The sequence below is a fragment of the Tasmannia lanceolata genome, unplaced genomic scaffold (assembly GCF_043159265.1).
Source record: "Tasmannia lanceolata isolate RefF3 unplaced genomic scaffold, GAP_Taslan_0.1 ptg000037l, whole genome shotgun sequence".
Taxonomy (NCBI): Eukaryota; Viridiplantae; Streptophyta; class Magnoliopsida; order Canellales; family Winteraceae; genus Tasmannia; species Tasmannia lanceolata.
In genome coordinates this window covers 58,280,644-58,352,732 of record NW_027518714.1, presented here as the reverse complement: position 1 = coordinate 58,352,732, position 72,089 = coordinate 58,280,644, and the positions used below count along the sequence as shown (strand labels likewise).

Genomic DNA, 72,089 nt, shown 5'->3' with positions numbered 1-72,089 from the left:
GCTCTGGTGAGAAGAGGCGACTCGTGCCAAATTGATGGAGTAAAAAGAGGTAGGGGCAGACCGAAAACAACTTGGGTAGAAACAGTGAGGAAAGACTTGATAGTTAGTAACATAACAGAGAACATGACACTGGATAGGATAGAATGGAAGAAAATGATCCACGTAGAAGAACCCAACTAGAACCAGGATTAGAGCCGGTTAGATTCCTTTTACCTTCTTCATGAATTTTTTCCAAAGGATTTATTTAGTCGACCCCAACTAGTTTGGGACAAAGGCTTTGTTGAGTTTAGGGGTGTAAATGGATATTCGAAAATTCGATTACCGTCCGCATCCGAATCCGTTTAAAGAGAATATTATCCGGATCCGTTTCAAGCGGATATTATCCGAATCCGTGTATGAGATATCCGGCTCTAAGCGGATGCGAATCTGATAAATGGTATATCCGATCCGTTTAACATCCGAATCCGAGAAGTAAATTTTATTTATTTATTATTAATAATATCATTAATATTTATTCTTAGTAATGACACACTATCTTTTGTTTCTAAAAGAAAAGTGAATTTTCTTTTTAGAAGTTTGACATGGCGTCTTTATGAAGCAACAAATGTGGGCTGTAGGATGAAAGAGACAAATGGGTGGTGGTGATTGAAAGAAGATGTCATAGTTTCTAGAGAATTCTAAAGCAAAAGGCCATCTAGGTCATTGATGGTAAATGGATGGCTCAGATCAATTTCCCAACTTATGGTTATATAAAAACCTAAAATGCAATTAAAAGAGGGGACTTCTAAGGTTTACAAAGAGAAGTAAGAGAGAAGAGAAAGGAGGAGGCTGAGACACCATCTTCGGCATTCCTTGGTGCCTCCAACCCACCAAAATCCACCGCCGCCCCTCTCCACCTTCTCACCGCCACCTCCATCACTGCCAGTCACCTCAATCTTTAACCCAATCCCCATCTCCATCCCCATTTCTCTTCATCTTCCACAATCAGCACTCCCACTTCCCCTGTTCAAATTAGCCCAAACCCATTCCATCATATACAAAAAAAAAAACAACCCAAAAACCACTATCAACACTATGATCTATCCCCATCGCCTCTCTCTCTGCCTTTGTTTTAAAAGGAAGAAGATGATCTCATATATTTTAGTTGAGAGTTAATTTTGTGAAGAGAAAGTAGAGGTTTGGTTTTAGGGTTTGGAAAATTCATTCGAGGGGTAAGAAGGAGAAGGAAGATAAAGTGCTGGAATAAAATGTTTGAATTTACTGAATAAATGGATACGGATAATATCCGAATTCGAATAATATCCGGCGGATACGAATTCGGTAATAGATATTAAATATCCGTCAAATTCGAATCCGAATCCGAATTCGGATAGTCTATACTGTAATCGAATTCGGATATAGCCATATCCGATTCGAATTCGATCCGTTTACACCCCTAGTTGAGTTGAGTTGAGTATTGGGGGGCCGTGCCCCTCCTCATGCTATATGTGCCTCCACCCTTGGCCCTATAGAGTCAATAAAAATTCCTATAACTCTCATGATCACGTCAATCGAGTACTCCGCCGTGTCAACCGAGTACTCGACCGTGCTATGCAGAGTCGATTAGTATTTTCTTCGGCCGCATTCCACTCCGTATCCGTATTTTTAAACACTGTTTCCACCCTCTTTTGCCATATTTAATGAATTGGAAATGACTTTATTTTTCAAGAGGTGGAAATATTGTCAATTTTAGGGAAGGGAAAACAATGGGGGTAGAGATAGTACAAAATGAGGTGGGAATATCATTTCTATCTAACAATTACGTGTCGTAAACGGCACCCGTTTTTCGTCTCCTCTTTAGTTTAGTAGAATTACACCTTTGTCCATTAGCCGCCCCCATACTTTTCTTCATACTCATTTATTTGAGAAATTATCAGATGATCTTCAACAACGCTATCATTTTCTTCTTCTTTCTCTATACTATCTCTCCTCACATTTTTTTTTTATTCTACTTATCTCTCTCTCTCTCTCTCTCTCTCATGGAAAGCTATTTCAAACTGTTCCTCCCATCTTCTTCTTCATTACCTCCACCTCATGTCTCTCCCTTCTCATCCAACATGGTAAACACTAATCCTTTTACCAACCCACATGATAATTCATCTGGGTTTTTGGGATTAAACACAGAAAAAAATGTTCCACGTTCAGATTGCAATGTTACTAACAGTTCCCAAAAGGAGCCCTCTCATGAGTCTGAGAATGAGGTGAAACCTAGTAAAAAGAAGGCTGAAAAGAAGGTTAGAAAGCCTAGATACGCTTTCCAGACAAGGAGTCAGGTGGATATACTAGATGATGGTTATCGATGGAGAAAATATGGGCAAAAGGCTGTGAAGAACAATAAATATCCCAGGTTTAGTTTCCTCAGATCTTTCCCTTGATCTTTTTGCATTTTTGGTGTATGTTTAGGTAGATATTTATCATTGAAATCTTGACACTAACCCCACCAATATCCTCTATTTCTATGGCTTTGCAAAAGGCAAAACTCCACTTAAAATTTATGCTATGTATAAAAGATAATTCCACTAGATGGGTACCCATGTAAGGAAAAGAGAGGTGTGGTGCAGTTTGCTAGTTTCTCTGTTGGGTTGTGGAGTCTCTATCTGTCGTTTTTGTGGGTCGAAAAGTGTTTGCTTTTTTATTGGTCATAGGTTATATGTTTGCTTTACTTGAATGTGCCATGCATCTTTGGATGGATCACAAAATCTTGGATTCAGGTTTTAGTCTATTCAAGTTTTGTCCATGAAGAAAATGTTCACGGCATTGGTAGCAAGAGTACATCCTGTCTTGGTAACGGATAAAGATAGATAACAGTGAACCTTCACAAGATTGAGTGCAATCACTCCTAAGATAGAAACAAACAAAGAATAATTTCTTGACTAATGAAGAGTTTAAGAAGTTTCATGTGGTTTCTATAGTTCATTGAGCCTTCAAGCTTCTCTTCAAGGACCTTCCTGTTGGAATCCCCTCCCCCCTTGTGATTCTGCAATCAAGGTAAGATACAACAAAAATAATGCTTTATAACACAAAGGAGGAAGAAGAAAGAAGCAAATAAAAATCACCTTCCATTAATATAGGCAATAAAGCATAAGGAAGAGCAAACCGTCGAGATAGAAATTCTTCTTCTTTTCCCATTTATGGAACAATAGAAGCAATATCTCCCCCGCCCCCCGGGATCAGGTTGAGACCAACCTAACCCAACCCGAGCCTTGGGTTGAGGATGGTCAACCCCAACCCAACCCGCCTCTAAATTTCTCAACCCTAATCCAACCCATCTAACCCAAATCGGGTCGGGTTCACCTTGGGCCAAATAGAAAAATACAATAACCCAAAGAAAATCAAGATAAAATTAGAGGACTGAGGTAAGGTCGGTTGTCAAGGCCTCAGCCCCAACCCAACCCAAAATTAAATCGGGTTGGCTTTTCCCAACCCAACTGAGGAAATGCTGACACGACCCGGGCCAGTTTGAATAAGGAGAAAAAATAGGATCGAGTTGATAAAGATTATAATTAATTATTTGAATTATTTTCAACACCACCCCTTAATTCAAACCAGGTAAGCCACATAGCTTGCATAATTTTTCCTTTGGAAGTGTTTTCGTAAACATATCTGCATTTTGATCTTCCGTGTTGCAATGCTATAGCTTGATTTCTCCTTCCGACACGAGTTCTCAAACAAAATGATGTTGGATCTAAGTGTTTAGTAGTATTGGATTTTTTTTTTCAATACAATAGTTTATTTATTATCATAATATATTGTTGTAGCTCCTTGCTTTTCTTGCAAATCAAATATAATTCTTCGTAGCCTCAATGTTTAGCATACTTTTTTTTTTTTTTTTTTTGAAATGTCGAATATTATTATATACAAGGGGAACCCCGAGATGGGAAAACCCAAGAATATAGAACGAAAAAAGAAAAAGAAAACAGAGCACAACAAAGAGGACACCTCAAGGGGGAAGATGATCAAACCAACTCATGAGATCGCTCCCCACCCCTCTCCTAGCCAGCACATCTGCCTTCTCATTTGCAGAGCTCCTAACATGATTCATTGCTATATCTGATCCCGCGATTATTTCCTCCATTTCATCAAAAAGAGTCAAGAATGTCCAAGGCGGAGCCACCCCACCCTTCAACCTTCGGATCACATTTAGAGAATCCCCTTCAACGATTAAGTTCTTCAAACTATCCCTACTAATCTTTTTTAGTCAATGAAAAGCCACTTTGACTTCCGCCTCCGTAGCTTCACACTCTCCTATCGGACCGCAAAAGGCCCAAAGCACCTTGCCACTATCATCCTGGCATAAGCCTCTCACCCCGGCCGGACCCGGATTCCCAAAACAAGGACCATCAAAGTTCAATTTTAACATCCCATTAGGAGGTGGTTCCCATCTATGGACAATATTAGTAGCCCTCTCACTACTGAAACACACTTCTCGCCAACCTTCACAGAGATCAAAAGCCGAGACAAACCGAAACGATTGATGACATCTCGTCCATGCTATATTCAACGCAATAATGCGCATATACATCTAATGAGGAGATTTGGATACCCCCTCAAACACCCTAGCATTTCTCTCCTTCCATACCACCCACCAAGTAGCAAGCAAACAAACTTCCCATAAGATTTTACCCTTTCTTTTCCAAGGCACAAAGCTCCATAGTTCTAGCAACATCTAAATTTATCTTGGGAATACCCAACTAATCCCAAATCTTAAGAAAATACGACCCCATATAGTCCGGGTAAACGAACAATGCATGAAAAGATGATCCACAGATTCCCCATCCTCAAGGCAGAGGGGGCAATGATCAACAAGCCACATTTCACATTTTCTCAGAAAGTTAATGGTTTGTATCCTGTGGCGACAAACAGCCCAACCGAAGATATTGGCTCAAGGCGGACAATGAAATTTCCACACCTTTGCTGAAAAAGAAGGAGCATAACAGGGCATCAAGCTTTTATAGAATGATTTGATAGAGAAAATCCTAGAAGATTCCGCAGTCCATAATCTCCTATCCTTCCCATCTCTTTTAATGTAGCACCTATCAAGAAGCCTCCTGAGATTAGACATAGAATCTAACTCCCAAGCAAAAAAAATTCTTCTATAAGCCGAGCACCACACCAAATCACCGCCACTACGATCCAAGCATTCACTCACAAAAACATCTTTATTTAAGGCAACCTTATAAATCTCCGGGAACAACAACCTAAGCGGCCTCTTTGCACACCACACATCATTCCAAAATTTTATTCTATCCCCTCCATGAACTCTAAATCTAATCTTCAGGTTAAATGAGGAAGACATTTTTAAAATATCTCTCCACACCGTTAGACTTTTTTTCTTAAAGTTTTCAAGTGATTCCCAACCTCCAGACTGATACCCATACTTACTACAAATAACCCTGACCCACAAATGAGACTGCTCTTCACCAAATCTCCATAACCACTTCCCTAGCAAAGCGTGGTTGAACTCCCTAAACCTCCTGATACCCAATCCACCTTCCTTAATGGGCACGCGAACATCCTTCCAACTTACCAGAGAAATGCCTTTTTTCTCCTCTGTACCACCCCACAAAAATTTGCGTTGGAAAATTTCTATCCGTAAAGCAACGCTAACTGGGCACTTAAACAAAGACATAAAATATACAAGAGTATTTGCCATAACTGCCTTGACTAAAACCAACCTTCCTCCTCAAGACACTAAATTTCTCTTCCAAGTGTCCAACCTCCGCCCTATCTTCTCAATTATCGGCTCCCAAAAGACCTTATTTGGTCTTCCAACCTGCAAGGGCAGACCCAAATACATAGAAGGTAAATGATCCATCTCACATCCCAGGATCCCCGCCATATCCAAGGCCTCCTCCATAGGGATATTCCATGCAAACATCCGAGATTTATGGAAGTTGGATCTTTGCCCCGATATGATTTCATAACATCTCAATATAGATTTCAAGTTTAACACTTGGATTCTCTCCAGTTCACAAAACAAAAGGGTATCATCCGCAAATTGAAGGTGTGAGACCTCCATGCAATCATTTCCAATTCTGAAGCCCTTAAACAATCCCACATCACAACCTTTGGCTAGCAACCTACTAAGGGTTTCTGCTACTATAACAAACAGGAAAGGGAATAAAGGGTCCCCCTGCCGAAGACCACATGACGACTTAAAGAAGCCTATAGGAGATCCATTTATCAAAATTGAAAACCATGCAGAGACCACACACGACTTAATCCACTGACGCTATCTATTCCTGAAACCCATCTTACCAAACAGAAAGTCTAAGCAGTCCCACTTCACTCTATCATAGGCTTTTTCTGTATCCAATTTGCATAGAATTCCTCTCTTCTTAAGCCTCCGGTAATAATCAATGGCCTCACTGGCAATAAGGGAGCAATCCAATATCTGTCTCTTTGCTACAAAAGCACTTTGATAGTCAGATATGATTACCGGTAGGACTTTCTTCAGGTGCTCCGCTAGAACCTTAGCCATGTTGCACTTATCATTGCGCTATATTTCGCTTCCATACTTGAAAGAGCAATACACTTTCGTTTTCTTGTTGTCTATGAGATCATCTCAGAACCAAGACCCATTGCAGAACTAAGCATTTTTCCTGTCAGCAACACATCTCGCCTAATCACTGTGAGTATACGTAATAAGTTTAAAGACATTCACTTGACCACACATGACCCATAATTCATTGTTCCTCGGATGCATGTATCTTAATACTCGTTCTGCTGCACCAAGGTGATGCTTACTTGGACTTTGCATAAATCTTAAAAGTAAGCTTATAATAAAAATTATATTAGGCCTTATATGAGTTAAATATAAAAGCCCGCCAATCGTGCTCCTGAATTATTTGCATATGGTTTTTCAACCCTGTCATCTAATGTGAGCTTTTCATTAGTGTTCATATGTGTTGCTGGAGGATTACAATCAAACATGTGGCACCTTAATTTTCAACAAATTTCGGGTGTACTTTTCTTGACATATAAACACTCTATGATAATCTTGATTGATTTCAATTCCAAAAACAATGTAAAAGATGCAAGTCTGTCATTTCAAATTCGCTCATCATACTTTTCAAATCTTTTATTAATTTGAAGATTTTTTCAATAAATATCATGTCATCTACATAAAGGCATGCAATGAGAATTTCATCCATACCTTGAGTTCTCGCATAGGGAGTTAGTTTACTCACACTTCTCTGGAAATTGTTGTAAAGAAAGTACTCGTCAATCTTGCTATTCCATGATCTCAAAGCATGTTTAAGTCCATACATGGCCTTTTTCCAATTTGTTGACTTTAATTTCCATCAATTTGACTTCAAATCCCGGTGGTTGCTCGACATACACTCCCCCCTTTAATTCTCCATTGAAAAGGCTAATTTGAAATCAAATTGAAAAATCTATACACTCCCCCCTTTAATTCTCCATTGAAAAGGCTAATTTGAAATCAAATTGAAAAATCTACTATTCTTTTTGGGCCGCCAAAGCTAAAACAGTTCTAATAGTATCGATTCTAGCAACACGGGAAATATTTTAGAAAAATAAATCAATACTTGAATTTTGTGCATACCCTTTGACGGCCGAACGGGCTTTTATTCTTTGTAGAGAACCATGAAAATTGGATTTGGATTTATAAATCTATTTCAGTCCAATGGCTTCTTTATTTGGTGGCAAGTATTCTAACCATCACGTTTTGTTTCTGTCAATTGATTCAATTTCTTCCTTCATCACATTGGTCTATTATTTTATTTGGGTTGCATCTTCAAAACGCGCAGGTTTTAAAGTAAAACATACAAAATCTCATGAGTGATAACTATTATCAAGATTTCTTGGTTTTCTTTGAGGTGACTTTAGACTAGGAAAAAATCCAAAAAATTCTTCATCATCATATTCTGCTAGCTAGTGAGGGGGATAGTTTTACATCTAGTTCAAAAAACTTTAGAGGAAACATTTTTTCCACTTATCTTTATGGAGACTACCATCTCTTTGTTCCTCTTGTTATAAAGCACGCATTTAGTATATCATCAAAATAGCATAAAATCCCCTTTCAAAAATTGTCCCGAACTTATTAAATTTTAGGCTAAATGGGGCACATACATAATAACATCATGAATGAGTTTCATATCATTTTTGTGTCAATGACAATCACTCGTTTTCCTTGCACTTAGACTTGATTGTTATGTCCTATCAAGACCTGGTATCTCACAGATTCATCAAATTCGACAAATATTATTTTATCTTCAGTCATATGATTACTACAACCACGATCAAGATACCATGTATTTCTGACAATACAAATAGCTGCAGTATGATTTGATATAAATAAATTTTCTTCATTCGTTTTTACATATTCTATATTTTCTTTATGAAAATTTGCCCGATCATTGGTTTTATACCAGCAATTTTTTTTCAACAAGACTGATTTTCTTGCAATTGGTAATTGAGGAACATTGTGATCTTTTACTTTTATACCTACAATCTTTTTTAACATAGCCTGCCTTCTTACAATTATAGCATTGAGGAAAATTATGATTACCTTTGTAAAATTTTTTTAAAAGTTAATAGCAGTTTATCCTATAATTCGTGATCTGGTTACAATTGAGAGGGGACAAGACGTCCCCGAGCACCAAACATACAGATCAGTGAACATAACCCAGGAAAAAAGAAAATACAAAATCCAAACTGCCATCAGGATCACGTTTGTACACGTACCTCTTGTTTTCGTTGGATTGATTTCTTTCTTTATCATGGAATTCTTGTCTTCCTCTTCTTTTGTCAGTTTTTTTTTTTTTTTTTTTCCGAATAAGTGAGTTTATGCATGGCTACTTGTGCCCTCTTTTAGATCAATTTTTGATTGAAAAACATGTTCACACTAAATCTTCTACATATCATTTATCATTTCTTCATGTGCTTTAAGATAGCCCATTAGATAATCTAAGGAAAAGGTTCTTAAACCCTTAGATTGCTCAATTGCAGCCACAACACCATCAAATTTAGAAGGTAGACTTCTTAAAACTTTTTCAACCATTTTTTGATTTTTCAGATCTTTCCAGAAGATCGAGTTTGATTTACTATGGTTGTAACTCTAATAAAAAATCCTGAATTGATTCGGAGTTTTTCATCAACAAAGATCTCAAATTCACAATATAAAAATTGCAATTTCAAGGTAATTACCTGAGCAGATCCATAGAATTCATCCCGAAGCACATCCTATGCGTCTTTTGATGTCCTGGCTCCCATTATCCTTCATTTCTGTGTGTTGGACTGCGATGATTCTTCCTTCGTGATTTTCATGGTCTCTATAGCCCCTCTCAACTAATTCCCATAATTCATAAGAGATAAACAACATTTTCATTTTAATACTCTAAAATTGATAATTTTCACTTCTAAAATGAGGAATTAATTGTTGAGAGGTATTACCCATACTTACTTCTAGAACCCGCTCTAATACCATATTTTGTTGGATTTTTCCTCTTTGAGATTCATCAACTAAGATAAATTACAGAAGAAATAACGATTTATAACACAGAGGAGGAAGAAGAAAGAAGTAAATAAAAATCAACTTTCATTAATAGAGGCAATAAAGCATAAGAAAGAGCAACACATCAACATAGAAAGTCTTTGTATTTTTTCATTTACACAAAAGCAATATTTGCTTCACACGTTTTCAACTCTCATCCCCCCTTAAATAGAGTTGATTACAATAAATAAAGAGCAAATACCTACGAAAACAACCCAATCTCTTTAACTAAGCTACTAGAAATAATTGAAAAGATAAGAAAAGAAAATAGAAGATGATAAAAATTAGGGGAGTGATAAATCGACCCCCATATATGATATATCTTAAATCGACCCCATATAGTGCAGTGCTTAGAGAGAGAGAGAGATAGAGAGAGAGGAGAGAGAAATATGGGGGTCAATTTATCACTGCCCTCAAAATTATCATTGTTTGAATTATTTTCAACACTTTCATGGGTAACCATAGAGATGTTTTTAGAGCTTTATGGGTTCTCTACTTTCCATGTTACAGTAATTAGATAAGGTTGGGAGACTTTGAGATCAATGGTTCAAATGGGCTTACAAACTAGGATCACTGAACTACTCTTCATTTAGAGCTAAAAAGCTTATAGAAGAGCTTATATACAAAAGGGCTACAAAGCTTTTGAAAGATCTTTCTAAAATACTTTATTGAAACTTCTTTCATAAATTAGTCAACTCACGGAGGTCATTAGTTTATCTTTGGATATAGTTGAAGGTCTAATCACATTAGTTTATCTTTGTTTATAGTTGAAGAACTAATCAAACTTATTTAGGATTATTTGGAAAGTAATATCTAACAGTATTTCATGCTCTCATTTCCCTTCAATTATAAAAGATAAAATATTTATGTTGTTGTTTACTTCAATCTTCCTTTGCTTGCAGAAGCTATTACAGGTGCACTCATCAAGGATGCATTGTCAAGAAACAAGTTCAGCGCCTATCAAACGATGAAGGGATTGTGGTGACTACTTATGAAGGGGTGCATACACATCCAATTGAGAAATCAACAGACAACTTTGAACATATATTGAGCCAGATGCAAATATACTCAAATTGTTAAATGTTTGAAGTTTGAAGAAGAGGAAATGAACCATCAGTTGTAAATAATAACATTTTGATTAGTGGCAAACATGAAATAACTCATGCTATTATTAGAAACTTGGAATAGCAAATGCTTCTTCATTTCTAACTAAGACTTACTATTTATCTCTATGCCCTTTTCTGCCTTGGTGTTTGGCAACACTTTTTACTTTTTAGCATTTGGGTGCACTACTCACTTGCATATAGAATTTGAACAAAATCAGCCATTGCATGTTTCTCATAGATAGCTATTATATTTTAGTGTGTGATATATGTATGTTTGGCTCCTCCACACATTGTAGTTCAAAATTAAGTGATTACCTGTGATATATGCACCAAGATTTTTGACACATTTCCCCATTGATCAATGCATCCCTATGCAGTAGTTACCCATGTGACTTTCCCGCGCCTTTTGATACCATTGTGTTCTACATTTAAGGTTCTGTTGCCATTATGCTTGGTCATACAGAGTTCTATTATCCTTGACCTTCAAAACAACCTCTCATCTATGATGTAGTGATTAAAAATGGTGATAAAGAGGCAAAAAGAAGAGACTTAGATCGTATTTATTGGAAGATGCAAAGGGAATACTGAAGGGAAAACCTTGCCTTTCTTCCCTTTGATCAATTTACAGGTGGCTTTCCAGTCAAATAGTAATAAACTCATAAATTAACAAAACATTATTTTGCTTGCCTTCTTTTTCTGTGAGCACAAACCTCAGTTGAAAGCAATACAAAATAAGAGGAATGCTCCCTTACAAAAAACCCATTCACAAGGGTGTACCATTGGATCCACATCAACCAAATGCATTTACCATTCATTTGACTCCTCATTTTTCGAATTTGTTATAAATGCAGTTCGGTGGTGAGGATCCAATGGGACATACTTGTAGCTGAGTTTTTGAAAGGGCGCCCTTTAGTTTAGCATTCCTCAAAAAATAGATAGAGAGAGTTTCATTAGAGAAAGAGAAGATTTACATTATCTTTTAAAATAAAAATTAAAATGAAGGGTGTCCCAGCCCCTACGGATGCGGGCAATCACCCGGAAACCACACGCATCGGGTAAGAAGGGGGAATTCGAACGTTCTGGGGAGCAAACCCATGACTTTACGCCAAAGAGCCACACCCTTCCGGGACCCTAGCCAATTTTAGGACTCCAAACCGTACCAATTTCACCTAACCCACCCATCAAAAATATAATTTCACCTAACCCTACACTGGAAGTCTCCAGAAGAATATAAACTCGGTTCCCATTCCAAATGTACCCACATTCTTATTTTTTAATTAATCTATCAGGGGGAGTTGGTCACTTTGGAGAACTCCGGAGGACTATAGAAGTAACATGTTAATTAGTCTCACTTGACTTTCAGCTTCCGCTCAGAAAGCCTGAGTTAGCGGGGAGGTCCTTGATTTAGCTTAGAAATCCACCAGAATCCCATTCCCATGTTAAAATGCTCACCCAGGAATCCTTCTCAGGAGAACTTCAAAGTTGAAACATTCCCCACCAGTTGACAACTAAAGAGCAGTGGTCCCTACGTAATTCTAAGCAGAAATTAGGCTATTTAAGCTACCTACATGATTTTTTCTCCCCCACTGTAGGATAATGATGTGCCCCACTGTTAACGTGAATTGTGGGCAGACTTTTTTACGCCAAATCACGTCATAAGGATGGGATCATGGGACGTTGATTTTTCAGCCCTACTATAGGATAATGCGCCCATCTTGTAACGTGATTTGGCGTCAAAAGGCGTTAAAAAGTCTGCCCACAATTCCGGTTACAAGCGGGGCGCATTATCCTACGGCGGGCGAAAAAATCAAATTTCAATAAGTGGGGCGCATCATCCTACATTGGGGGCGAAAAATCATATAAATTAGGGTTCGTTGGTTAGGTTTGGTTCTGGCCCCAGCCCCAACAGAGGGAGCGAGAGTTCGAGCTTCAGAGAGAAAGGCCCTCTTCTTCTTCTTCTTCTTCAAGGTTATAAAACCCTAGAGTTGAGACTGAGAAAGTAAGAAAGGGAGCGATGGTGGAAGGATTCTCAGCGTCTTGAATCGATTATAGAGCGGCCATGTCTCTTGCCCTCGGGAAGATCACCATCCTCGTTGGAGCAGGTCTCTCTTCTTCTTCTTCTTCTTCTCCTTTTCTCAAATCTCATTTTCATCCTATGAAACAATTTCATATTGCTCTTCAAATTCGTTAGAAAATTGACCTGATTTCCATATATCACTTCTATTGTTCAATTTAATTTTGTCGATTGATTGGATTTTAGGGTTTTTAGGTGAGTTTAAGTTCGAAACGAGTCAGTAGCGTAGATAAGATGGAATCATAGATAGGTAGCGTGTGTAGATATGCAAATTTGCAGAGCAAGTTGAGAGTATCACTGTTGTAAATTCGAGTAAGAAGGTAAAAAAAAACTGAGTGTTTTTGGTCTGTATTGGGTATGATTCTACTAGATTAAGGGCATTTTGTTCATGGAATCTTTCTTAATAGATGTGAGTTTTTTTTTTTTTTTTTTTGAATTATCTATTGTTGCTGATTGCATCATACTTAAGTTAGGGCACCACTGGGTCCTCTACTCCTCTTCATCTGATCCTGCTCTCCTGCCTCCTCCACCCACTGCCCATTTCGTTAAGTCTAGCTTTACCCCCATTAGTTCCTTTTTATTTGTTGGTTTTAGATTAATTTTTACGATGTGAAAATATTAAAAAATTCTCTTATAATGTGACAAGTGTTTTGGAAGTGTAGGGGGTGTTTTTATTTTTTATTTTTTAATGCTAATGATTTTTAATGGGGAAGAAAGGAGAACATCTGACTGAGGGAATGGGATGTTATTGTAGATCTTTATGCACGAGCTTCTTTTTTAGTAGATAAGCCCTTCTTTTCTGTTATGATCGTAAGTGGTTTAAGGGCCTACCGTAATACGTTCCATCAGTCCTAGGCAGTTCTGGTTTGACATTTGGTTAGGTACCTAACATTTTGTACCAAAGCCAACATTATGTCTTTTTAGAGTCACGGAAGGGGTGACTTGTGAAATAGGGCTACCTGCACCAACTTGATTGAAAGGCGTCACAAAGTGGGCCACCATGCGGAATTGGCAACTTGTGAAAAGGGCTACCTAGAACAACTAGAGGGAAATCTGTCAAGTGGGTTGCCGGAAGAAGGGGCAACGTGTGAAAAGGTCTACCTGGAGAACAACCAAAGTGAATGCCATCACAGAGTGGGCCGTTGGGGACATCGGCTGCGGAGCGTGGTGAAGTGTTAAGATCCTATCCCAGCCTAACATGTTCCATCAGTCATGTGGCTTTTTTGCGCGTTGGTTAGATACCCTACATTTTCCAATGTATATCTTTTAATAAAATTTCTATTGACATGATACAAAAATGACAAGCTTTTTTGCGAATAACATTACTGCATATATTTTTTAGACATAATTACACTTAAAAGTTCTTTAACACTTCTTGCGTGGGCAAATTTTAGCGGCTCTCAATTTCATACTAATTAGACTGAAGTTTCGTTATTTCTCTTTGTTTGATTAAAGTTGTGTAGCAACGGATGTTGGTGCACAGTTCATCTGGCTTTTGATGCTTTATACACTTCTTAGGAATCATTTTTAGAATTCGACGTTCTATGTAAAAACCTATATCTAAAATATGCTATTGAGATGCTCTATCCTTTTGCGCACACTGGTGAACGTTAAAATTAATGAGTATTAGTCATTTTCACTTGATTTGATTCTCGATTTTTGAGGTATTTTTTAATCTTTGGGTTTTAAAGAAATAATTGAGCATTCAATGGATGATTGATTCTGTTGCTTGATGTTACAAAGTGGTACAGAGCTAGCAAGACTCATTGTATTTGTCTTTCAGGCATTGTTGGGTCTGTGCTTGCACAGGAAGGTCGCTTATCAAAAGTGTCTGACTTTTTCTCTGGTGCTTTCAAGGTATTTATTTTTCTATTTAACAAATATAAGCTTGAATATGAATAATAATTTCATTTACCTCATCGAATAGTGATTGTTGCATCTTATTGGTTTACTTTAACCATAGTATACTGGGAAATTTGCATACGGATATTTCTGCAGTGTTATTTTCTTCAGAATAATCTTGGCTAACATTTTGTGTAGGAATTCTGAATTCCAGTGCTTGTCATTCTTTAAATGATCTGGTTTTTCCTCAGATTGTTTTCAAGCGCATTCAGCAAGATGATACTCCCTCAACTGGCAAGCCACAAAACGATTCTCTGTTGGCTCAGGTTTGGATGTTTCAGTTTTATCTTTTTTTCCCCATCTCAGATTTACATCTTGCAGCCATCAATTCTAATTTGGCATTTTTGTCAACAGAGACTCCTATGAAGGGGAGAAAGAAACACACAGAGGCTTTCATTCACTTTAAAAACCTAAGTCTTTTCCATGAAATATCTTGAACTCTTAGGGGCCATTTGGATACTTGGATTTTAGAATCTGGGATTTCTTCAAAATTGTAGCTAAGAGACAAGAGAAGAAGCGGAACAGCCGCGTTTTTTTCTCGTTTTTGACTTCTCGCCCTTCTTTCCGTCAGCAAGACAGTAGTAGATCCTTCCATATTTCCAGGTTTTAGAAATCTCAGATCCTTCCATATTTCCAGGTTTTAGAAATCTCAGGATGGAGGAGAGATTTTGAAAACCTGAATTTCTCACTTAAAATCCAAGAAATGCTGTCAGGACATCATACTACAGCTTGATCATGAACCCTCTTTTACATTGTTTTCAAACTAAAAACCTGGATTCTAAAATCCACGTATCCAAACGGCCCCTTAGTTTCTATGTTTTGAATTTGTGGCATATCCTGGAATGTCTGGAATTTCTGGGAAGCATTTGTGTGAACTTCTATTTAATTAATGCAGAAGAAGAGAAAGAAACCTTGAGAGATTAATAAGTACGTAGTGCATTCTCTATTTTCATGCTAAATATCAAGAGATGTTACAAACTACAGTAATACTCTGCATGGCATGTGAATAAATAGTGGAACTAACTTTCATAACTAGTACAATTACCAATACTCTTTTGTTTTCATTCAAAAAAAAAACAAAAAACAAAAAGATAGAGTGCTTTTGTAAAATATTTTGCAAACTTTTTTTTTAAACTTAAGATTTTATTGATAGCCCAATCGAGATGATCGAAGCAAAGCAAGAAGATAAAAATAACGATAAAAAACCACAAGAAAAAACAAAACTATACACACAAGGAGCAAAACAAAATAATAAAACCATGCTCAAGGCGGAAGAAAATAAAAAACTTCCAAGCTCTCCTTGAGGGCCCTCTCCCTAGCAAGACGATCGGCTAACCCATTAGCAGACCTCCTCACATGATGGAACGATATCAAAGAGGCCCTTTCCCTATCGAAGAGGCCCTCTCCCTAGCAAGACGATTGGCTAACCCATTAGCAGACCTCCTCACATGATGGAACGATATCGAAGAGGCCTTCACACTATATCTTGAACGCCATCCAAAAGATGAGAAAATCTCCAAGGACACGGGATTGAGCCTTGAAGCCATTTAATGATGTTTAGAGAGTCTCCTTCCACTACCATCTTATCTAACCATTCCTTATCCAAAAGCTTTATTCCTTGATGAGCCACCCTCATTTCCGGGTCACTAGCATCGGCTACCCCAATGGGTCCAGAGAAAGACCAAATCACCTCCCCCCCTCATTTTGCAAACTGATATACCTATAACTACTTTTTTTTTGAAGACATAGGGTATCCCCACCCCATTTTAGTGCGGGAGCGGGACTAATCCCTATGGATGCACGCGATGTCGCGATCACCTGTAAATCACGTGCATTGGGTAACTCCGAGGGGACTCGAACTCGGGTCTATGGGGAGCAAACCCACGACGCTAGCCGACATGCCAACCCCGTTCGGGTTACCTATAAACTGCGTTGTTGTTCAGAAGGTGATTTACTACCACTATTCGTTTGTTCTCTCATGGAAAACAGTGTGAGAAGATGTAGATGTTTGGCTTGCTCTTTATAATGCATATCCGTTGGGAGATGTCCTCAATTCCTAGTATGTCTTGTTAGTTGTGTCAACTAACAAGATGCACATGCCATGGATCTATAATCTGGCTGTGCACTTGGCGTAGCAACTTTTGACTCATTTTATCCTCCTCTAAGTTGCCAAATTCCTCCCAAAAAAATGTTCCAATATCTAGAAGTTGATCACCCTCTACTCAGAGTTGTCTTCAAATACCTTGGAATCTTGAGCAAAACTTGCAAATGGGTAACACAAGGGTTGTGCATGGACTGATTCAGAATACCATAAAGTACGATAAATTGGGACTTATAATGATCATAATGATCAAACAGAACAGCTTACCGATAAGCTTTCTATAAGCCCTTGATCAGCTAAGCACTTTCAACTTTTAACGATTGTGGTGATAATTTGCTGTAGGTTGTCCTTTTAAATCTTTACTGTGTCTTGTATGCACATAGGCCTCTTCGAGTGGTTTCTTTTGTCCAACCACTTTTAGATCTAAATGATGGCTGCAGATGGTATGACTTTATTTGTTTATTTTCAATGGTGATAATAATGGAATTGTGGTCTATTTTTACAGGTTAATAGCCTACGACAGGAGCTGCAATTGTTGGCATCATCCAGATCAGTTACAATTGTAACTGGAAGTAGTTCAGGTTAGGGATGCACTATTCTTTGTCTTGTATGCCAGGAGTGAATTATGCTCTATAATATTGTTTTGCTCAATTATCTTGCAAACTTCTGTGTTGCTGCTAGCAATAAAAAGAATGAAGGGTGACTGATGGGGGCCATCCAGTATGACATGAAGAATCAAGGAGTTATGGAGATGCGGCTCATCATTAGTGTTACAATAGTTTTATTTAGTTTTAAGAATATTATTTAAGTTTTTTTAGTCATAGGGTTGTTAAGTCTTTTCCCATCAAAATTGCTTAAGTTGTTTGAGTTATGAATGTTTTAAATAGGTCCACACTTGTATTACAAAAATTTTAAGGGGGTGATAGAGTCTTTAAGTCAGTAGAAGGTATTTTAGTCCAAAAGTATTATGTTTTTGTCTTATGGTTTTAGAACTTTCTAGTTTTCTTCTTTTTGTATTACAAAAATTTTAAGGGGGTGATAGAGTCTTTAAGTCAGTAGAAGGTATTTTAGTCCAAAAGTATTATGTTTTTGTCTTATGGTTTTAGAACTTTCTAGTTTTCTTCTTTTTCTTAGATATTGTAAGCCTCAAGCACTTTTCTTTGATGGATGATGCTATGAATGCTATGATGGAATGAATGAATGTAAAATTGTTCTTTGTTGGTTTGCAAAATTGTGGGTGTGAAGCCTTCATCCTCAAGGTGTGATGCCTTGATCTTCTCCAACGTGTGAAGCCTAGAACTTGGGTGCGATGCCTAGGGCATTGCTATTGCGATTCTAGTATAATCTTCTTCATGTTCTGTAGTGAGATGTCAAAGCTTCTTTGCTGAGATGTCTTGAGATAATTTGAATTTAGATTTCTCCTATTTTATCTCTTTTCTTCTTGGTTTACTCTACAAAAACAATATGCCCGATAACTAAATTTTGCCTTTTTTACGCATCCCATCTCAACCTAAACCCCGTGCCCCTTAATCTTGCCCTAAATCCTTGCCTGCAGCTTCCTGAGATGCGTCTGCAGCTTCCTGTCACACGTCTGCAGCTTTTCGGCATTCGTCTGCACCCTTCCAAACCTACCCTAAACATAGTAGAAATATTTTTTCCAATTTAATGTCAAATTTTAGGACCCAAAACTCTAAATTTGGCCTTTTCATCCCTAACGTACTTTCCATAGATCCACCTTGCTGATACCCTGTACATCTAATTATATATAAGTAAAACGGAATCTAGCACAACGTGGTGCTGCCACGTGGCACCCCTCTTATACACACAACTTCTGCGTATAGCCCCTTTTAAGAGAAAGGGGAATATACACCGCACTTCTGTGTATAGAAAGGAATTCCACAACTTCCTTATTTCTCTCTTCTCTACCCCACGTTATTTATATGTAGCTATTTTCTTTGGCAACTTCCTTCTTTCTCTCTCTTCTCTATCCCACGCGGCATCCCTTCTATACCTAAAATTTCTCTATCGAAATCTATCACCCCAAACCATTCATTTCCTATATTCTCCAAGATAGAAACTACCTAAAACTTTCACCCCTACAAAATAGGCGCATAGAGAGAGAATTTCGTCTCTCTCTAAATCTAATATCTTTTCTTATTTTTTTTTAAAGGTAACAAAATTTTATTCCAAGAGATTGGAAAAATATCTTTTCTTATTATTTACCCCTACAAAATAGGCGCATATTCTTTCCTAATATTTAGAAACCTTAAAATGGTGAACTCTTCCAATTCTAAGGCTGAAGTAATTCTTTCTAAACACGTCACTGAGATTAGCAAATTTTGGGAAATGGGCAAACTCTCACGGACTCTTATTTCTATTACGTTTTTATGTGATTGCAAAATTATCTATCACGTACTCTCAATCTCTCTCTCTTTCTTTCTTCTGTTTTTATCTCTCACACTCTATCTTATCTCTCACACTCTATCTCTATCTCTATCTCTATTACGTTTTTGTGATACAAGCAAAATATATCGGATTGCAAAATCATCTCTCTCTCTCATCTTCGTGGCTTTCCTTTATCCTTATCTTCCCCCTAAAATAAATACTTAATCCTAGCCTAAACATCTCTCTCTCTCTCTCTCTCTCTCTCTCTCTCTCTCTCTCATCTTCGTGGCTTTCCTTTATCCTTATCTTCCCCCTAAAATAAATACTTAATCCTAGCCTAAACATCTCCTGTCTAGAGTTTTCTAACTTTTGATTATTCGCCATAACAGTTGTCGTTCAGCCCCAAATCAAGTTGTTCAACAGATGCTCATAAAGGTAACTGCTTTATTTTCAATCTATCGTTTTTTGCCCTTCGCGTATGAATTTGTTCAACCAGCGAGACCCCTCTTATACACACAACTGCCAACCCTACAACTTCGGAAGACCTTCGAACGGTGGCACTGTGGAAGTACCCAAACCAGCGAGACCCGGAGAAGTTTCGACCAAAGAAGGCTGCCACCCCATTGAGCTGGAAGACTCGAAATTGTTTGAGCATTCACCTATTTTCGCATGAATTTCAATTCCAATGGTTTAATCATGGTCTAAGATCCTGATTTTAACAAAGGTACCTGAAAACTTCCATCGGGGAGCTAGGATTTTGGCCGATATAAAGCTCATGCAATGTTGGTGGTTATCTTCCATCTTTGTCTCCAGAACCTTACCAAAGAGGCTCCCTATAACCTCCACCGTTGATATGGCCCAACCATTTAATGGGATACCATAAAAATTGACCTAGAGAGCTTCCACACCTTGAAGAAAATCCCTATTCCAAGGTGAGAGAGAGAAAGCAATTGATTCCCCAATGCCTCAGATCCCTTCGTAAGGATCTCTAAGGCCTGCTTTTCTGATTCGAACATAAAAAGGAACTCATCCTTCGCCATGATGCAGGGGCAATATAAGGATGGGATATCCCAATACTTTTGCGCCCAAAGGCAAAGATCCTCTAAAGTCCCATTGTGATCACACTTTTTCCCTATCAGACAAGCTTTTAGGGTATCCATTCGTACTTCCATTTCCCTACCCGAGATGGATAAGGTTGAAATCCCTCGCTCCGCATGTGAGAAGATTTTACCAGTCTCAGGCCACCGCTCGCCTTCCCTACAATCAACCTCCAGGGAAGTTGTTGGACTAATACAGGTCGCCCAGTTTGGAGGTTTCTAACCTGTCGACACCAACGACATTTATCCCGCCACTTAAGTACTTACAAGAGGGGCAAAACAAGTCCCCATGCCTGCTGCCTACTCTTTTCTTAACTCCCCATTTGAGTTCTCCCCCGCCCCCCAACATATAGTTGTGGGTGACTTCTCTTAAGTAGCGAAACAGTTGGAGAGAACAATTTCACTTTATCTTGTTGGCATCGTCTGCATCTCTTCCGCCACCCCCCACCTGAAGTTATAGTAGTTGCAGTAAAGGCACTGCCAGTCCCCCGACCATCCTACTCGACTTATCCCTAGCATCCTTTTCCACAGACTTCCCGTCAGGATTTCGGCTGATGCCTTTCTAGCATCATTTTCCTCATACTTCCCCTTCAGGATCTTGGCTGATGCCTTTTGAGCCAAAACCCTCTCCTCCATTCTTCCCCCCTCCGAGGTATCAACATATTTTGAGATAGCTCCATGCATTTAGCAAGTTCCAAGATAGTGGGTGGTCAAATGGTCTAGTGGTCAAGTTTAGAATTCCAAGCACCACAGCTGAAGTATATATCCGATACAACAAATCGTCGAAAATAATTAGAAAAAGGTAAATAGATCTCAAAGGGATAGAGGCACTTCAATAGTTAAACGCTACCCTTGAGATAGGTTGCCGTCCACAATAGTTTACGTGCAGTCGGGTGTAATTTTATTTACTATAAAATTAAACCCGCGAGTGTTGTTAATTTTATTTACTAAGCCCATCCATTTCTATATCTCATATCCTTTTTGGTGTTAATCAAACTTTCAGTTTTCGGTTTTGCTACGCATATCCATCGTGACCAAGGTTTTAGTTTTCGGTTTCGGACTAAATACCTAACGCTATTGATGAACCAATCCAATTCCAATGAATACGCTTGTAACAAGTTCCTATATGATTTATGGTAGAATTGGGAAGCATTAAGCACAAGCAAGATACACAGTTACCCCCTTGGAAGTCTCAAAAGACAGAAAAATATACCATCAAGATAGATAGACCTTGCCAAACCGAAATTTGGGCCGAAATTCGGTCAAGTCTTCAAAAACTCAGTTTTCTGGGCGGAAATTTTGGCTGTCCAAAAAAACAAAATTTCAGCCGAATTTATGTAAAATAATAATAAAATATTACGTTTTCGAAATTTTAGCCTAAATTTTTGAAATTTTTTGTACATTTTGGTACGTTTCGGTCTGAAATTTAAAAAACCATCACCGTGACAGAAATGGAAACATTTCAATTTCAGATGCAAATTTTGGGGGCGTCTTGTAAAATTATAGAAACATGTGAAAACATATGAAAATGGCGGACATTTAGGAATGAAACTTCAAGAAATGTTATATTAAGCACAAATACACACTTAAAAACCAGCACATAACCAAGAAAGCTACCTATAATAGTTTAACAACATCTAAGACCCTGTGACATGCAGTATTAGGCATGTCCGATAATTCACTGCATACCACATTTCACATGTAATTCATTTAAACATATATATATATATATATATGAGGGAACATTTCCTACACACTTGTGTAGGTAAGTTACCTACACACTACCTTAAAATACAATGGGGGCCCACATTGTTTGGGTGATCCAAACCATTCATTTGAATGGTCCTCACATAGATAGGGTGTCCACAAAAAATCAGATCCATAGGATCATCCTAACCATTCAAACTATGGAGGCAAAAAATGGACTAATTTGTGAAGGTTTATACACGTCCATTTTACCTCCACAAATCGTAGGGTTGGGATGATCCTATGGATCTGATTTTTTGTGGACACCCTATCTATCTGAGGACCATTCAAATGAATTGTTTGGATCACCCAAACAATGTGGGCCCCCACTGTATTTTAAGGTAGTGTGTAGGTAACTTACCTACACAAGTGTGTAGGAAATGTTCTCTCTCTCTCTCTCTCTCTCTCTCTCTCTATATATATATATATATATATATATATATATATATATATTGAAATGGTTCATTTAAACATTTATACATAATAAAGATACCACATTTTAAATGCAATTCATATAAATATAACTATGTAACACATACTGGTATAGTATACCATAGATACACTAAATGGCATTTATATTTTTCTTTTTAGCATTTTATAAAAAATATGACAAAGATAGATTATAGTGAGAAAATAAGACATAAATTTTATGTATAACAAGGCATGATTAAATCTGTACATACCTTGATTTTATTATTTTTTTAAGTTTAATATATAAATTAGTTATAATATTTTAAAATTTATACAACACAACAATAGTATCAAATGTGTATTTATATAATTTCCTTGTCCATTCTAATTTTTTTTATGATTTTTAAATATTATTTACTATTTTATAATTTATTACAGTTTTTATGAAAAAATTTGATTATTTTTATTAATATTTTAAATAAAATAAATAATATTTTAGCATTTTCTGAAGTTTCATCTTAAATTTCCATCATTTGCATACGTTTCCATAAATTTCCGTGATTTTATAGAATTTTGATTGAAATTTTGAACTAAAAGTGCCATGTTTCCAAGTTTCAACCTAAATAATGTAATATATACATGTACGGTTTTGGGTTCAGTAGGGACGGAAACTGAAACATTCCGGACGCCTTTGGTGCGTGCCTGTCATAAATTTGCATACCAAATTTGGCCAATTTTCATTACAAACAGAGCTTTGTAGGCCCCACTATTGATGTTAGGTTTATGTTTAGACACCTTCAGGCCTACTTTTGGATTTCGATGAACCCTTTGTTTTCTCCCTAATCATCTTTGCTAAATTATGTGATTGTTCATGAATTTTTCTTGCATCAGATTTTCCCCAATCAGAAATCTATGCATATGGAAACTGTAATTTACCTTGTAAAGGCAACTGTATTAGAGGATATCAGACTAATGCTTATCATGATTTGTGTGAGTGCGTGTCTTTTATTGCATTAGCTTGTGATTTCATTCCTATAGAACTGATTGAATAACATCTTGTGTATGGTGTATTTAGAACATTTTTAATCACTCTTCATCGTTTGTAGGTGCTGGCACTTACAGCATGCCGGTTGTTGTTGTCGTTGGAGTCATGGGATATGGTTATATATGGTGGAAGGTAATCTTTTATTCATTTTCCAGAGCTATATCGTGGCATAGGTATCTCATGAAATTCACACTGAGGGAATAATAGGGCTTAAAGTATGAAAATTTGAAGAACATCTTGAACATCTCAATGTAAATAAACCTGCTTACAATTTGGGAACAGTAATGGATCAAATGATTCGCAAAAGTGCCATCTGCATCCTCACGAGTCTTGATGATTCAGAATTAATGATCATCATGATTTTTTTTATGAGAATGGTATTAATGGATCGTCATGTTTCTAAAATGTCATCAGACTTCCATAAGTTTCCTCCTTTTCTCTTTATTTAGATCATATTTGGTAGGTGAGCTAGGATTGAACCTTCGACGGTTCGTCCTCATGGTCATTTAAGATCATTTATACTGACGAACTTCTATTTATTGCAGAATTTTAAAGTTTATGGTTAATATTCTATACTCTACTTCCATTCATGTTTTTTAACTATGCCCACTTGTTTGAAATATGAACAAAATTTAATTTTCAAAAAAAGAAGGAAAGAAATATGAACAAAACTCAATAGCCTCTCCCAAGCGCCTTCCATTTTGCTCCATATCTTAAAATTGAGTGCCCTTTTGCTTTATATCTTAAAATCTCAACAAGGAAAATGCTATTCATTCTCAAAAGCCTTCAGATTAAACCAACAAGGATCTTAATAGGATACATTTCACCGACTCCGCTGCTTAGGCGTGTACTTGTCGAAACCCATCTGCTTACTTTGTTAATTCTGGATCTTATAAGGTTCATGACTCTTTTTCATTTCTAAACATCTTTACATTTTTTCTCAACCCATCTACTTACTTTGTTAATTCTGGATCTTATAATGTTCATGATTTGTTGTATTTCTATACGTCTTTATGTTTTTTCTCATATGGATTATCCAGAAGCACGGCTGCAGACCTTTTTTGTAAATCAATATCTTGAAGCAAGATAAGTTGTCTAATAGGAATCACTTAAAAAAAGTGTCTTATAAAAATTTTCTGTTTGTGAAACTTTAATCTCAGAAGCTTTCTTTTGTTAGTTACTTCTTTCACAGTTGGCTAATTCTGTAAGTTATGGCTTATCTTATATTTGTCAGGGCTGGAAAATTTCTGACATGATGTTGGCGACACGGCGTAGTTTATCTGATGCTTGCACAACTGTAGCTAAACAGCTCGAGCAAGTTCATTTGTCTATATCGGCAAGTTTTCTATTTTATTTTGAGGATATTTTTTTTGAATGGTCGTTCTTTAGATATTTATATCAGCTGTTTTTTTTACTGACAACTCTAAATATTGACCTGATCATTTCAATTTTCTCTCTTTTGAACCTTGATCTGATTCTTGAGTTGCTACATCTTACAAATTAGTATATCAGTCATATATTTACATGTGTTACTTGATTTTGTAGTAGGCCTGTTTTTCGATCAACGAAAGTCTAGCAGAATAAATTCTGATCTTATGTTTTCATTGTTCTGGATATCGGGGATTAGTCTACATCCACTCTTTGTAGAATGTTGTGAGGAATCTGTGACAATAACCATGGAAATTCAACTGCTTAAGCTCACATGTGGAACTTAGAATCTAGGACCTTGACGGGAACAGGAGCAGCTGCAGAGCAGAGGAGCATCCAGTTTTTAGTGTTGAAAGTGGTCAAGGAAACAGTCAGTTACCCACACAATATTACATGCAATATTATATAACTATACATTTGAATGGGCAGTTATATTTTAGGTATTATTGAAGAATATGGTACATAAATCATAACTCTTGTCTATGGTGTAGCTCTGTAATTTGTTTAGCTAGGTTTTAAGTAGAACCCATATACAGAAACTTGAACCTAGATCCAACAGGATCCCCTTCGTCTCAGAAGGTGGGAAGGAAAGGTTGGCCGTCCTAGATGACGCCGCAGCCTCGTCTGTCAACTGATTGAAGAAAGTTTGGTTGGAATTGGAATGTTTCATCCCTCTAGATCAGATATCAGTCTCTTTTTTGAGTGCGGAAAGAGGGTCTAGAATAACCAGTGTATCCTCTCCAACCATGGTTGGGGCATCTTCCTCCTGCAATTTCAGACGGAGGATCGCCACCTCTATAGCACAAACCAGGGTGGGAAAAGGGTTGTTGATTCTCAATAGATGAGAGAGCAACCAAGAGGAGAAGATAACTTCGATCCTAAGATAGGTCAAGATTTTCGGGCTGCCTCTACGGTACTGGTCACCGAATGTTTTCTCTGCTTTGGCGAGAAAATTGGGGAAACTGAGACAGATTCTCCCAGACACTACTATCCTGAGATGACTTGACTACACCTGGGTATGGGTCGAGATGGACCCTGAGGCTCCTCCCAAGGTAGTTTTCCAATTGGAATACCGAGGTAGGGTGTTCGTGCCATCTAAGGAGGTATGGTGTTGTTCCCATCCTACAGCCATGGCCAAACCCCAACACATGAAGCAAGGTCACCCTTTGTGGAATATGGAATCAGCAGCTATGGGTTCCTGCCCATTGGTCGTCCGCTAAGACCGTGCAAGGTTTTAAATTTTGGTTTCGGTCACCACGGAAATGGAAATTTATCGGTGCTGGTTGTAAATTTCGGTGGATATCCTATAAAATCACAGAAACATCCATGGACACATGCAAATGATAGAATTTTAAGGTGTAACTTCAAGAAACGCTAGAATAAGCACAAATACACATATAGAAACATTCACATAAGCAAGACAACTATCCATAATGGTGTAATAACATCACACCTAGTGACATGCAGTGTCACACATGCCTGATAATTCATTAAATACCACATTTCACATCTAATTTATGTAAATATTTTTTATAATACATGCATCACAATTCACATGTGATTTATATAAGGGTTTGCTAGCGTCCATCGCAGAAGGCATTTCACAGATGGTCTGTTGCATGTGACTGCAGCCACCTCATGAATGAAGACAAAATCTGTTGAAAAGTGAGCCTTTGTGGCTGCTCTCACATGCAACAGACCATTCAGCCTTCTGCGATGGGTGCTAGCAAATCCCTTGATAGAAATATAATTATATAATACATACTGATATAGACTCGTGCACTTATGGTTTTTTTTTTTTTTTTGATGTGTGTTTCGGATTCGGTATTGTTTCGGTGGGGATGGAAATGGAAACATTTCGGTCATTTCGTGTCAGTAGAAGCGCAGGCTATTGGGGAACCAGCTATGATCATAATGTGAATGTTATCTTTGCTTTTACAGGTCCTTGCAGCAAACCATCATGCGATTGATGCATTAGTCAAAGCTGCTTGGTCCGGGCTTAAGTGTATCACAAATTCACAACACTTTGTCAATCTAAAACTTGGGTGGAGGGTGATTCATTGTGCACCATAAATTGGATAAGAAAGGATGCATGACCCCTCCGTGGAGGCTTTCTTGGTTGTTTCATGAAATGTGGTCAATATTTTCTTTGGCGGAATTTACTGCTGCTCATATTCACTGCACTGATAAAGCTAGCCAACTTAGGAACCATCTGTACTCAAGTGGCTAATGTGGGTGAAATGCTGAATGTGTTATGGGTTTATTTTCTCTTGTTTTTTTTCTCTTAGTTGTTTGAAGACCTTATCTACTGTTGTAATGCTAGTTACTTGTTTGAAATAGGGGCAATGTTCCCAGCAGGGACATAGCCCTCTCAAGAGGGATGGGACCATACTCCCTGGATGGATCCGCTTTTGACTAGGGGTTCATTTTTCTGGAGCGGATCACAACCTTAAGTAGGTGGGCACAGCATCTATAGTAATTACTGTCAAGATACTTCCCAATGCAAGTGACTCATGGAGCAACTACCCCTGAATGATTAATGTTCACATTTATTACCTATGCAGGGGTGGGTATTATGTGTTTATGTTGTCTTCGACAGAAATAGGTTTCATGTAGGAATTCCTCAGTAATGCATGATAATAAGGAAGTCTTTATAAATCTTGCATGTCTGTTCGCCCTACTAGTTCCCTTCCGTATCGTGTACTTGCTCGTGTAGAAAAAGTAAAAAAATTAGTGGGGTCCACATTATTGAGTGATCTAAACCATTCAAAACTTGGGTCCTGCCCTAGATAGGCTGTGTCCCCAAAATTTCCTCCATAGGAAGATCCTAACCCTTCAATCTGATGTGGTTAATGAAAGTATTAGCTGACAATTTTCCCTTCTGAACCAATCGTATCTTCAAAATTTCACAGGCTTCTGTAGAAATTCGTATATGATGGACAAATCACTTGAATTTATTTAGTGCAAGCCAAATATCCTCCTGTTTATCTTGGGAATTGTAATTAAGGATCACTACTAACATCGTTGCTTATCAAGTATATCAAACACCTACTAGAAATTGCCATATCATGTGCCACCACGGTGTCTTTGCTTTTCATACACGTGGCTTTATGGATGTCGCACTCTTTCCACCATCACCTTAGATGCTTTTACTTGTTTCTATTTTTCTCCTCAGATTGTTCACTGTTAGGAACTCATTCACCCTTTCTTAGAACCAATTTTCTTGTGGTTTTTTCAGGCTACGAAGAGAAATTTATCTTCAAGAATTGATCGTGTGGATAATAACTTAGATGAGTGCGCTGTGATTAATGCTGCTACAAGAGATGACGTGGGTTTGATTACCATAATTGATTTTTTTCTGTTTTGGTAGTGTTTTAAAAAAAAATTCCCAGAAGTTCATATAACAATTTTTGTAGGTGGTTCAACTACGAGGAGATCTGAGAGAGTTTGGCGTCGATGTTGAAGAAGTTCATCGTCAAGTCCAAGATCTGGTGATTTCACTTCACTCTACTTAGCAGGATCTATAGATTTTCTATAGATTAGAATTTAGAATAGCAATTGATCCTTCATCGGAAAAGAGAGGACTGACTTTAACCTTCACTGCATCCCAGGAAACAAAAATTGGTCGAATAGAAGGGAAACAGGTACCCTCTAATTTTACAATAGAGCATTATGGCATTCATTTTATTTGTGTGCATTATTGCTTTCTTTATTGATCAATATGTTATATAAAATCTGCTTCAGGATCTTACAAATATAGGTGTTCGCCAGTTGGTTGGGTTTGCATATAAGTTGGAGCAAAGTGGAAGATCAGAGCATCCTCAGGCAACAAACTTCTTAATCCTTTACATTGGTTTTTTTCATGTAGATTATAATCCATAATGTAGTTTGCATCGACCTTAGCATGCAAATTAGGTTATGGTTTGTAATCCAGTGGTTGATTTTAGTTTGCTTGGTTTTATTAATTATAACTCACCATGGTCCGACCAGTAGCTTAGATGCTTATGATGAACAGTTAGTTTATCTGGAATTTTTGGAACTGATAAAAGGCTTTTTGTAAGCATTTTTTGACTCATTTTTTCTGGACTCCATAGGCATCACTACCCAGTTCCTCCAAGCCAGCCCTTGAACCTCCACCAAGAATCCCATCATCTCCTGCTGCCAGTGAAACTCTGAGGGTTTGTAAATTCCATTTATTTGGGAAACGAATTTCCATAAAGCATGAATAGTAGCAAGTGACTGGTTTTCATTTTTGCAGGTTTCACGAGGTTTGTGGACTGCAGTTTCGGCATCAGGCCTAAAGGTTTAGCACAGCTCCTCATTTGCGCAATTCTTTTAACTCATTTTATCGACTTTCCAACACCAACATACTTGTTGTAGGAGCTAGAAGGAATTTCAAGTGCAATTAAGGCAACTGATTCTGATTCAAATGGAAACCTTCCTAAGGAACCAGTGGTCAATGGTTCTTCGGATTCTGGTTCTTCAAGTTCAGGTCGGTTTGGATGGAACATGTCTACCCTAGGTGCATCCTTTCTTACAAGAACCCACAGCGCCTTCAAATAGCATGTAAGCCGTCTTGCTTCTTCCAAATTCACGCTCATCGATTTTGTATAGGTTTTCCTATCCTATTTCAGGTGGGAGTATTGAGTTATTTTAGCTGTTTACATTCCCTCACAAAAAGAGTGCTCCAGTAGATAGGGTATAATATGACTTGAGCACTAAATTTTTGTAGATTTTTAGCTTATTTTATAGACGGTATGATATGCTTGCTTGGTTCTGTATCAAGCTGAAATTTACAAATACCTTGCCTCAATGAATGGAAGTAAAAAAGAAAATAAATCGGGGTTTAGAATTTTTCTTCCCAAAGAAAAGTCTCTACCTCAAATATGGTCTAATGCTGGTTGTTGTTATCTTTCAGACTGTTAGACAAATTGTGGGCTTTGCCTTCTTTCCTGCCTTTTCTCTAGTTTTCCTTCTCTGCTGCATTTTTGCGCTGGGTTTAGGCTTTAGTGTGTTGCAACAAAAATGTAAAGTGAGTAGTGTCATTATCAATGTAAAGTGAAGAGTGCCATTATCATCTACCAAGGGAGTGCGGGTATTACTCACTGTAGAGAACTGATTACACTCAAGTTGGAAAAGGTGCAGTTTCGCACCATTTCATGTTGACCCCCATTTAATTTCGGGCTGGGTTAGGGTTGAGACCCTGGCAACCCGACCCGAACCTAGCATCCATCATCTTGTCATAATTTTATTTGGCGTATGTTTTTTTCTCGTATTTTTTCTGTTTGGCCCTAGGTGAACACGAACCCAACCTGACCCGTGTTGCACCCCTAATATTGTGGCTGGTCTCTCATGCTACAGCCCGTCCGTGAAATGCCTTCTGTGATGGTCCCTGGCAAATCCCTTTTAATGAAAGTGATTATTATGAATATCTATGCCAATATATTAAGGGAAATGTTATCAGCACTACTGTATTTTGATGATGGCACTCCTCACTTTATTAAAAGTGTGGTATGGCTCGTGCCATAGGATGATCCAAACCGTCCATTAGATGGACCACAACCTAAATAGGTTTTGCCCCAAAAATTATTTCCATACTTTGATCCACACCCTCTTATCTAAAGAGGGTTAGGATCAACCTATGGAAATGATTTTTGCCTCACAACCTATTTAGGTTATGGCCCATCTAATGGACGGTTTGGATCATCCTATGGTGCGGGCCATACCGTACTTTTAATAAAGTGAGGAGTGCCCTCATCAAAATACAGTAGTGCTGATAACATTTCCCTATATTAAATTGTCGTACTTCATAATGTGGCATATTTGTGGTCATCGCTCTCTTGATCTGGTGGGTTCCGCAAGATGATGTGTGATCAGAACCATTGATCTTGTACACCATCATGAGATGACCATCATTGTCTTGGTTTCGACGTTCTAACAAACACCCTGTCGATCTGTTAGAATAAGGCTAACATAAATTAACACCTTACCTTCTCTTACCGAACACATTTTGACTATGAATATGGTTTATGTGCCTCGCTGGTGTAGAGTAGTGGCTTTACCGAGCTTCTGACAGTCTCACACCATCCATTTCAAATGGGATTCATTCTTTTGGGATCTCTAAATGAGGCCTAAAAGAGCCCACGTAGGGCTCAAAGTGTCACCGAAGAGCCTATCTGTGATCTTCTCTTTAGCGCTCTCTTTTTCGTACACGTCTTTGTTTTCAATAGATTGCAATTTACAAAAAGCATATTTTCCAGCTTGTAGTTTTAATAGCTTTCAGACTTTTTTTGACTCCATGTTACTTAATGAAAACTTATGAAATTGTAATTGAGAGATTTTCTAGTGCAAGCAGAAAGTTTTGAGATTGTATATACAACCCCAAATTGGGAATTTTTCCACTTGAAATTTGAGCAGAGTGGTGTTGAAAACTCCTTGTAGCTTCTCGAATTGCATTAAAAAACTCCTAAACTGTATTTGGGTTTGTCTTAGAGATAAAAACTGATTATTGGACTGAAATTTACGTGTAATTCTCGGTCCATTAATCAGTTTGGGACTCAATTGGTTCTCAAAATCCCTAAAAAACAATGGATGCCATTCAAAAAATTTATTTTATCTAATTATCGATTTAAATGTTTATATTATGCAAGAAAATTTTCTACCCAAGTCCCATCTATTACAGATTTTTTGTTCTTTTCTTGGGATTTGCTTGCATCCATAGCAGAAGACATTTCGTGGATGGTCTGTTGCATCTGACAGCAGCCACCTCATAAATGAAGACAAAATCTGCTGAAAAGTGAGCCTCTGACGCTAGCAAATCCCTTTCATTAATATACAATGTATGATCAATGATGTAATGATAGTTCACTGATGTATTATGGTCTCTACCAGACTACCATGATAGTTCCATGGCATCTAGTCATTGATCCATACCAATAATTAAATGGGGCAATGGCAAAAGATAGCCTCAAAAAAATCCCAAAGCACTGTTTACATTGCAGGATTCTATTGGAAAAGTTTGGAAAGGAAAAACTTCTCCAAACTTCCCTGCTTTTCCAATGTTTGATTACACATGAAAAAAATTATCTTGAACCATTATGATTCAAGTTTGAGTGCTGCTACGGGGACCGAGAGTGGAACCGAACAAATCCCCACATGCCACATGGCATGGGAGTAGTTTTGTCATTTTAAGGAAAAAGGCCAAAAAAAAGAACAAGATTGCTAAAGTCAGGAGCCTATTTGTTTGGTTCCACTCTTGGTCCCCAACTCAGTTACCATATCATTATTTTTCAAGTTTTGTTCAGGGAACCTTCATTTTATGATAATATCCCTGTAAAAAAACCATACTCTTATCATTTACTTTAAAATTGTGGAAAGAAAAGAAACTTATGGGAAATTTGTTTTCATGTGTTTCTTCCCAGATTGAGGGAGTAGAGCGATAAAAGATCGAAAGGGCTAATCAATCGCAGTGATTGTTTGTAAGTCTAAGTGGGACTTGGAACGATATAAGGATAAATGTGTAGGATACAAGGATAAATGTGAGAGTTGAGGATCCTAGAGGAAAGACCCGTGGCCCTAGAGGAGGTGAGACAATTGTGGCAGTTCTTTTGAATTCTCTTTGGGGCAAGTGCGTTATTAGGCGATCGCGCCAAATGATAATGTCTGGAAATTGTGTGGGTTGGAGTCGAAATTGTGCAAGATGGTTAGAAACATACTATCCTCTACATCCATTGGGTAGAAGTTCATAAATCAGATAGTAACCATCCTCTGACTAGCATAAGCTTTTGGTGTTATGGCCAATTCCGAGAGAGAGAGAGAGAGAGAGAGAGAGAGGTCTTGTTAACAAAATATCCTTAAGAGACTGCAAACTTCCCAACAGCAAAATAACCCCACTAATGAACCTAAAATCAAGTTCACTCCAATGAAAAGACTCAAAACAAAAAACAGTAAAATATGCAATGTAAAAAAAGAAGAAAAGAGGATCAAATGTCAAGTTAGAAGAGGAAAGATAGAAATCCTTCCAATTCATGTTGGAACCAAACACTCACCATCTCCCTCTGCATCAAGACTGCACTTCCATGAGATAATACCCAATGTAAATACCATAAGAACAAGAGCAAGCCATCCCATCCTTAACATCCACCTCCCTCCATCACCACCACTTATAACAACAGTTCCCTTCTTGTTCATTTCCACCACCTCTCTTCCCATATTCTCCCCAGAGAAAGAATCACCAACATTACTATTTTTTTCTTCTTTATAAATATCATCAGAAGAAGATGAATAGGTACCCCAAGACTTCACTTCACTGCCTTGAATCAGAACAGAGGAGCAAACACTACATATCTCCTCTTTTCCTTGCATACCCATGTCCCTTTCATCCTCCAAAGCCTCAAACAATCTCCTCCCCTTCAATTTTCGGCTCTCCCTCGCCGCCTGCCTTTCTCGTAAAATCTCATTTATGGCAAGATCATTAGTCCTCACCTTCCATACATTTGAAGGAGAATGAATTTGTTGGAGGGAAGAAATAAGTTTTCTTGGTGAATTGTCCATGAGTTCGAGGACGGCTTTTGGTTCCGATGAACGTCGGTGAGAGGGATGGGGTTTGGATTGTTTGTAGGAATCCCAGTCATTTTGTTGGTGTTTGTATTGCTGTTGGAGTTCATCTTCTTGGGATCTTCTCATGGTGAGTTCTTTGTTCTTTCTTTTTTTCCTTCTGTCTGTTGTGTTGAGTTTGGCAGGGAAGGAGAATGGTGGGATGATTTTGAATTGTTTGTTGGAGGATATAGCGGAAATGACAACTACCCACGTTCGGATTTGAGATTTTTTATTTGGTTTGTGGTGTTTAAGATTGAGAAGGCTCTCCTTTGTTGGTCTAATCTGTTACAGGTGTTTTGTTTTCCTGTATTTTCTCCTGTTGCATGTATTCTGTTTTCCTAAGAATTTTTTCTATTTCCTTTTTAAAGTCAAATGATTATGTCTCTTCTTTTACTCTAACTCTTCATTAGAAGACTGGATGCCTCCATCTTTTGCTGTTTTGATAGGGCTTTGAATTTTTTTTCCAGAACTTCAAACAATTATTTTTGGGAAATGTTATCAGCACTACTTATTAAAAGTACAGTATGGCCCACACCATAGGATGATCCATACCGTCCATTAGATGGGCCGTCACACTCCTCACTTTATTAAAAGTATGGTATGGCCCGCATCATAGGATGATTCAAACCGTCCATTATATGGGCCACAGCCTAAATAGGTTGTGCCCCAACAATCATTTCCATAGGTTGATCTAACACTCTGAATGTTAGGTTAGATCAACCTATGGAAATGATTTTTGGGGCACAACCTATTTAGGCTGTGGCCCATCTAATGGACGGTTTGGATCATCCTATGGTGCGGGCCATACCCTACATTTAATAAAGTGAGGAGTGTGATCATCAAAATACAGTAAGACTGGTTCAACAGTTCAACTGCGAGGTGATCTGATAGGGGTGCATGTATGTGGAATCAAGACCGTTGATCATATAGCTCGGGAGACCAACATAGTCATCATTTGTGGTAAGATAAAGGACTTTAAAATTACTAGGTTTTGGGGCAGAGCCTAAAGAGGCTTGATAGATCAAGGGTGTAGGATCATTGGTCCCCATGTGGATCAACAGATCAGATCACATAAAAGAAGGCCGTAGTGGGGCCAAATTAAGTATCTTTTATGAAATGAGCAAGAAAGTGACTTTCTTTTTTGGATTTCCCTATTTCAAATAAGTGGGTCCATCGCCCACCAAACGTGGCTGTCTTGAACTCTTGTTGGACAAATAGGGTTTGTTCATGGGGGTGGGCCCAACATGGTGGGTCTACAAAAGTACACCCATTTGATTGTCCTGATCGAGCCAAAAGTTCAAATTCAAACAAACGGTCCATTAAAAACACAAAAATGACCAAAATTGTGCAAATTCAACTGAAGGCGCCCTGGCAAAAACCAGCTACCCATGAGGGCACCCATGTAACTAGTTTTTTGCAAGGGTGCGCTTCATTTTAGCATTCTTCATAAAATATATGATTAATAAGTGATGAATGCTAAACTAAAGGGCGTCACTGAAAACCCAGCCAGAATGGTGCCCCATTGGCTCCACCTCACCCAAACAACGGTTAATTTTGTAATTTTTCAGTGCCTTGTAAATGCAATTGGGTTATGTGGATCAAATGGGATGCCCTTGTGAGTTGTGGCTGGGTTTTTGCAAGGGCTCCTTATGTTTAGCATTCATGTAAATAAGCCTATATAAAGTAATTCTTTTCTTCGTAGGAAATACATTTTAAGAAGCATTTTTTTAGTCGACGACAGAATATATTGCTCGGCATATGACATAAAATATATTTCTGGTGTAAAAATATCATATGTTATGTCTGGATGGAGTTTGATATGTGCAATCTATTGTGCCTGTGAACTTCGATTCTGCCCTTCTAAAAGGAACATCCGCTCTCACAATTCTGTCTCCTTCTACCAAAACAACTGGAAAGCAGCACCATACTAACCCAATTCAGCTCCCATCAGACTTGGATATGTCCTCTATTATGCCTTTCCCGTCGACAGCATCAAAGAAGAAAAAGTTCTTGAGAGGATCCCCCTTCCCAGATATTTCTTTAATGACCTCCTGAGAAATTCACACATCAAAGTATCAAAACACAGCAGCAGAAATGAGATTACCAAATCTGAGATCAAAACAGATAACCATACGTGTTTTGAGCGTAGAGGTGACTAATTTGGACAGACCTTAGTCTTTTTGTACCACTATTTTTTCTTTTTTTTGAATGGCAGTCTTTTTGTACCTCTAATCAAATAGATACACTTTTTTCTATAATTTTTTTTTACTAATATATGAACTAATACATTTGTTATGCCGGTTGATTGGTTTGTCAGGCCGGCCAAGTTTCGGTGCCAGACACCTTACATCCTTGTTTGACAATGTCACATAAATCAGCCTTAGTGGCAGGTTCCAACCATGAATGTTTCTAATCCAATAATAATTTGATTTCTCCATCCAAAACTAGAAATCATCGAAATAGCTACAAAGATATGGGGCAAACGGTTTTTCATTCTCAAAATTGGGTGTATCAAAGGGTTACCAGTTTCTACCTGACAACTCTCGTGATGACTCTCGACTAAGCATCTAATCTAGTAAGTTCGCAAATGAAGAAGAAAAATTAGAGATTCTATAGGATCATTGCAGAATAATTAAAAAAAAGTTCATGATTAAACAAGAGGATAGCTTCAGTTATCTACAGGTCATGAAATGGAACTCCACATCATCCCATTGGTGCAAGCAATTAACAAAAATGGATACTACATACTTTCCATTTCATTTCATGTGTCCCACAACTCCAACCAATGCGATGGGCAAAGTACTGATCTTCCCCACCTTAAGCTAAGTTGTTTTTTTTTTTTTTTGATGTAAAATGTGTGTAAAACAAAATTTATGCCCATTTTCAAGTGTAAAAATGGGCATAAATTTGAAAATGGGCATAAATTTGTTTTACATCCAAAGAAACAGAACCTTTCAAGAAATTTTTGTTGTACCTGACCAAGAATCCCACCAATAATCGCACATACCGGTGGGTGCTCTGTTGTACCCACTAGTAATCGTTCCAGGAGACCAACAGGGATATGAGATTCATTCAGTAACTGCTTCATAACAATACCAGTACATGTCAGAAGATGTGACACTCTAATATATTAATCAAAATCGATGCCCACCAGAAAATAAACAAAATAGATCCAATCACCTGGGCCTCACAAATCTCCTTCCTCAGCTCCAAAACTCTAGGAAGATCAGCCATTGATGTTTCACCAGGATTACGTCCCTCGGCCACTTCAAACCTTTCTATCACTGCAAAAGAACGAACTGTCATTGCATTGCCCACTTGTTGGGACTGGGTGAATTGCCTAAGGCAAAACTCTTGAGCTAGTAAATTGTAAAATGAAAAATTGGAAAATGCTTATGTAGCCAAATAAACCTATTAGTGATGATACGGAGGAATATTATAAGTTGTTTTCCGAAGCCAGCTGTTAGACAACGAGGAACAGCATGTTTCATGCTATATTGGGGCCTTAATGCAATCCCTACAAGGGTTGCTGAATTCACACATCTTATAGAGTGTATCAGAGGCATTCCAACAACGGCCTTTGATGGTGGAAAACAACAGAAAAAGGTGGGGGGGACTTCGATTATAAGGAAGTGCCGTAAGATAGGATGGTGAAGGTGCTGGCTTTGAAGTTGTGAGACAATGAGGGGGAAGTTGAGAACCAATAATTGGAAGAAGACAAAGTCAAGGGGAAACTTTTCTTCTTTTTAATTATGAACAGACCATGAATCATCGACTTCAAAATTGGAAACAAGGTTGCAGACCTAGTAGTGATGATACGGAGTAATATTATAAGTTGTTTTCCGAAGTCAGCTGTTAGACAACGAGGAACAGCATGTTTCATGCTATATTGGGAGCTTAATGCAATCCCTACAAGGGTTGCTGAATTTACACATCATATACAGTGTATCAGAGGCATTCCAACGGGCTTTGGTGGTGGAAAACAACAGAAGGGGGGGGGGGGGGGGGGGGGGGTTAGGTACTTTTTAATAAACGTTGCTTAGGCTTTCTGTCGGTAACAATACTGATATCAGCAATGGTCATAACACATACTGATATAATATACAACTAATACACTTATGGTTTTGCTTTCATTATGCATTTCAATTTCCATATGTGTTTCGGTGGGGTTGGGAACAGAAACTTCTTCGGTCTTTTCGTGTCGATTTCGGTGGAAATTTAAAACCATACTTATTGCCTTCATATTACAGTTTATCCTGTGGTTAGCCATGCATACACCACGAACAACACATCTGGATGACGAATAAAGATTCCTAGATATCTAAGGATTGCTCTAGGAAAAGGTATTCTACACGTGACTCATGGTCATGCAGATGTTGAGGGCTACTCCAGTGCTGACTGGGCTGGCATACACACTAATCGACAATGTACTAGTGGGTATAGTAGCTTTGTTGGCAACAATCATGTCATTTAGAAGAGTAAGGCACAAATACTTGTGGTGAGATCAAGTTTAGAACAAGTATACCGAGTTATAGCTGATACTACTTGCGAACTTATTTGGCTTCAAACACTAATTAAAGAAATGGGGTTAGAAACTACTACTCTAATGAAACTTCAGCATGACAACCAAATAGCCAATCACATCACCTTAGCAAGCTAGGATGATTGGTGTCTATGTCATAGCCTAATGGGTAGTACAGATAATTTACATACGATGGTCATGTTTATGGGGTGTTTAACAGGGAAGAATTGTCCTTTCTAATAGATGATCATTCAGTAACTAAAACAGAGGAGCTGGCAATATATCCCCGAACATTCTCATGAAATTATTTCGCTTATTTTTCTATTCTATTTCTTATACTACTAGAGCAAACTTGCACTGGTATTGAATGCATAAAAGCCTCCGAGAAGAAAACAAGATAAGGAATAACAAATCAGGAAATAACTTAATTTCCAAAGCACGAAATGTAGGAACCATTTCAAACCACTTGGAGTGTTATCTCATTTTATCATTTATCTTCTAATTATTCTATTCAGCTTTCAGATATTGGAATCTATTGTAATTTACTAGTGCTTCAGTAATGTTAGGCATAAGTTACAGACCTCTCATAGCGAAGTACAATTTTGACGTCTTTCTAGGAAGACTTCTCCAAGGTATTGCAACTGCTTCCTGCAATGATGTATACTAAACGTTATGTGGAGAATCATAGTTATGTGGAGATTCATAACAGACAAAAAAGACTCAGAAGTACAGATTTCCACTCAATCTAAGCTAACTTTATGTACCACAACATAGAAACATTTAAGTTCTATAGCCTAAAAAACAAAACATACATAATACATTGTGCTAGCTCAGGGATCAGAACAACCCCTTTGTTGTTGTAGTACTTAAACTTTGTTGGTGTGGTACTTAGGCAAGGAAATGTATTTTCCCATGCCACCACAACCAAGTTAATTTCCATGTAATTAATGTGCTATCTGACAATAAGCATGTTTGTCATAGGTGGTCAGAATACAAGATTTATCGGTTCCTTTGGTTGAAATTTTATGAATTTAAAAAACCTGAATTCGCAACTCGAGAAAAATTATAGTTCTAGCTTGCACGAACCAAATTTTATGAATTGAAAAAACCTGAATTCGCAACTTAAGAAAAATTATAGTTCTAGCTTGCACGAACCAGGGTTTTAGAAGTATCTGAGTCTAAAAAAGAAGAAAAAAATCTATCTATGAGGGAGACTATGTTTTTTCTCCAATGAGAAACCCTGGGTTCTTGCCCATGATATTGGCTAGAGAGAGAGAAAGAGCTTGTGGATTTTTCTTGTACAGATACAATCACAGAGGTGGGATGTTCTCAAGCTTTGGTTGTTGATTCTTTGGTCAACATAACAAAATTTCAAATTGCAATAAAAGAAAACCCCGATTTTTCAATCAGGGAGGACATCTAAACACACCATCACATTGCAATAATTGATACTAGAAGGAATTTTTCCATGGATTTTGGGCAAGAAAGAATGTACAATTATTGCTTTCAACTTGTCAAAAATCAGCCCCAAAGGTTGTACGGACTGCACTATTTACTTGAGATTTTATATGTTGTGCAGACATATATATAGTCGAGTATTTTTACAAAAAGTACTGTACCGCCCACTTCATAGGATGATCCAAATCATTCACTTGTTGGGCCACAACGTAAATAGGTTGATCCTATGGAAATGATTTTGGGGGTACAAACTATTTATGTTGTGGCCCAACAAATGAGTGATTTGGATTATCCGATGAAGTGGGCCATACAGTATTTTTTTGAAAAATACTGGACTATAAGTACACCATATACAATCTCTATTTACGAAGTAGTTTAAAATTTTAAATGATCTCTGATGAAAAGCACACACTATTGCTTTCCCTGTAATGTCTTTCCATCACCTTTTACATTATTTATTGGCTGCTCTGAGATCAAATGTGAGCATCACTCAACCATTGGTATTTGCACTAGTAACCCGAATACATGGGTTTCAAAATCCGTTTCCTATTAGAGAACACAATTGTGAGCACCACTCAACCATTGGTATTTGCACTAGTAACCCGAATACATGGGTTTCAAAATCCGTTTCCTATTAGAGAACATAATTGAAGGCACTTTCTTGCCAATTAGTGTCAGCATGAACTTTCACGTTCTTCCTAGAAATGGGACAAGCTGATATGGTATCATTAGGCATTGAACTAATTACTCAAAAATTATAAAGAAAATGCTACCAAACAAAAAAGGAAAATCAGATTATCAAAAAGGAACAAATCAAGGCATACCTCAAAACTAGGATACTGCAACTGGCATTCAACAGTAGCATCGAGCTTTTTCTGAAATAAAATATTTTCAAAAATTATTTATGTACTTTTTCAATGTGGACAACTGATGAACATGTGATATAAGGAAAACCTATCCTGTCCAATTATTTTTGAAGATAACTGACTTTGAAATTCCAATTACACCAGATTAGCCAACAATATCAAGTATACTGAACACAAACTGAATTAACTAATAATTCAAGGGGGCAAAAAGTCATACAAAACCAAAAGGCTTAGTTATAGTCATGGTTTAAAATTTCGACCGAAATCCGAAATTTCAGATTTCAGTGGGGACCGAAACCGAAATTTTCCGAAATTCAATTTTTCGCCAAATTTCTGTAATTTCGATTTAATGACATTATTTATTAAAAAAAAAGTGTTGGCCGAAATTTCGAAATTTGGGTCTGGAATTTGGAACCAAATTACCAAATTTTGGTTTTTAGTGGGGTCCGCACGGTTACCGAAACCAAAATTTTAAACCATGGTTATAGTTTCTACAGTTAGCTTGTCCTTAATGTGACCTGGATATAGTTTTGAGGAACTGCCGTATCATTCAGTGACACCTTCTGAGAAAGGTTAGATATAATATCTAAAATATCCCACGGACCAAACAAACCCTCGAATGAGCCTAGGAAGTCACCAGAAATGAAAACCAGCAAACTCTCCCTCTTGCTCACTTGAAACCAGAAAGCCACATAAAGTTTCTTGCCCGACAATCTGCACAAAAGAACTCCTCTATGGAGAAGAAGATCAATACTCATGATTCGACAAGCGATTGACGAAATCTCCAAAGAGGAAAACCTAGCAGGATTCTTGAGGATAATGGTTTCTTTCCCCCGCCACTAGAAACCACACAAAAATTCTCTACAAAGAAGAACCTTGGTTGGGATCCTATTGATATGTCCAAATGTACAATCACAAGACTGCCTTTCATGAAAAATGGAATCCTCTAAGTTTGGATTTTTTTATCATATAAGCACATTGGAGATAAGGAGTTGTTTTTCTCTCCCTTACATGTGCGCACATCGCTCCGTGTTCAATTTCACTAGGATCATATTATTAAATAAAACTATGGTTTTAAATTTCGGCCGAAATACCTAAATTTCGGTCAGGACCGGGACCGACACCAAAATTTGTAATTTCGGTATCGACCAAGATTTCAGCCGAAATGTCCGAAATTTAGGGATTTTGGAAATTCGGCCAAATTTCATTTTTAATTTTTTTTTCAAAATTTCCAATTTTTGCAGTAATTTCAGCAATTTCGAACGAAATTTCGGTAAAAGCTGAAATTAGTTTTTTTTTTAACCAAACTTCGGCCAAAACCCGAAAATTTCGGTTTCGGTTGTGGCCAAAACCAAGACCGAAACCAAAATTTCAAAGCATGATTAAAACCACATAGTTTATTAAAAACCCATGTCCAATTTGTTGATGATTGTAAATTGTAGCTTGTAAGTTGTGAGCCTTTTTAACATTTATTGATTTATTTATCATTTATTTAAATCATTGAAAGAATACTATAGCATCTCATGTCGAATAAAATTTAGATGAAAGGAATATTGTGTTCATTTTGTTTCGTTAGCTCTTTGTCTTCTTTTTGTTATAACTTAATAGATTAAAATTTGAATGACAAGAAACGGGAACAATGATAAAAACTTATAAAATTTACTTATAATACTAGTTTTGAATCATAAGTTCAACTAAAAGGATAAGCCAAAATACAATTTTGAAATAAAGAAACTATTCTTAAATAGTAAAATATTTCAGTTTCGGCCATGACCGAAACGAAATTTACATGAAATCGTTTTTTTACAAGATTTTGGCGAAATTTTAGAAAACCAAAATTTCCCAGAAATTGAAAATTTGCCTAAATTTCAACCATTTTACCCTTTTACAATATTTCCACCAAAATGTTATGATTTCCACCGAAATCGCCAACATTTCAACTGAAATTTTAGACATTTTGGTGGAAATTTTAAAAAAGAAATGAAATTATTATCATATTTTTACATGATTTTAAACGAAATTTCCACCGAAACCGAAATATTTCGGATTCATTGGTGGCCGAAACCGACACTGAAACCTCAATTTAAAACCTTGGTCACAATATCTGGAATGCATTAAATGTACAGAAAACAGAACATGCTGCAAAACTCTCCATGCAACTTTCTTCAATATTTTTTTTATATTGTTCCATCTTTCCAATCATACACCATTCAACATTAGGCATGTTAAGGGAAAGCGAGAAAAGGTAAATACAAGGGGCATTATCCTGGACAAAGGATAGTCGAAAAGCCACATTGTTTCCGAAATCAGGATCAATTCAATAATAGCAAATAATTAAGAATAGAAACCAATTAAGGAGCACCTTTGCATATGTGTAGTTCTGCAAATCAACAAATATCTCCCCACATGAGTCCCTACAATCAACTGTAAAAAATGCAATCCGCTTTGGTCTCTTCCGACATTTTTCATTTATCACTTTCTGTTATGGAAACATAAAGGTAAATGAAACTGTAAGAGAGTTTAAAATGGAAATTCAATAGAAACTGCAAACAAGTTACTTATGTCGTATATATAGCTTATGTAATTGCACAATTTTCAATATAATCAGGAGAAATATATGTGCCACAATTTTGAATGCCATAAAAGAGTTTAGCGGAGATGAGTGTAGCGGAGATGCGAATGCTTAGATGGATGTGCGGCCACACAAGGCTAGATAGAATTAAAAATGAAGACATTTGTAAAAAGGTGGGCATGGCACCGCTTAAGATGGTTTGGACATATCCAACGTAGACCTTTGGATGCTCCGGTGAGAAGAGGCGACTTGTGCCAAATTGATGGAGTAAAAAGAGGTGGGGGCAGACCAAAAACAACTTGGGTAGAAACAGTGAGGAAAGACTTGATAGCTAGGAACATAATAGAGAACATGACCTAGGATAGGATAGAATGGAAGAAAATGATCCACGTAGAAGAACCCAACTAGAACCAAGATTAGAGCCAGGTAGATTTCTTTTACCTTCTTCATGAATTTTTTGTAAAGGATTCATTTAGCCGACCCCAACTAGTTGGGGACAAAGGCTTTGTTGAGTTGAGTTGACTATAGAAGAGTTGAGAAACAAAAGAAAGAAGGGCCAAAGTAAAGGGAAAAACATAATAAAGTTACATCACAAAAGGGATGACAGACAGGTGTTTAAAGAATCAACCTCGGCAGCCACATTGGCGAGCCTATTAGTCTACTTCTTTAAGGATATGCAAGCCCTTAATATTGACCGTTACAATTTACTGCTAAAGATCATGGTTAGTTCATAGAACAAATTCAAAGGGAAGCCAACAAGGAAATATTTGAAAGCTCGAGCTAAGCTTTTCCAAAACTAGCTTATGACCAGATTGATACAATAATAACCTCGAACTACTAATAATCTAATCTAATAATAGGTCTCTTTAAAAGAAGAAAAAAGTATTACCAAGTCTGGAGAATCTATATTGTACATATAAGCTGCTAAAAATATTCCAAATGAAATATATTTCTAGAAAATTAACAGATGAAACTTTCCAAGGGTGTTACCAAGAATATTTCTCCAAAACCTTGATTAACAAAAAGTAAAATCAAAACCTAAACTGCTGATATTCCAATCATAACAGCTGACAATATCATTGAAAATCCAGCCAAAACAAAATTTTGAAAAAGAAAAATCAAAGCATTCTCAGCTTGGACTGCTGTGCTTGTCAAATACTAAGATTCAAGAAACATTGTGCTTTATGTTTAATTTCTTGGCAGAAGCAATGAGTCCTTATTACATTCCAATCAAGCGTGAATACGAAATTATCGACATGAATGAAGTTCAAATGGATACTACACAAGGAAATCAATTTACACCAACAATGCACATAACTTACAACAAATAAAAGTTTTTTTTTTGATGGAAAGAGTGAAGTAAAAGAAAATTATGAAACCTATACATGTATACACAGTTATTTACATAAATTTAAAACTAGGAGGATTGTTGAAGAAAAATGAAAATTGGGGAGGTAAACATTAGGGATGTCAGGAAGTAAATTGTTAGATGGAAACTGGTGATTCGAAAGATGGAAGCTTCCCTCAAGCTAGATTAGCTAGAGAGAAGCTTCGAACCTGTAAATTCCTCTCATTGCTTCTTCAGAACTTCTATTAAATTGATACAGAATGATACACATTAACTCTTCACACATACACGTTAGCTCCTCTCATTGCTTCTTTAGAAGTTCTATTAAGGGGAGGATTATTAGCCTCCATCAAAGTGGTGATTCGAAAGAGTCATTTGATATGCTGATGGCAAGTTTTATTAATGTTTTGCACTAAATTTGTTATCAATTATGCCCATCAAGAGCCAATTTTATGCCTAAGATGTTTTATGTAGTAAAATGTGTCTTTTTGTTAAATTTGGTTGACGTAATGGGTTCTTATATTTTTATAAATATTTATTATTGTTTTAAATTTTATAACAATTGTCTTTTCCAAAATGGGTGAAATAGCAGTACATTCCATTTCAGCGAAGAACAACAAAATCCCAGCTGAAATGGAATTAATGACTAAAGTTGGAGACGTGAATACACAATATTGAGAGAAGGAAGCTCCTTGCTAAAAACAATCAGTCCATGAAGTGTATACTCAGTATTTAGGCTAGAAAGAAGCTTCGAACCCCTAAATTCCTCATTGCTTCTTCAAAAGTTCTATTAAGTAGATAAAGAATGATACACCTTAACTTTTCACACATACCCCAGAGATTGCTTTTAACACACAAACTCTTGCTTGCCTGCTACAATAAGAATATGTTTTCAAATAATTCAGACTCATAAGATGATGTCATTTGACGAGTATCAATCTACCAGATTTCTTGGATAATATTAAGGAACATTACACTAGCACTCACTTTGGCTTTCATATAATTTAACAATTATGACATAACTTAATAATTATCTTGCAGTCATTATTTATTTCAACTACCAGATTGATTAGGCTCAACTTCAGTCAAATATTTTAGAATCCCTCTAGCACAGAGGGATATACGACAAGAGAGTAATCTATTAATCAGAGGGCTGCAAAAGTACAAATATATTACCAGAGTTACTCCATGCAATAAATGGGAAAGGAAGTATTTATTGGAAGATCAAGACGAGCACCACCTTCTTAGCTCTTGAACATCAAACAAAATTCTATGGTTCAACTAACAAATCAGCCACCTTCACCATAGGATACAATCTCTATTCATCTTGATTTGAGTCAACAAATAGTAATAACATCAGCAAGACATGCTAGGCACAAAACACAGACAACCCCAATCATTTTTGCACACCAACAGAAGAAAGCACTACATTCTGTTGAACGATCAGCACAGGAAAGAACTAAGGTTTAAAAATATATAAGGGAAAAATACAGTAGGGAATCAGAACTAGATCTTGTGGAACTGATATTATGTCAATGGAAGAAAATTAGAAGGAAAGAGGAGAGATGAAAAGAGAAGAAAGGTAGAGAGAGAGAGAGAGAGAGAGAGAGATCTTCACATAGAGAACGATTGACACCCTCCTCGGCTTAAGAAATTCTACCCCCCACCACCCACACGCAGAGACACACAAACGATTTTATTAATATAAGAGACGTCCCCGCTAATTACAAGTACGCCACTTGATGTAAAAAGAAAAGCATGCCCCTTAGAAAATGAATAAAGGAACACGAATAATAATAAGACTTCAAAAGTAACAATTCTTTGAAAAGTCGGGAAGTGGAAGTCACTACACTCTGGAATTGATGGTATAAAACATTATTAAAACTTAAAACATGCAGCAACCAAAGTACCAAACATACTAACTTATTTGATTATGGCATTTGTAAAAACATTAGAAGATTTAAACTAAAAATGGAAAGAGTCATAAATAGTATAAAATTGATTTAGGTGATCTTGAAAGAAGCATGGAAATGATAGTTGGAATTGAAAATAGGAACAAGTAAGAGTTTTGGAAGCGGGAGCGGGGGAAGAAATCAAAGTACATTTCAGGTATCAAGTATCCAGTGTGATTTTTGGGTAATCAATAATTCACATAATGCGAAAGGAATAACCCAAGGCACAACACACATATATCCTTCAAGAAGTGGAACCTCCACATGCAATAGATTCCTACCTTGCATGATATAAACATTAAATGTAAATTGTGGAAAGGATTAAAAAAAGCCATTCTCAGATTAAAGCGGCGTAGATAACAGAATATTTATTGTAATCAAAACACTCTCCATGATGAACTAATAGACATCATAAAGTACATTACTGTCTACTTTTTGTTATTGAAGGGTATTTACTTTATTTGTAAGAGAGGAACAAGCAACTACAACAGCATCAAACTTGTCAAAGAATTCTCCATCGAATGTTGACAATTCACCTAAAATAATAATAATAACAAGAAAATTAGCATATGTTAGGTGCAACAATCAAGTTTCTAATCAATAGGGGTGCAGAACTGACAAAAGATGAGCATATTTAGCTATGCATGGTTTCATACATAAACAAACAGCAAAGAAAGAATGGAACTGCAGAAAACCAGCAGATACTAATTTTAAAACCAATGGCAGAATCTCTCTCTCTCTCTCTCTCTCTCTCTCTCTCTCTCTCTCTCTCTCTCTCTCTCTCTCTCTGAAAAAAAAGGAAAATGAAGATTATATAAATTTACGATGCATCTAAATAGCAGGTAAGTGCCCACGTACAACTATGGCAGTAGAATTTTATAGGTAAACTAGTAAAAATACTAAAGGTGGTTCCTAAAGAATGCTTAGCGCCCCAAGTTAGAAATATAGAGAACACTACATTACCAAATCAATGAACTATGTATAGGGTTCATCCCACAAGCATTGAACCAGAAATTGTGGACCCATATGTATATCCAGTATACCAGTCAACAATCCAAAGAGTGTGGTTGGAACTTGAAACCGTCCCGTGATTCCGTGGAGTTCCATTCCCAGTCGTTGGATAAAAAAGTTAGGACAGAAAGAGAAGGGCAGAAGAATTTAAAAGAAGCTGTCTTTAGAACAGAGAAAAAGAGCAGTCGCTTCCAAGAAATGTTAGGAGTCATGAAAGATGATATTAGATGAATGAGTTCTTCAAAACAGAGTGTTTAACAAATAAGTCAACAACATCTATAACAAATAAGTCAACAAATAAGTCCCAAACAAAAAGTGATGGAGGCCAAGGATTTTTGACTCACAAGCCTAGTGGAAAGCCTCTATTGGGATCACTGCAAACACTACAGATAAGGCTTAGAGGAGTCATGAGAAGATGAAGATCTTATGTAAAAGGAAGACAAATCTTGGATGGCATTCTCATTGCCAATTAGTGTGTGGACTAAATAAACGGAGCTCAAATGTCAATAATGGTATTTATGCAAGACATATATGGAAAAAGCATTTGACCCTGGTGAATGGGATCCCATTCATTACTTGACAGGAAGAATTGGGTTGGAGAGTAGAGGAAAAATTGAATAGGGCTCAACAGGATTGTTTTATCCCAACAGGAGCCTAATTGAGTACTCAATAGCTTGAGAGGCCTTAAAACATGATGATCCTCTCGTCACCGTCATTTTTTTATCTCAACAGGAGCCTAATTGGGTACTCAAGAGTTTGACGGGCCTTAAACAAGGTGATCCTTTCTCACTCTTTTCATTTAGTATTGAAAAAGAAGCATTGTGCTCTGTAGGCCGGTAGAAAGAGGTATTGTGATTTGAATCTCGTTGCCACCCATTTCACATCATCAATCAACAAACTAATACATTTGATATTATGTTGATATCCTTGGGAGAAAGCTAAGAACTCAAGATGCATCTTTTTTTTTTTGACGAATAGGTTGCATCATTAGATGGAAGCAAGCAGTATGGGGCCTTAAGGTGAACTTTGGAAGGAGCAATACTGTGATGAATGTGGAGGAGCATATTAATCGCTGCACTGAGAATGGTGTGATGCAAAGTGCAGCATTCACCCATATATAGATCTTGACCTTCCTCTTGGTTTAGGGATCCCATCAAAATCGATGCAGGGACTTATCATTGAGAGAGTGGAAAGGAAGTCGTGATGTAGGACAGTTTTCCTCATTTTCCTTTTGTTTCTTAGTTTTATTTGTATTAGGAAACAATTACTCAGCAGTTAGTAAGAATTCTTGTTAGGAGTCCTAATTCTAGTGAAGTTAGGTAAGTTAGGAGTCTTAGTTAGAGAAGAAATTTGAAACACTCTATAAGTATGTGGTCGTATAGTGTGTAAAGAGAGATCTTTCATTGAATAACAAAATAGTTTCAGTTTTTTATCTTATGCCCTTCTGGATTCAAGGGATTTCATCAGAGGGAAACTGTTCTTCTTCAACAGGTTGAAGACAGTGTCTTCGCCTTCTTTCCGCACGCTTCTGCCTCGTCAAGTTGGCTTTTCGGGAGAGAAGCAACTCATCATCTGGAGGAAGGATAACACTACTACGACTTCTATTTCATATTTTCGATCACTTTATGGCAGTGTTCAGAACTTTTCGGTGCAATGGCCAATCAGACGGGAAAAACTCAAACAAAATTCTTACAGGAAATTACAGAATAAGGAAAATGCCTCGAACATCTTGTTAAGTGGAAAAAGTATGCAAGTAAAAGAGGAAAACAAAGCCCTTTGGCAAAGAATTATTATAACAAAAATAAGCGGAATGGTGTGGCGGCGGGGAGTGGAGAGTTGCCCACATGTGAAATTCAGGGCCACAGTAGTCTATGCCACTTTAAGGCTAAACAGAAGTTCATGTTAAAGTTACGTTTATAATTTCGGGGAAGGGGTTAGGTTTTGTGAAGATTTATGATGGGAAATGTTTTGTCATGGCATGTTTTTCTAACCCTCTATAGGTAGGTCACAAGTTAAAAGGTGTCCTATTAGGGATTGTCTTGAGAGAGTAGGGGGTAGCATTTTTCTGGGTTGAGTCCTTGCACAAAACCTCAAAGATGATGAATGATAGTACTTTAGAGCTACCACCATTGTTGAAGAAAATGGACATTCTTACAAAGTCTATTGATATGATGATTTGGGCCTCGGAGCCACATAGTGGGCTTTCAGTTAAGTCACCTCTTTGGTGGAGGATGATTCGATTTCTCTAGTGGCTAGGATTTGGAGAGCTCCTATTCCACCTAGATTTCAAGCTTTTTGTTGGACAAGGCTATTTAGAAAGATCAACATGCTTGAGAAGGTGAAAAAGAAAAGGTTTAGACTAGAGAGCATGTGCATCTTATGCATGAAAGAAGAATCTAGAGATTATTTAGTAATCCATGCATGGTAACACATAAGATCTAGCATATGGTTCGTCAACAGCTTCTTGGTCTTAGTCAGCTTTCCTGAACTCAACCAAAGGCATTCATTGAGAATGGAGACCCCCATCTATCTACGGGATAAGAAACATAGCTTCGGGTCGTGATACACCTCACAGTCCTTTGCCAAACTTTGAACAGAAGATGTAAAAGGGTGCTTAAGAGCAGACAAAGGCTTTGATTGAGTGCTTCTTAGGAAAGAGTCTTGGAGCTTATCCGCTCAAACTCCACACAGAAGTTAGAAAATCATCATTAGAAGTCGTCCTGTAGAGAGAAATGCTGTTCTATATCCATTCTTCATCTGACCAGTGACATTAAGTTTTAAATTTGATGATACTCATATTGGGAGAGGTTTGGAGTGAATGAGTGGAGTGTTTAGGAATCACAAGAGACAGATTTTAGAGTTATCTTGGGCAAAGGTTTCAGGTTTTAGTTTCAGTATGTGTTTCGGTCGTGATGGAAATAGAAACATGTTGGTTTCGAATGGAAATTTTGGTGGAAACCCTGTAAAATTATGAAAATCTATGGAAGCATAGGATGTGTTAGAATAAGTACAAATACACACTTAAAAACAATCACACACGTAACAAAACCACCCATAATGGTTTAATAACATCGAACACCTAACAGCATGCATTGCCACACATGTTTGATACATGATGCATTTCACAAGTAATTCATATAAATATTTATACATAATACATACAGCACGTTTCATAAAAATAATTATGTAACACGTATTGGTATAGTGTACCACTAATACACTTACGATTTTGGTTTCCCTATACGTTCTGATTTCATTAATATGAAAATAGAAATATTTTGATCATTTTGTGTCAAGTTCATTGGAAACTTGGAACTATGCGTTGGGCCCCATTGGTGTCAAAAACTCAAATGAGGCTAACTGGCTCGACTTACGAACCTTTGAATGACTTAATTTTCTTTAATGAGATGGAGAGGAAGCTTGTACAGGAGGATATGTGGTCGGACGTAATTAAATGGGCATTTGATCGTGGCCCGAGACAGTAGCGTCTGATCATATGATAGAAGAGGTTCACAATATAAGTAGAAGTTTAGTTGTTTCTTTTGCTCATGCTGTAAGAAGGGCTAATTATATAGCCAATAGGTTCGCAAAAGAGTGTGTAGTAGATATTATGTATGGGGCTATCTCAGGCCTTGCGCTAATCTCTCTCTCTCTTTTAATATATTTTGTAGTCTCACTAAAAAGAAAAATAAACTGGTGAACTAAGTAACTATTGTCTAAACTTTTATGCATTATCATGTTCAAGTGGCGTACATCTAAGTGTCTTTTATGTGGTTTATTCAAAGGCCATACAGCACAAGATTGTAATGAATAAGAAACAACAATGAAACTCATTCAGTTGAGTTTCTACAGTAATGTGTTATATATCATGCACCTCATTTTTTTTCGAATGGCATATCATGCACCTCATACTTAATCCAAATAATTCATCAGATCTATGGGCCACACCTGTTAAATTCTTAATACAAGTATTTAAGTTTAATAATGAAAATTTCACAAGAACTTCATCTAGCCCATAAACCATGAGCAATTTTACATATGCTTCACAGCTGAAATTATAATAATGGGGAGTGAGCCTCTAGCTCAATGGTCAAAGCTTTGTTCTTTGACCTAGAGGTCGGCGGTTCAATCCCAGCTTACCAACCAAAAAAAGAAGAAATTATAATGATGAACTGTTGGTTGTTAATAAAAACCTTAGGAAATCACAATATATGGCCATTCAATAATTTTTATAAAGCTCATAAACCTAAACATAAACAAATGATTAACGCAAACAAATGTAATGCAGCTTAGTTATTTGTAAGACATATTCCACTCTTCAACTGCTCATTCCACACAGCTCAACCCCAGCTACAATAACATAGATTACCAAAAGGCCAACAATTTTCTATAAAATTATAATCCAGTTCCAGATGACACTAACCTGTTATTACATGAGATATTCACATTGTAGAAAATAAAAGTGTAACAGTATTTAATTGAAGAACATAAAACAACCAATAAACTTGCCTTTCTCTACTGAAACATGGACCATTAGATTGAATTCCCTTAAGGAATCACAACAAACTTCAGCAAGAGATCTCCCACTATACATATTATCATCGGGAGGAATTAAGAAGTTCGTTGAAAAGGCCTCATCTGTGACCAACCGATCATCCATCAAGGTCAAACTGCCAACTCCTGCTAGAACAATATTCTTGCAAAACTACAGCACAACAAGACTAAAATAAGTATGTGATACATGTTGAGCGAGAGAAATTCTGTCAAGAGCTGGTCGAAATAGCTATTAAAATCAAAATGGTACCCAACAATATAAGAATCTGTTATAGCTTATAAAACATTAAAAAAACATAGATTCAGCTCCTGGATGAATCACAAAGCTGTCAAACCACAGCACCACACACTTTTTACAATCGCTTATAACTTTCCCAAAAATATGTCCAATGAGTGAATAAAATATCAGAACTCCAACACATGAATTGTAGTGTCTGTATGACGAACAAAACTATGATTACAAACATCTACAAGCATGTGACCAGATGGCTATGATTACTAGCATGGGAAATTGCGCCCCATCGGGCATTGGAGGTATTTTAAGAGATGAACATGGGGAAGTAAAATGGGCATTCTTGGGTAGCATGTGACCAGATGGCTATGATTACTAGCATGGGAAATTGCGCCCCATCGGGCATTGGAGGTATTTTAAGAGACGAACATGGGGAAGTAAAATGGGCATTCTTGGGTAGCATGTGACCAGATGGCTATGATTACTAGCATGGGAAATTGCGCCCCATCGGGCATTGGAGGTATTTTAGGAGATGAACATGGGGAAGTAAAATGGGCATTCTTGGGTCCTATTGGTGTGTAAGATGAAAATGAAGCGGAAGTTCGAGCCATACACTAGGGATTCAAGTTGCTTAAGAATGAAGATTCAAAACAAGGTGGTCATTGAAGGGGACTCACTAAATGTGATCAGATGGCTTAAAGGATCACATCCTGTTCCTTGGAGGTTTGCCCTATTTTTTGATGAAATCCAAGACAGGATTGGGATGGTACCAATATCCTTTACCCACATTAGACGCTCGGCTAATGGCGAGGCGGACATATTAGCTAGAGAGGGTGTCTCTAAGGAGGCTATGGAACTTTATGATTTTATTCCTCCCTGAGAGATCTGTAGTATCATTTTCTCATATTTCTCGTCTATCATTTTTGTTCCTAGCTTTTGTGTGTTTTGTTTTTTGTAATTGCAGGATCCCCTCGGTCTCATTTTCCTATTAATAGAATCATCTTTAGTTACCATTCAAAAAAAAATCTACTCCCATGACTTAACTATAACCCATAATTTTTGGTGAAAAGGGTAAATAGTGATAAGCATAATACATTTGAGCAAGTAGTGATGGAGAAGCTTTGCAACTATTGAAAACTACTGGTCAATAAATTTGACTGAAATAGCCATTCCCGTGAAATCAATTAATAACTTGTGTCCCTGCGTTTTAGAATATGATGGCTGTCAAGCATCTCATGTTTGTGCATCCCTCTCTTATTGTTCCTTCACACAAATCATTATTGATTCATTTCTTAAAAAATGAGATACAAACAATATAATATTGCTACAGACGGACAGAGTTTTCAGAGTGGATGATATTTTCTTTCCTGACCCCACTTATCATTCAGGTCAGTTTCTTTTAGTAGACATTTTGGATTTCCTATCTTAAATTAAAGTTGTATAATCTACAAGGGCAAAAAAAGAAAACAATATATCATCTTACATTTACCATAAGCATTGGAACCATTAGCCCCTTTCCAAAATTGATTGGCAGTAAACTAGTGATCATATGAGGATTGGAATAGCTATGAAGAAGCTGGGACTCTCGGTAATTATAAAAGTCCCGAGTTTTTAGAGAACTAGGCATTGTCACCACTCAAACTCTAATAAGTGACATCCTAAAATTGTGTGATTATTTGCTATAGCTTACATCTTGTTATGACTTCAATAAATTGTTCTTATTTATTCTTTTAGATGTTCCTTTTAAGGTGGCATATGTTGGACTCATTATCGACCATCACATCCTAATGGCAATTAATCTTCATTTCTTCGTAAGTATATGAAGTACCTTTTTCTTCTAGGTTAATGAATGATTGGAATGGAAAGATAATAAAGTTAAGGGAGCTGATATTGCCACGGACTAATTTTGGTCTGTCATCCATCTCTTTCACGTAGAATCTTTTCATTGGCTTATGCAAGTTACGATGAATTATTAGGATGAAATGAGGAAAAAATGGTGTTCACTATTAAAAAAAAATATGTGCTAAAAACATTTCAATAATTTTAATTTAATAGATGTTTAAACAAGAAGGTGTTGTGTCTCATAAATGTACACTGGGAATTTTGTGTTTACAGCTTCCGCAAGAACACCTACATGGTTCGTCCGATTATGGGGCTAACTGGCATATAGCCCACTTGAAAGTTACCTCCAATATTCCAAAGGTGGCAAATCCCACTGGAATGTAGCCCTATAAAGACCGTAAGAACATGATAAATGAGTCCTTTGTCGTTCCCAAACGCACGTATGTGAAAAAACAATGGCAATAAAATATAATTAAGGGACGTGAAAATGGGAGACAAGCAATACAGTGAAGGGGAGGAAATCTCAACTTATCTATCAAGGAAATGAAATACCAAGTAGAAGCGGTGCCCGTGTATGTGGGAAGTGTAGAATGTGGATAACCAAAGTAAGAGACATGCCATTCAGTCTATGATTGTGGCTTGCATTAAACAAGTGGTTCATCAAGGGTTAAGCCGTGTTTTCTTAGAATTTAGAAAGCATGGGTTGAAACTTGAGGTCTCTAATTTGATTCCAAATTTTCAACTCACCCAACAGAAAACAAAAATCAACAAAAAGAAAAGGGAGCTGGTATAACTGCCCACTGGTTTAGGTACTTTATAAATTTTCATTGCTTTATACTTCTTGTGATAAATATTTGGCAATTTATAAATATTCTGATGTGTCTTTTACCATTTTACGCAAATTGTGCATTAATTGATTATCACTTGAAAGTGGGAGAAGTCAGAGACAGAAGGGGGAGGAGCTATTTTAATGTTGTAACATTGTAAGTACCTCAGCAATCGTGCCCTTCATTCCACAGACCAGGATATGGGACTTGCTTAGCCTGAAAATGAATAGCAGTCATAATTAGGATACACGGAAAATGAGATTAGCATTCTAAAGGAACAAATAGAGCCTGAAAAGAAAATAAAGGGCTGAAAAAGAACATATATCATCAAACCAATAAACTAAATTTGCTTTCATGCTTCAATATGCACGAGAGAGAACTCAATGTGGTTAAAATGGAAAACCACCAGCTAAGAAGCCATTGAACTAATCTCAAGTGCAACGATCAATGAAATAAGTTTATTATCCCCAATAGAAAGGCCCGTGGCACCTCTGTACGTAAAAATGCATATGCCAAACAATCTCAAATATAGGAAAGCAAACAAATACCTCCTTTGTGCATCAACTCCCCATACACGAATTTGGCGATCGTACAGTGCAGTTTCCTGTGCCGTCAACTCCTCACCATCCATTTTAATCTGCAACCTGCTTCAAAAGAAGCACTAAGGTGAGATGAAATGTATCACTAAAAGAAACAAGCAAAAAGTAACAACGTTAACTACTTATTTGTTGATAATCCCATTAAGAAATTACTAAATTTATTATAGAATAATCAGGAGGAATATGAAGGTTTGACAACCATATAAGTGGAATGCCTGTAAGCTGATTGAGACTGTCCACATCCAAGACCCACCACGGTTGGACCAGGGCCCAAAAATAGCACCCACAGGACGATCAGAATTCTCATGAGCGATGGTTTATTGCAATGGAATTTTTTCCCCTATGAAATCAAAGGATCACTCAATCAAGGGGAAATTAATGTCATTTGAAAGGTGGTGATTTACAAGGTCTTTGTCATGATTTTATTAACATTTTAGATATAATTTGAGAGGTGTTTGAAGGGTTTTCTAGAATTTCATAATCTGATCGATGCCTCTTCGAAGAGGAGAAGCCCATATCTGGATCTTTTTATATGTCCTTTCATGCTTGATGTCTCTTAAAAGAGGAATCAAGGCTTACTGGGCTGTTTTCATATGGGAAAAATTATAGATACCGTCTCATCTTGTCTGATTGTTGTAGACCAAAGAGCTGTGGGTTCTCCTTTTAGGCCACTTGTGGACATCAAATATTTGTCCGTGCAAAATTACAAAATTGCCTCATTTTCTTAAGTGGGCCCTACAGCCCTAAACAGGGGTCAAAATGTAAATGGTCCTACTTGAGCCCAAATGGGAGGCCTACTAAGTGGCAAGCCCAAGGGCCACCAATTCGAGTACAACCCATGATCACCAAATCCAAAAGAGGCAGTGGGACCCACAACCACTCACACCACTATGCAAAGTGGTTGTGGGTAGTTATTACTTGAGGAAGGAGTATAAAAAGACATTTTCTTCTCATTTTTAAAGGAGAGAGCACAAAAGGCAAGCAAAAGAAAACAAAAAAAGGAAAAGAAAGAAGCAAAAAGGATCTAAGAGAAAACAAATCAAGAGAAGAAAAACTCTCTGTCCAACCAAGCAATCAAGTACTTGAAGAAATTCTCCGCGAAGATCAAGCCACCACAAAGGCCCTTCATTGGAGTAAATTCGCACATCTTCACAGCCGACAAAGCGTGAAGCCCGGAGTGAAGTTCGCACATCTTCAAACATCAAAGAATGAAAATCACGCTACGAAAGCCTTTGTCTTCAATACACAGATCGTTGTCTTCACAATTTGATCATTAATCGGAGGATTGTAGAAAGTTGTACCACATTTTTCATTTAATTACAAATTTCTCTGTAATTTGTCTCCGAATTTTGTGTTAGTGAATTTACGCGAAATTTGTTGTTGACACCACCTTACTGTGGTTTTGTGGTTTTCTGCCATTTTTTTATGGATTTTCGAGGTTAATGATATTTCGGTGCTATAGAATGCTGTTGGAATATCGTTGTGCTACTTTGATGTCTTTGGAATGCATACAAAAGGTAAGCAGGTGCAAAAGAAGTGTTCGAATGACAGTTTTTGGTTTCTTTACTCCACTGGGATTTGCCTGAAGAAATGATATCCAGCAGAGCTCTGTGAACAAACATGCATGAGACTAATGGAAGTTTAGATTACAACTGTTCGATTAGACAGATCTAATTATCTTGGGTGGTCTTAGTCTGCCAAAATGTTTATGGGAAGAAGATCCAAGATTCGATGCATGAATGAGAAATCAAAGAATCTACAGAGCATGATCCAAAGTCCCAAACTATGAAAGATGGTTATCAGAAAACGTTACAATGATTTCATGGTTGTTACATTTGGTGCAACTGAGATTAAATAGGGAACTATTTCATATAAGAAGTGGGATGTTTGGGCCAAAATAGCAAAAGCATAATCCTCTGCACAGGATATTGCATCAAGACGTAGTGTATCTTTAACAAGGAAAGATGTTAGTAGAAGAATATTGTGGTATTTTAAGGAGAGAATGTAAAGGGTTGGGCCATTACCAACCCATTCCTCCATTAGTTAAATATATCAAAAAAGCAAAATGGTCAAAGAAGAATTTTAGAATTCCTAACAGGATTGAACTAGATCATGAGTTACACAGGGTTCAAGTACTCTGAGAGGATGCTCTTCCACTGCTTGATTCAATATATAACTATACTTGTGGTGAGACCAAGCGAAAAGCCCCCACGACACACCATGTGCTACTATCCTTAAAGCTTGGCCTTGGTTACTAATTCAAGAGTTGGTGGTAGTAGCAACAAGGGTAATGGTGTGGAACATGAGACAAGAAAGATGAGTTGAAGTGTACCCATTGTGGAACTGGAAAGGAAAGGCACACCAAAGAGGTGTGTTAGGATTCCCAAACCCACTTGCAAATGTATCTGAGGGTTTCTAATGTCCATGATTCTATCTTTCAGGGGGGAGCCTTCTCATGAGACTGCCAGTGGTACTTATATTGACTAACCAATATCCACAATGGACCTTAGGGCATGAGGCTATAGATCGTAGAGATCAAATTATTGATGATATATACCAATGCCTTATAGCTTTAATAGGCCATCTCATTATAGATCCACTATTGAGCAGTCAACTATCTATCTTCCACTCACCATGCATCTCCGTCATCTCCTTCCAGCTCCTTCCTAGACAATTGATTCAGGAGCCTCTGATCACATGAGGTAAAAGAGATGATTTCTCTTATGTTTTACTATGTAACACGATAGTAGTAAAATATCACATGGATCCTTTTCTTCTATCTATGGGAAAGAAACTTTGAAGGTTTCTTCTTCTTTACCAAAACGTAGGATGATCATCATCAATTAAATCCCTCAAATCCAACTAATCCATCTATTCTTTTGTTGATTTTTGTTCCAATGTTTTTTTTTTCTCCTCCAGCTTATTCATCGCCTTGTCCAAGGGTAAATGTTTTTGCTTGGATGTGAAATGCTTCTTCTCATAGTTGTTGGGAGTCGGGTAGAACTCAACCTTAAATGCTAGCCATCAAGGGGAGGGTGCCCGAGTCCTTATAAGTAAGGGTGCCACTTGGGTCGGGCTCAACCCAAACTCAAACCCATTTTGGCTCGAGTTGGGTTGGCATTTCCTCGGGTTGGGTTGGGTTGGGAAAAGCCAACCCAGTTTAATTTTGGGATGGGTTAGGGTTGAGGCCTTGGCAACCCGACCCGACCGGAACCTGACCTCCATCCTCTAATTTTATCTTGATTTTCTTTGGGTTATTGTATTTTTCTGTTTGGCCCCAGGTGAACCTGAACCAACCCGACACAATTTCAGGTTAGATAGGTTGGGTAAGGGTTGAGAGATTTAGAGTTGGGTTGGGTTAGGGTTGACCATCCTCAACCCTAGTACCGAGTTGGATTCGGTTAGGGTTGAGGGAATGCTATCTCAAGTTGGGTTAGTGTTGGCCTCGACCCGATCCAACCCGACCTGAGTTGCACCCATACTTATAAGCCCTTCCACATCCATCACTTTTCCGATGCCGAATCTTTGCTTTCGCGTGGAACCCCAAACAATCTCCCCCTCCACACGGGATAAACATGTGATCTACGAGATCTTTCCCAAGGGATTTTCTCCATCCTTGAGCGTACACCAAAGTTACCACACCCCGGCTCTAATACCACTTGTTGGGACTCGGGTAGAACTCGCCCTTAAAAGCTATCGATTAAGGGGATGGTGCCCAAGTCCTAAGAAGCCCATCCACATCCATTCACTTTTCCGATGTGGGATCCTTGTTTTCACGTGGAACCCCCAACAGTAGTGCCCTTTAAGAAGAGATTACATAGCTCTTCCTCCTGGAGACTAAAGTTTGGTAAGCCAAAAAAAAAAAAAAAACCACCTACAACATAAACAGTCTACGCAATGTTGTTTACCAAATTAACTTCTCAATAATTACCAAAATCCCTAATCATCAAAATCAGCATATCATAACCCTAGATTTCAAAAATATATGACAAAAGATATCTAAAAACCTAAATCTCTCATCAATGTTTTGTTTGTTACCTCAAAAACCTGATGCGAAGCAAAATAAAATCCCAACTCTACGATTAAAAAGTAAAAACAAAGTGAAACAAAACAGAGATCAAAGGAAAAAACTAGGGTTAGAAGAAAGATACCTTCAGTTTCCTGTTTTGCCTCTCTTTCGGTGTGAAATGAGGAGTTTGATATGGTGTTTGGATTTTAAAGTGAGGGTTTGTGCTTTGTCTAATGATACACTAGTTCGAGAAAATGAGATGCCCAGTGATTGGCAAGTTTTTTATACTGGCACCCTTTTATGTTTTTGATATTGGCACCCTTCTTTTTATTTTAAGCTTGACCGTTGGAATTCCTCCAAGGAGTTAACGGTCAGGAATTTAAAATATAAAATCCTTCTTTCAACATATCCGTGATTTCTCTTTAGGCAATGTTTGTATTGAAATAAAAGCAATTCTGATGAATTTTTCTTTCCTTGTACAGTTTAGTGAAAAAAGCTAATATTAGGCTAATTTAGAGGGATATTATCAAAAATTGAATCTTCCGATAAGTGAAAATAGGAAATTGATGGGTTCTCTTAATTTAATAATGGTCTCTTTGTTTTACACCAGCCTAATTTGCTCTTAAAGTGGGTTTCAATTCCTGAAGAAGCTATTGGCAGCCAATTATAAAAAAAATGAAGAGTGACATTATCAAAACATGGGAGTGTGGATAATTTATTACCTTTGGTCTATCCTGCCTCTTGACCATCCAAACCCATCTTAGTTCTCTCATGGGTCAAGATGGCCGATAAACAAGGTTTAAAATTTCGGTTTCGGACCTTGAAATTTTAAATTTTCGGTCGAAATCTGATACCAAACCCGAAACTAATATTTTATTCAATATTAAATTTCGGTCGAAATTTCGGTGAAATATTAAATTAATATTTTTAAAAAAAGATTTTTTGGGTCAAATTTTGGAAAAACGGAAATTTAGAATTTCGGTCGAAATAAATGACCGTTTCGATTTTTACCCATTTCAGTGTCGGTCTCCACCGAAATTTCGGTCGAAATTTAAAACCATGCCAATAAAGAGCCAAAAATAGATACTTAAAATCAATATATAGTCAATAATCCTTACTATTCTAAAAGCGTAAACCCATGTATTTTCGTCAAACATCTTTTGCAAAAATTCCTTGTCCCTGCTTCAGAAAATCTTCCCATCAAGTCCCATTACTTGAGGGTATTTTCGCCATTTCCTTGCTACATTCCCCCTTGGTATCCATTTTCTCTAAAAGATAACCCACGCATCGAAATGAGACGAATTTCCTTGCCCCTGCTTAAGAAAATCTTCCCATCAAGTCCCATTACTTGAGGGTATTTTTGCCATTTCCTTGCCCATTGTTAACTCCGCCTTTATCTTTGACTTGGATTAGCTTCTCCCTCACTCGCACAGTGAAAATCCTTCCGTTTCTTTGCCCCTTTGTATTTCCATTTATACCCCTTAATCACCTTTCATAAATTATACTTCACCACGGCAATTCTGCCAATTTCACAAGGGCATCTATGGCATTTGCTTCCTTGGTATATCCGCCAGAAGGTGTGTCCGAGAAGAAGAAAAAACCAGAAGCCTTGCTCTACCTCTCAACAAGAAATCTATCTCAATCAAAATACGCTATCCACTTGCTTCTTCCCAAATCGACACCACTTCAATCGATCCTCCCTTTTGGGGCCAAAAAAATGCCGCGTGGTCTTCTCTGCATCTGGGGCTTTATGCAGGAAGTTCCCCCTCTGAGTCATTCTCCCTTCAAGCAAGAAACCTGGTATGTGAATTTATATTTATATTAAATCTTCTACAACCACTCCCTTCTACCTATATTTCTCATCTCTTTCATTTCTGCATTTCTTAGCCTTAGGTAAAGTCCTATCATGCATTTCTTTTTCTCAATTTTTTGTTCAATTTAGTGATCTAGGTGCCTCTGGTTTTCTGTGGGCTATCTGCTCCTACCTATTCTACTGTCATTTGATTAGATTTTTATGTGGGTATGAACTTACATATATTTGTATGGTGTTGCTTTGGTATGGGTTTTTATTAGTCTCTTGATGCCCACCATACATATTTCTTGATAGTGACCATGAAACTAAATTTTCTACCTTTTGTTTTTTTCCTGCATTTGTGAAGTTTTACTTCTTTTGGTTTTATTCTCACTTTCATTTTATTGGCAAGATAATGCTAGGCTACTGATAATGGCACTACCGTGCTTTGATAATACACCGACCCATCATCTCCTTTTGTTATTTAAAAAGCTGTCAAATGTTATTACAGTTCCCAAAATGCTCTGAGAAGCCATGAATATTGTTTTAAACAGATGAAAAATCTCAAAATTGTGGTGATATAATTTAACTAAGATCTGTCTAGAGAGATATGCCATTCAATATCTCTATGAAAAATTCATATCTGTATTTGACCTACGGAATAAATCAGATGGACCAATGTTTATTTCAGTTTTGATTTTAGAGTTGTGTTCTTTTTCTTTGATCTATCAGCGATGTTTTGAACATTTTGTTCTTTCTTTCTGTTTTGTAATTTGTTACAATTGAAGTATACATGTATTTTTGAAATGGGTATTGCGGCTGATAAGTGATTTTCTTTTTAATTGATCATATTTTTGAGTTATTGGGAAGTAAATAATTGGAAGTCTTTCCATACATTGTTACCTTGTTGCCATTCCATATGACATTTCGGTCCTAACTTGGAATGCTAGGTACCACTAGTTCGTATAGATGTATTGGTTCAGTCTTGATCTTACTTACCAGATGTCATTTGGTCTACTGTTTTATTTAAAATTTTGGTTATGGCCTGTTCCCTTTGTGAATATGAGGGTGAGTAGTTAATGGCCCATATGAGGGTGAGTAGTTAGTGGCCCGCCTTCTAAATGTTGGACCATTCCAATTAGAGACCATATAGATTGATTGCTGATTGAAAATTAGCAAGTTCTCATGTCAGGGTTAAAGTCTCTAAATTTACACAAATTTTGCTGGAGTGCTTTGTTGATGGCATCTTAACTTTTAATTTTTTAATTTTTTAATGCTTGTTCCCTCATGTGCATATGACTCAATTATCCTGCCGGATTTGTGCTCTTTTAGATGGTTCAGAATAACCTTTTTAAGTTGTATTAGGTTTTGATATGCCTTTTATTGACCAATAAAAAAAGAGAAGAAGAGGAAACAGAGTAAATTGTTTTGTAGATCAGTAAGCTATGTTGAAGGGTCTTAGACCTTGGATGGGCCATTTCTTGAGGAAATCAACAAAATGATATGGTTTTTGATTGATAACAGTTATGCTCCTTGAACAAGTGGATTGGATGAGATGAAAAAAAATTATGTACCACAGTTAGCTTCATATAAGAAACTACCTTATTACGTTATCCCCTTTTTCTTTCTTTGTTGTGGTTCTACGTTGTCTTTTTTTTAGGTGCGAGTATTAGTTCAATTCAGCTTTCTTGTGTTAGCTCATTTTCAGTCCAGCACTCATTTAAAATGTGCATATGAATTGAGTATTCTGTTACAAAAAAGACATGGTGAAGAGCTATGCTTACCAAAATTTGATAGAGCCTATCTTATTGGACTAACTTCTCCATTTACAAAAATACCAACAATAGGAACCACTCTCGACCCTCCATGAAAGAATGAAATGCCTTGGGAGACATTGAATGAACTCTCTTTGTAGTGGGCTGACTTGAAACCACATATCAGTCCAAAGATCAACATGCAAGTGGGAGTCATAAGTTTGAGTAAATTGACATTCCTGATCAAACGTAAAGAAAGAATAAAGGAAAGATTAAACTTCCTCCCAGATTTGGTACTAGATTTTCTACCTTTTGTTCTTTTCCTGCATATGTTTTCCAGCATTTGTGAAGTTTTCCTCCTTTTGGTTTTATTCTCATTTTCATTTTATTGGCACAACAATGCTAGGCTGCAGATATTGGCACAAACATGCTTTGATAATACACTAACTCATCATGTCCTTTGTTATTTAAAAAGCTGTCAAATGTTATTACAGTTCCCAAAATGCTCTGAGAAGCCATGAATGTTGTTTTAAACAGATGAAAATCTCGAAATTGTAGAGATATAATTTAACTAAGATCTGTCTAGAGAGATATGCCATTCAATATCTCTATTAAAAATTCAAATCTATATTTGATTTACGGAATAAATCAGAATTTCAGATGGACCACCTTGGATTCCAGATCATGACCATCAGATGAGATGAATCGAACTATCTAAAATGACCCAAGAATAAAAATATTCACAATGGGTTGTTTGAGACTTCTTGCTTCAAGCTGGTTTGAAATTTAAAAAGCAGGTTGTGCGTGCTTTTTATTAATTTATGTTTTTTATTAATCTATGAGAACTAATAATAGTTGATAAGACAGTGAACTGACACTCAACGCCATTTTACCAAGGTTCTTATAGTAGTTGGAATAAATTTGTAGTACCTGCATAGTGTATGCATCTTCTGCTCCAGCTGATGATTAAGTACTGGATAAATGGCTGCAGGTACGATCTGCCATACTAGATACATGGCTTCCGGAGCAGGTTGCATTTATTCAAAGTAAATATATGGATCATTTATCAGGCTTTTGAGATTTCTAATTCATGCCAATCAGCTGGTGTTATGTTATGAACACCAAGCTAATTCAATTTTCTTTCAGACTGCATTCAGCAATGGGAAATGAGAAGTCTAATATCTACTGGGAAGCAGAACTGCCTCCAAATATGACAGAGTTGGGATTGAAAACTTCATCCGTGCCAAGTAGGTTCTTTAGGGCGATCATTTTCCTTAAAACTCTGCTTTATGAGCCTCAATGTTTCTTTGATGCGTTTGCCTTATTAGACGAGTCGAGGTGTAAGAACACAGTTTGTAACTACATATTAGCTAATAAATGTGGAATTCTCAGGTATGAGGAGAAAAGGTGGACTCCAAGGAATCAGCCTTAATAAATGGTTGAGGTGACGCACTTGCAGAGAGAAGAAAAATTTTCCGAAAAAATGAAGCTCGGATTCACTTTTGATTTAGAGATGCATGAAAGGTAAAGAATATTCAAATCAGATTTTCTCCTTTTTGTTGGTCTTTAAACATTATAATTTCATGAGGAATGATAGATACAAGGGAGCCTGTGCATAAAGAGCCAAAAAAGGGCTCTTGATTGGATCCATGTCATCAAATGTAAATGATTTTACTTTTTCAACCGATTTTAAAATGTAACTGAAAATGACGTGGATCCAATCAAGAGCCCTTTTGATGCTCTTTATGCAAGGGCTCCCTTGTATCTATCATTGCCCTAATTTCATTACCTCCATTTTGTAAGATATTGTTTCTTGATTATGGTTCTTCAACTTCGAGTGTTCATCTTATAGACAAAGATTGTTTGCTTCTTTTTAATGACAAACTTCTCCATTCGTTCTCTCGGTACTAGCACGTTGCAACGCACGTGCACTTTTACTAGTCCATATTCAAGAGGGTGCAATTATACCAACACAAATGGACACAAAATGTCTGTGATAGACTGATCATCGTGTGTTTTCTTCTATGGTCCATATATGTTTTCATGAATTTTCCAAACGGGGCCTCAACGATTAATTCACTTGTGAAGAACATTGTTTTCGTTATGGGACATCACAAACCAGTCTCTTGTCCTTGATCCCTCTCTAAATATTGGATGATCCTAGACCTCGATCTGATCAACCATGAGGAAAAAATTCCCCTTTAAGATGTCTTTAATAGACGGTTGAGCCTCTAGCACTGGCTAGGACGCTAGGGCTTTGTTCTTTAACTCTGAGCTCAGAGATTCGATCCACAAAAAAAAAAAAAAAAAAAGGTCTTTAAGCCTAAAATTTTTGCATGCCTCAATATCGGGAATGAGATTTCCATTCAGGGTCTGACCTAGACACACTAGGTCGATATATAATGGCTTATGAGATCAATAGTTTCGATCACCAACCACACATACAACTTACACATGCCACTTGTACTAATTAATCATGATCTCCATAATTTGTTAAGACGTGTGATCATCTTGCAAGTCTCTCTCTTTTCTAAATTGAAATACAACAAAGATTGTAGGCTATCTTACCTCTGAATCAAAGGAATTAGAACCTGAACTCTTCTTGTAACAATGTGATCCTTGCACGACTTTCTGGGGGGTAACACGTCTAGTATTGCTTTGATGCCTACATTGATATGAACCATAAATAGAAATTAGAAAGGTTAAAGAAAAGAAAATTTAAGCAATGGCACACGGTCAGCCAGTCCTATTGAACTGTTAATATCATTGGACGGTACTGATCTTCTAGCTTTGCCATCTAATCAACGTGATACTCGAATGTATGGTTCAGATCACGCATGACATCATGTGGGTGAGGTAGAGATGAAGCTTCTCATGCACTTCTATTCTTGTAGTCATGGTTTTGCCAAAAGCATGAACTTACACCAAGTTTAAGGTGAATATATTATATACCTACGTAAAGCACTTACCTAACATATGGCCGAATTCGAAGCTCAATCCCCCCTTTGTTTTAATCATGGATCTTCCTCCATTTTTATTCTCTTCACCTTCCATCTTCTCCTATCCGTTCATTCTCCTCCACAATAGAGAAGAGGAAGAGACACTAATTCCATTAATTACTGAGAAAAATAGTGCCACCTTTTGGGCTTCACATGTTCTTGATAGGGCCCACTGATCAGACCGGATCACACGATTCAGGGCCCACTCTGGTCGACCCCACCTCGGTGAACCTAATCGTAGCCCCTTTATCCCATTAGGGTCTCGCAAAGAAAATTTAAACCGTTGATTTTTTTAGGCCTTTATATTATTGGTGAGTTGTTCACATTGATCTTGTTGGTGATTGTGTGGGACCTGCACTTTAGAGAACACCTAGATTGGATGACCCTAAACCCTTGATCTATCTACCATCATTGTACCCGCCACCATTCCAGGCCATGTAGGAAAAGCCCTCCCCACCAAATGATCCTAACCGTCCGATTGATGGAGATTTTCTTCAGCGAACATTTTGCAAGCTACCAATGAAAGGTTTGGATCACGTGTGTAGGGTGGAGATTCTTGGATTATTGGAAAAATGAACACATTTCTTCTTTCCCTACTACTTTTCTCTACTATCCTTTGGAATAGAAGTATAGAACCTATTAGGGCATAACTCATGGGTCCACCCTAGATTGATCTGAACCGTTCAACCGTTCACTTGATAGTCCTTGCTTTGGATATCCTAAAATCATGTTGATCATCCAATCATAACATCTATTAATGTGCACAACCATGTTTTAATAATTACACAAACCCAGCTTGTCTTTTCTTTTTTAATTGGCTTGTGAGAGCTTTTTGGGAACTGTAAGAACCTATGACAGTTCTTTAAATAAAAAATACAAGATGAGTTAGTGCAAATATCAAGACATGGTCGTGATGATATCATTTCTCAACAAAGCATAATTTTGGATATTGGTATTGCATGATTGGTTTGAATTTCAGGTTATAGAAGATCCAAAGCAAGGCTCATCACATCAAATCGGATGGTTCAGATCAATCTAAACGGTGGACCCACTATACTATAGTAAGCTTACCACATTATATTACAATAAGGTAGCACCCTACTAAAGCAATTAAAATAACAATCCTAAATAGATAGTGGCTTTCAGTCTCTTCAGTCTTCCCTAATACCCACTTTTTTGGGCCTATTTGGGCAAAAGTGGATGCGATCTGATCCGCTGGACCAACCAATGACCACAAGTCTTGCCCATTGCCGTTGATATCACCTTGATAGACTGATCCTAACCACTCGATCCATCAAAGCTCATTTTAGGGTTCTGCCAAGAAAAGCTAAATTATTTTTTGTAGCCCAATTTTCTTTTGGCCCGAGGGATTTTATTTATTTTTACTATGGGGCTACTCTCCCTAGCAGCCCCTGATCACCTTGCTAAATCAGGGACTTTGAGGGACTTTTTTTTTTAACTACGGGGTTACTCTCCCAATTAAAGTGAATCGGTAATTTTTATTATTATTATTGAATATAGTGATAATTTCTTCAAGAAAAAAAAAATCTTTTCGCCTGAGACTACAGGGTAGCCTTTTCCAGGTAGTCCTCTCCATAGGTCTCCTTCCATGACTCTAACACATGACGTGGTGGTTACTCTAATACCACATATTCTGTACCTAACCGATATGAGAAAGAGTTGATAGAACGTGTTAGGCTATGCCTTTTGAACCTGTCCCATACCTGGGCAAGCCCCCACTTGGGACCGTAACAACCACAATCCATGTTTGGCCCGCGAGGCAATGAATGAGGATTTAGAGGCCTCGTGAATACAGCCATAATTTCCTTGATCAGATTGAACAAACTTGATATCAATCGATCCAAGATTCCAAGGGTCTCTTTTTAATGAGCAAGGTGATAATGTGATAGTCGATCTCGATGTGTACAGTTATGGCGTAAAAAAAAGAAAAAAAGAATTAATAGTCGTGTAGAGTGCACTCATAAGACTCGGTGGTGATCATCAAAACATTAACGCATGTAAAGGAGGAGATTGTTGTTAGATAGATGTTCTTTTTCCCATGTAGTTTATCTTTGTTTGAAAATTAGGAAAATTTGAGAGACTTGCACAGTTGCACTTAGATGTTCATAGCTTGTAATGTGACAAGGACCAACCATCCAAACCATTACTTAAATGAAACTTAGAAATTTCTTCAATCAAAGGCGTATGCATTTATGTTTAAAATTTATTCAATAAAAAATTTCAATTCGAATCTTATACTATCTGTTGTTTCTTGGAAAGATCCTGCAGTTACAGTTAAACTTTTCAAGGCAGTCCAATAAATATTCCATCAAACTGTTGGCTAGAAAATCAATTCCACTTCATTTTCGGGTTTGATATTGGTTGTGAAATAAATGTCTTTGCAGAACCCCTCCATGTCAATGTAAGGAGAGAGGTGGGTTAATAACCCAGTTTTGATCCTCAAAATTTGAGGTTGCTTTTCTATGAAAATGGCTCGAGGAACTCCCTAAGATTTATTCATTTTCACATCCAGCAGCTAATTAAGCTAGATTGGAGTGGACCCAGCTCAGTTTGCTTGCAGACAACAGCATCTATTTATTTTTTTATCAAATACTTTTAAAACTAGCTAGGACAGCAGGACCCGCCTAACCTAGTTGGATTGGGACCTGACCCCCTACTGGTCAGGTCAAGATTTTCCCTTCCTCAATTAAAGCTGGCTCTTTCAAAGGGAAAAGTGGAGCACCTCAGGTAATGTTTGGTTGTGGATATTTACCTTGGAGAGTGGTGGTGTAAGTAGTCAACAAGGAGGAGACAAGCATGGGATTTACCTAGAAGAATAGTGGTATGTAGTGTTTGGTTGTCAACCTCGGAGTCGGGGAATAGTGGTAAGGGTGTCATCACCAATATATATATATATATATATATATATATAGAGAGAGAGAGAGAGAGAGAGAGAGAGCACCATTCCCAAGATATTCAAGCAAAAGTTCACCTTTATGGTTTCTGCAGTTTCCTGGTCGAGGGTATGCCCTGACCAGCCTCTCTGATACTTTAACAGGATGGGACTCCCGGTCCCCAATGTAACCTTAGTATCAATGAAAATTTGTCATCTTAAAAAAAAAAAAAAGATCCACCTTTATATTGTGGATTTTAGCTTGAATTTCATAGCGAGGGAAGAGTGAGACATATGACATGCAATGATTAACTATGAGACATCCCTGGCATTCTCTAGGGATTTTAATGTTATATTGGCAACCAAACAAGGTTGACCGCTTTCTTGCAGCTTTGATGAATGGGCGATATTTTTTCACATGCGCCCCCCCCCCCCCCCCAAAAAAAAAAAAAAGAGGTAGGATAATATGCCCCCCCTTTTAATGTGATTTCAATGCTATATTGGCAACAAAAAAGGTGGACAGCTTTCTTGCAGCTTTGATGAAGGTGAAGATTTTTTCACCCCACTGTAGGATAATGCACCCTCCTGTTAATGCGATTTGACGCCAAAAAGCGTGAAAGTCTGCACACAACTCACATTAAAAGGGGGCGCATTATCCTACGCGCGCCGGGTGCGTGGTTGGGAGAGGGGAGGGGGGGGGGGGGTGTTCGGTGTGAAAAAATCATCTCTCATTTCATAAGGAATTATCTTTTTCTTTGCCGCTGAGCACTCACTTTTTGTAATTGACAGCTTTCTTACAGTATTTTCAAGCCCTGGAATCTGGTTATTTGCTGACGTTTGGTGCATTTCTGTTTGAAAGTACAATGGAGGAAGAAAAGGGTTAGATGGTTTGGATCATATGATCTGGCCACTCACAAGAAGTGGATAATGGTGGAACACTTGAAGCTTGCTGTCCACATAGACATCCATTCATTAGAATGATTCTAACATATGAAACTTGAGCCCATTTTTAGTGGATTTTTTACATAATTAATCGATTCCCCTTTATGTTAATCAAGTTCTAGATCATATTGGAGTTGTCAATTGACTCCTTTGATTTGCTAACCATGATTGAAGAGCTTTTTAAGTGTATTTTAATTGCTGTAATGCATTACCTTTTCACAGTGAAACTACATAAACATGTATTTATATAGTTTAGTCTTTTTAGTGTGGATCCTTGTGGCCCTACTAGGAAAAATAACAAAACTATATTCCATTATTTATTTAAAAAATGCAAGTGTGCCAATTATTACTAGGAAAAAAATTATTTATCTAGTTTGCCAACCTTGGATTGGTCCCTACATCAAAGAAATACACCAAAAGCATTCAGAATTCAATGTTCTATTTAGATCTGCTTCACCTATCTTAGGGAAAACAGTGATACCTAATTAATATGGTTGTTGGATTTGGTCCATGACGTTCACAAGACCAGAGTTCACATTTGTCTATTGACTGCAAAGAGGTGGTTTTTCTGATGGGGCTATTCTCCTAGGGGAATAGAAATCCTAGGATAAGCTGTTTAGGGTTTTGGCTATCCTGCTTGGATAAATTTTACCTTGAACAAACCCCTTGGGATTGGCTATCCTGATATTTGGAATTCCAAAGTGTTCAATGACTTGAGCTTTTGCTTGGATGGAAAATATACAGCTTTGTGATCTTTTCTTTTGCTTTGTGCACCTTCATAGGCAAAGAAAGGCTGGCTTTCTTGCATTGTAAGACACCTTTGTCACCCTTTTCTCCCCCATGTTGTCAATCAAAGGCAGTGCCTTTGTACACCCACATAAGCAGAGGCAGTGGAAAGGGTGGTTTTTCCCTTTATTCAGTGGAGATATCAAAAAGTGGGGTCTAGAGGCTCTTTTAGCTCTTTGCCCACAAAGGCATGGAATAAGATAAATGTTTTGGTACTGGAGATTTGATAAGATCTCCTTCCCCCACTTTAATTTTCTTATTTTTTAGTTTCCAACAAGTGTGGGGTTCCTACTCTCTTTTACACCCTTTTTCTTTTAATCATCTACCCCTACTTCCCAAGACTTCAAACTGTCTGTACTTTATAAGGGCATATCTACCTACCTTTGGGGGTATATTATTATTTTGGTTTGGGTAAATGGGGTGGTCTGGTGTAATAACAACTTGCACCGAATTTTTGGTGTATGCGGACCAACAGTCTTCTGTTGGTTAGATATGGGGAGAGCCACCTAATAGTAAGTGGGCCTCATGCCCGACTGTTTTCATGTGTGGTGACTTCCACATGAGACAAGTGATCAAGATTGGATGGTTTCTAGAGAAGTTTTGCATAGGAAATTGGGTACCATTTCTCTTGTAAGTGTACTCCAAGTCAAAAACTAAGAAATCTGTCAGTACTTAGTGAGCCTGATGGCCATAGTTAAGGAAAAACAATGGGAGGGGAAAATTTGGGTTTAATACGTCATTGGTTCAAAATAAATGTAGTAAAAACACAGTAAAAAAAACGTATAAATAAAAAATACGTTCAATAAATAGAACATGTTTAATACATTTTGGATTGAAATAAACGGATTAAAAAAAAAAAAACAGGTATATGTGTATATATGTGAGTCTGTGTATATATATATATATATATATATATATATGTATATGTAAAATCAAAATTCTAAAAAAATATTAACTTTAATATAAAAACTATAGAAAAGTTTGCCATTTTTCAAATGTAGTAGGGGTAAAGTTGAAAAGTTTGCCACAAAAGCGTTTAATATCTCTAAAATGCATTTTAAATGTTTTCTTCAAAAAAAATAAAAATGCAGTTGTCTTTTAATGGAGAATTAAACAGCAGCCCTACAAAATGTTTTGTTTTTCTTTTTGTTGTGGTTAATTTACATGAGACAAGGGATCAAGATTGGATAATTTCTAGTGAAGTTCTACAGAGGAAATTGGATACCATCCTCCCTGCAAGTGTAGCCCTTTCGGCCTCTGACCACCCGAGTTTGGGTCCGAAATATTGTGTGCGACCCATAAGCACCCCCGGCTGGTCGGTCCGGCCCATTATTTAAGTGATTTTGGCCCGATTAAAATAATCTTGTTTTGATATGCTTTGTAAAAGGCGTTTTAGGGCTTGTTTTTGTATTCTTGTTTTTGAGAAGAGGGTTGAGAGCTCAAAAGGGGGAAAGAGGTGTACAAGGGTTTCTTGGTGGATTTGGTAAGAGATACTATTTTTTCTCTTGCAATCTCCAGTTCTTATAGTAGATTTTCTCATCGCCTATGTCATGAATGTAGGCTTTATGCCGAACCATGTAAATCTTTGTATCTTAGTGTGATTACTTGTGTTTGCCAATTTTGTTTTGCTTTGCCTAGGATTTTTTTTTTCTCAACATAAGGTACATACGGCTCTATTTCAT

The 72,089-nt window shown here is 37.3% G+C and overlaps 3 protein-coding genes and 1 long non-coding RNA gene across 14 annotated transcripts; 3 read left to right on the top strand and 1 right to left on the bottom strand.

Annotated features, from left to right (window-relative positions):
• The first annotated feature begins 2,018 nt into the window (after nt 1–2,018).
• On the top strand, nt 2,019–10,695 carry LOC143862600 (putative WRKY transcription factor 75). Its single transcript, XM_077373661.1, has 2 exons — nt 2,019–2,386; nt 10,459–10,695. Exons 1-2 carry the CDS (start codon nt 2,019–2,021, stop codon nt 10,634–10,636), a joined length of 546 nt encoding a protein of 181 aa, XP_077229776.1. The 3' UTR covers nt 10,637–10,695.
• A 1,841-nt stretch (nt 10,696–12,536) lies between these two features.
• Nucleotides 12,537–29,722, top strand: LOC143860972 (uncharacterized). The gene is made up of 13 exons (XM_077371847.1): nt 12,537–12,764; nt 14,520–14,593; nt 14,830–14,904; nt 17,245–17,320; nt 23,485–23,555; nt 24,658–24,759; nt 28,090–28,179; nt 28,268–28,342; nt 28,463–28,495; nt 28,596–28,676; nt 28,946–29,029; nt 29,110–29,154; nt 29,232–29,722. Exons 1-13 carry the CDS (start codon nt 12,722–12,724, stop codon nt 29,412–29,414), a joined length of 1,032 nt encoding a protein of 343 aa, XP_077227962.1. The 5' UTR covers nt 12,537–12,721; the 3' UTR covers nt 29,415–29,722.
• A 5,474-nt stretch (nt 29,723–35,196) lies between these two features.
• On the bottom strand, nt 35,197–61,215 carry LOC143860085 (SUMO-activating enzyme subunit 1B-1-like). 3 transcript variants are annotated; one of them, XM_077370600.1, is made up of 11 exons: nt 60,360–61,215; nt 55,182–55,277; nt 54,798–54,849; nt 51,688–51,883; nt 46,624–46,703; nt 42,658–42,774; nt 40,254–40,304; nt 38,553–38,619; nt 36,630–36,733; nt 36,424–36,528; nt 35,197–35,500 (listed from the first exon to the last, which is right to left on the bottom strand). In XM_077370600.1, the coding sequence occupies exons 2-11, from the start codon at nt 55,262–55,264 to the stop codon at nt 35,387–35,389; spliced, it is 969 nt and encodes a 322-aa protein (XP_077226715.1). In that variant the 5' UTR covers nt 55,265–55,277; nt 60,360–61,215; the 3' UTR covers nt 35,197–35,386. The 3 variants fall into 3 exon arrangements, with proteins under 3 accessions (XP_077226715.1, XP_077226712.1, XP_077226714.1); XM_077370597.1 differs by lacking the exon at nt 60,360–61,215 and adding an exon at nt 59,384–59,537; XM_077370599.1 differs by lacking the exon at nt 60,360–61,215 and adding an exon at nt 59,384–59,520 and having other exon boundaries at nt 55,182–55,280.
• Nucleotides 60,643–69,840, top strand: LOC143860086 (uncharacterized). 9 transcript variants are annotated; one of them, XR_013239579.1, is made up of 6 exons: nt 62,135–63,080; nt 63,779–63,833; nt 63,945–64,034; nt 64,180–64,311; nt 66,766–66,847; nt 69,469–69,840. It is a non-coding gene; the product is annotated as an uncharacterized LOC143860086 (long non-coding RNA). The 9 variants fall into 9 exon arrangements; XR_013239580.1 differs by lacking the exon at nt 66,766–66,847 and having other exon boundaries at nt 62,134–63,080; nt 69,469–69,839; XR_013239578.1 differs by lacking the exon at nt 69,469–69,840 and having other exon boundaries at nt 66,766–69,146.
• The last annotated feature ends 2,249 nt before the right edge of the window (nt 69,841–72,089 follow it).

Bases quoted from the DNA above. Each gene is read 5' to 3' on its own strand.
- LOC143862600 (XM_077373661.1), top strand. From the start codon at position 2,019: ATGGAAAGCTATTTCAAACTGTTCCTCCCATCTTCTTCTTCATTACCT. The intron at 2,387-10,458 runs GTTTAGTTTCCT...CTTTGCTTGCAG, and splicing joins AAGAACAATAAATATCCCAG to AAGCTATTACAGGTGCACTC.
- LOC143860085 (XM_077370600.1), bottom strand. From the start codon at position 55,264: ATGGATGGTGAGGAGTTGACGGCACAGGAAACTGCACTGTACGATCGC. The intron at 42,775-46,623 runs GTAAATACCCTT...TTTCCATAACAG, and splicing joins GTTCCTCTCTTACAAATAAA to AAAGTGATAAATGAAAAATG. The intron at 35,501-36,423 runs GTACAACAAAAA...TGAATTTCTCAG, and splicing joins TTGGTGGGATTCTTGGTCAG to GAGGTCATTAAAGAAATATC.
- LOC143860972 (XM_077371847.1), top strand. From the start codon at position 12,722: ATGTCTCTTGCCCTCGGGAAGATCACCATCCTCGTTGGAGCAG. The intron at 17,321-23,484 runs GTTAGGGATGCA...CATCGTTTGTAG, and splicing joins TGTAACTGGAAGTAGTTCAG to GTGCTGGCACTTACAGCATG. The intron at 29,030-29,109 runs GTTTGTAAATTC...TCATTTTTGCAG, and splicing joins CTGCCAGTGAAACTCTGAGG to GTTTCACGAGGTTTGTGGAC.